The sequence below is a fragment of the Ostrea edulis genome, chromosome 6 (genome assembly GCF_947568905.1).
Source record: "Ostrea edulis chromosome 6, xbOstEdul1.1, whole genome shotgun sequence".
In the NCBI taxonomy this organism is placed as follows: domain Eukaryota; kingdom Metazoa; phylum Mollusca; class Bivalvia; order Ostreida; family Ostreidae; genus Ostrea; species Ostrea edulis.
Window position 1 is genome coordinate 30,389,700 of NC_079169.1, and position 53,271 is coordinate 30,442,970.

A 53,271-nucleotide genomic window follows, 5' to 3' on the forward strand; every position below is an offset into this window, starting at 1 on the left:
GGAATTCTGCCACATAGACTGTCTACTGTTGATAGTTTGATAACAACTCTCTTCGTAACAACCAAGAAAGGAAGCCCTAGTGCCTTTACTGAGAATTAATGTACCTATATGTTAAAAGGCAACTAAACTTATACATACATTACTTCAAATCAAGACAACTAAAACCACCCCTGGAGATCCGGGTTAGAAAAGGTCATTAGTACCCTTTGCTTGTCGTAAAAGGCGACTAAATGGGGCGGTCCTTCAGAGGGGACCCCCCAAACCGAGTCCCAGTGTTATAGCAGATGTGGCACAATAAAAACCCCTTCCTGCTCCAAGGCTGTAAGCGCCGAGCATAGGGCTAAATTTTGCAGCCCTTCACCGACAATGGTGGCGTCTCCATATGAATGAAAAATTCTTGAGCCGGACGTTAATCAATATACACCCAACGAACTACAACGCCCACCATTGTAGACTGACTCTCAATACCTCGGCCTGATAACGGCTTGATAACAGACCTTTTCTTTGAGTGAAGTACTTCAATACTTTTGAATGGATTTTAATGGCAGTGTTTAAAAGTACAAGGTAATGACAGTTTTATTTCTCAATAATCTATATTATATTCAATGATTATAATAATTTATCAAGTGATTTAATGCAATACAGCTGTTTATGCGTTTGGAACGTTTTCTTTTTAAAGATTCAAGGTACAGAATCAAGCACAAAGATCTTCCGCCAATATAGTTTTTCTTATACATTTCAGACAAAAGCACTGTAGTTTCATCACTTTTTGTTGCCACTGAGTGTAAATTTTGTTATTATTTGTGTTGTATGTTGGTACATCAATTATGTGCACTGCATTTTATAAATGATAGTTTCAGACGAATGCAAATTTCATTTACCACACTTCTCAAGTATTTTAGTAGATGCTATAATATTTAGTTTGACTTTGAAGAAGTACAAAATGGGTATTTTTTGAATGCAAGATCTTCAGTTTTAAGAATTTGTAAAGAATGTTGAGCTTCAAGTGTTATATTGTATCGAAATAGTTTAAGAAATAAAATCACAATCAATTATTGAACATATATCTATTTCTATGAGATATAGATGTGAAAATGAAACAACATTTACCGAACATGTTTTACATGATTTATTTCTTGGAAACCAGAAACCATAAAGTAAGAACTGATTGTCGTAATGAGAAATGCGTTTTGGTATTTAAAAACAATTCAAGCATATAAGACATTGAGTGAATTGCCTTAATATTTTATATCAAACATATATCATTCATTTATTTTTAGATCCTCTCCAATATATGACGATGAAAAAGATGATACTGTATACAAATCATCAGACTTCCTGTACTCCGTCAAATCGTAAGAAATAAAGCTTATCCATCGTGTCAAAACTAGTATAGCATCAAAGCGGATTCTAAAACGGCATCTTTTATTTGGAAGCATGTCAGAAATGTTACAGGTGCAATAACTGGTATTGCCGTACTTTGTACCCCCATAGAGAGGTGATAACCCTGATTTGGGTATTTGCTAATGCATCGCTTAACATTTTCTCAAGTGTTTCTGAACGACTGACATTTCACGACATACTGATACCCCAGATCTATGTCACGTGATGATGTTAATGCTATGCGGTGTCAACTTTGCACATAACGGTGTCTGAACACAACAATAACCAATATATATATACAATGTATATATATATATGTATATATATATACATTCCTTATTTTATCCTTACAGTTACAGACTATTGAATTTGCAATAGAGAGACGAGGGAGAAACACACACACACACACACACACACACACACACACACACACACACACACACACACACACACACACAGAGAGAGAGAGAGAGAGAGAGAGAGAGAGAGAGAGAGATGCAAACCTTTAGAACTGTTAAATTCTCTGGTCTACCTGTCTCTTCCTCAGGACAAACGAACATTTTCAAATAAGATGTACAAAAAGGTACCAATAAATCTACACTTATGCTACAAATGTACAAATTGCATGGTTATTGTTATGGGCTTGCTATTCATGACAAGCGTGACAAATCTAACATATACATCCAAAGATGACAAACATCCAATGTTGGTTCTGGGTCCTAGAGTGGGCCTTCTGGTTTATATAGTAAATATGCCGCCATTTCTTTTTAAAAAAATTGTCTTGACACCTGGATATCAAACAACCTGAATGCATAGTAAGAATACCTTTTGAAAAAATATTTACTTTGCTCAGAGACATCCAGCAAACAATCTGTTTGCATAGTACTTTTTAACTTTAGGATTGAAAAGTTTCACGGTTGGTGGGGCAGTATGATTCCACCCTCTGGTGTGTCCTGGGGTTCACGTTCGCCCGAGTCTTGCTTTTGTATTCCTTATTGGAGTGATGAGATCGATCACTGGTTCTCTTCACCTTTTCATGACATGCTTTGTGTAGTTCTTCTAGATGTGCCTTCAACATTACATTGCGACTAATGATATACACATGACACGAAATATTCCCCAAAATCTTGTAGTTACGACCAAACTAGTCTGTGCCTGTATAGATACAGCATAGAAAGATACTGTCATATTGCATCGGGCAATATTTTATCCTATTTGATCGTTGTTACAATGTCTTTCAAGTGGAACATTTATTAGCGTTCCTTCGAAGACTTCTGCCATTTTTTATTGTTGTAGAGAATGGAAGGATTAAGTTTTCAGTTTCCTGTGTATCTTTAATTTTTCCATGGTCATGAGAACTGTTTACAATTAAATGCCAGAGAAAGAGTTTTTTTAGTACATCAGGTGCCATAGTAAGAATGAAAAGGTGAATATAACGAATGATCTCATAACTCCTTTAGGACAGATATGAATTCACTTTTATATTGATGGTGTTTACGTATATAAAACAATTTGACATTCCTTCAATGAGTACAGCATTATCTCGATCTAGACGAGTTGAAATTTGTTGTACACATCATGTCATGTGTGCTTTGATAGATTTTGCAATGAATTCGTCGGAGAGCGTCCGCCTTTTTGTCAACCACTAGTATGGAACCCTTGCCTTTCTTGAATGATGCCGTTCCATCTCGTTGATATATCCCACTTTAGAAGCCTTGGTCTTTCATCTACCTCTTTTTAAAAAATAAATGCTTGTTTATATTCTTATTTTTCATTTATGAACTGTTTGTCGCCTACTGCACCTTTTTTTATCTAGTCGTTCGCTTATTCATAGTGATTCTTCCAGCTTTTTAAAAGCCTTTGATACCCACTATAAAAAAACCAAACATGTGTATATTGTTCGCAGATAGTGAAAATGTAATTTGACGCAATCGACATGAAAGGTGAAGATCTTGAACAGTGATCAATCTCATAACTCCTTTAAGAAATACCAACCTGGACATACCAGAATTGGGATCAGGTGCCTAGGGGGAGTAAGCATCCCGTGTCTACCGGCCACACCTGCTGTGAGCCTGCTTTCTTCATCAGATCAACGGCGTAATCCGTAGTTAGGATCCGTTGCGCCAAAAAACGGACTAACAATCGGTATGAAACATGTCAAAGAGCATTTGACCCAATGATATATTGTATTGGCAAACTATATCTTTATAAAGACCATAGAATTGGTAAAATGCTGACTTTAAACGAGACTATTGAAACCCCTGTAACATCAACTTGTTTGTATGTAACCTGACTTGGTTTAAAAACTGATCATACGCACAACAAGCTCTTGTGTATTGAATCAGTTGAGAAATATAAACACCAAAGGCAAGTGATAATGGAATATTGCTACTTAAATATGGGAAGTTGACGACAGAGAAGCTGAAATCATCTCGTTTGTCATAAAGTTGAGTTTTTCATTTGCCGTTAATATTTATTTTCGATGAAATATATAAGTACGAAGCAAATGGGGAGAACTATGTGGTGTATCTTATTTCGAGATCACAGGGATATATCGAATCGACATATAATTAGATAAAACGTCGTCGATATATCTAAATGTGGAGTTGAAGGCCATAGCATGAGATCTTTTCTTCTCATATAGAAGCTTTTGAATAAACTCTGTTCCGTAAGAATATAAAAACAGGCCAGCTAACGAAGGAGCACTATACTGTTATATTGCAGTATTGTACCGGCCCAGCGAGAATATTTCACTCGTATCGGGACTTCTCTACTTTAGTTGCCACAACTTTAGACGTATGTTATGGCCTCAGGTAAATGAGTTTTAAGATCACTCGATTACCCGAGACCCGTTTTTAAAGCAGAACTCTTAACAATGGATTAGTCATACCTTGATTTACAACTCTTATCACCATCTGGGCTTGAACCCACGACCCCGATCAAGAAACGAACTACAGTCATTAGCGAAAAGCATTCGTAAAAAACAAAATGGCAGCCGCCAATTGAGTAAAGTTGGTACTGCTTGGAATTTAATAACATATAAAACACTTCAGTATTCTGTTGTTTCCTATGTAGGGATTTCTACACATTTTGGATGTACATAGTGGGTATGATCGTCCAAATATTCCGTATAGCGTGTTCCAGTTCACGGACATTGCTAATGTTCGCCGCTTGTTTTTTAAGGTTTTTTTCAAAAGCCACCAACAGTTCTCCATTATATTAAGGTTAGGATTCTGAACTGGCCAAAAACCATGGACTTAAGTTGTGTATTTCTACGGAAATCTTGTACTATATGAGCCCTATATACTGGGGCATTGCCATCCTGGAATATATAGTTTCCACCCACGAAATGTCGTACAATAACAGACCACAGGTTGTCATCAAGGATAGAAATGTACTTTTCTGCATTGATATTTTCATCAACGACACAAATTGTCCAGACATCATGAAAGGTGATGTACCCCCATATCATCAAAGTTAACTCTTGCATCACGAACACCGAATTCTTTTGGTCGCCCGGATCGTAGTTTGTTTTCAGTACTTCTCAGTACATATCGTTGAAGAAAACTGTACACAGTGCTTTGTTTCAGCCTGACCATCTTACAATGTCTATTTTTAACATTTGCATTGTAAAGAGCAGTTATGTATGTTTTTGCTCATTTATCAACTCTTTTTCCTTTCGACTCATCTTTGTTTCCAAGGGGTTGTCCCAAATCATGCAGACGACACGGATATTACGTCTTCATGACGTTTATGAATAACGTGATAGCTTTCTATCTATTACTCTGGAATATGTATTGTAGATGAGCAGATCTAAGACTTTTCTGTTATATCGTGATACGGATTTTGTTTACATCGGGCGGCCATTTTGATTTTTACCAACACTTTTGGCGGATGACTGTATGCAAGGTGAAAATAACGAACAGTGATCAATCTCATAACTCCTACAAGCAATACAAAATAGATAGTTGGGCAAACACGGACCCCTGGACACACCAGAGGTGGGATCAGGTGACTAGGAGGAGTAAGCATCCCCTGTTGACCGGTCACACTCGCCGTGATCCCTATATCCTGATCAGGTAAACGGAGTTATCTGCAGTCAAAATCAGTGTGCCAAGTATTGGAATATTGCTACATAAATGTGGGAAGTTGACGATGGAGAAGCTGAAATCATCCCGTTTGTCATACAGTTGAGTTGTTAGTTTGCCGTTAATGTCTACTTTCAATAAAATATCTAAGTATGAAGCAGAAGTGGACGACTCTGTGGTGTCCTTTATTTCGAGCTCACAGGGATATATCAAATCGACATATGAATGAAAGCTATCATTGTTAATAGACAAAACGTCATCGATATATCTAAAAGTCGAATTGAAGGTCACAGCGAGAGATTTTTTCTTCTCACGTAGAAGTTTTTGAATAAATTCTGCTTCATATGAATATAAAAACAGGTCAGCTAACAAAGGAGCACAATTCGTGCCCATGGGAATTCCAACAGACTGTTGGAAGACCTGATCACCAAAGACCACGAAGATATTGTCAATGAGGAACTCTAGCATATTTTTTATTTCAACTTCAGAGTACTTGTGCGTGGAATCAGAGTGGTGTTTAACTAAGTAAGTTTTTGAATGACTGATCACTAGATATGAATATTTCCGTTTTCCGTTTTTGTTGAAGAAGCAACTGTCTATGATGTATGTTATTTCAAAAACTGAACCTGGCGCATTGAAAAACGGACGAGTCATGTGACATCTGTATACGATATAAAATCTAACTTCTATACTATTTTTGACAACACAAACTGATATTTCCAACAAGGTTTGTTTGAATTATATAGTTTGATATAAGATAAAATTATCAATTATCGTAATTTATCACAAAACAAATCACAAATATAATGTGAAATACATTAAATTCTTATTTCTGGCGTTCATTGTGTTGGTAATACACAACGGTGTATAATTGAATAACACGCGTTAGCAAAAATTGTTTAAAAATTATTTTTAACGCTTACATTCACACCGAATATAGATATGATATGTAATATCACATTTCCCAGTACTCACTATACTTATCAATAAAAACGTTTGGAAAGCAAGGAATAGTCACAGGTGCTTTCTTCACCATGATTGATAGGATCGGCATTGTGACATCCATTTTATCATTTTTTTGTGGCAATGTGAACTATTCAAAGCAATACAAGTTTTAACCGCCGGTGTTTTTCAACTATCCAATGCAAGTATGCACCAATTAACATACACCTATCGGTATAATTAACATAATGTCCATGATGTAAAACTTATACGGTACCCATTTTGATGCACCAGATGCGCATTTCGACAAATAATGTCTCTTCAGTGATGCTCAAGCCAAAATTTTGGAAATTCGAAATAATAATAAACTTGTGAGAGCTAGAAGGAAAAATAGAGTGCCAAAAATGGAGCCAAATTCGTCCAAGGATAAGAGCTAAGCATTAATTTTGAAATGAATATGATAAAAATTCAGGAAAAGAATTAAGGGGATATTGCTGAAAAGCATACCTACAATGACCATTTCGTATAAACCGCCATAGTATCAAACACAGTCGTCGTTACTCGGTCACGGGAAATATGATTGCCGAATATGATCGAGTTGATGAGACCAAGGTCATACGGAGATGGAAACTCACATTTCGATTTTTAAAAGATATTACAAAGCGTCATGAATGTTAAAGTGTAAAAAAAGTAGAAATTACACAAATGTGCCACTCGGATGAAATTTTGATAATGAATTTTATATAAAATTGGCATATTGGAAAAGTTGTTTACATATTTGACACGTGTGCATTGCATATCTTCTGTAATGGTGACCTCCGAGGTCAATGCACATCTGAGATTACGAACAGGAATTACTTTTAGTTTGTTTGGTATATACCGTCAGCTACAGCTTGTATTGCTTTTAGAACCAACAAAGTTTTTCAGTCGATATATCACCCAAAATTGATGATTGATTTCCTACACAAGAGGAAGCAATTATTGTCATGAACAAAGCAATTATTGCGTTCAAAGTCTATAAGACGCAATTGCTAGTTATAAAGTTCATAGTGGAGAGAAAAAATTGATATGTAGATATTGTCAAATGAACCATAACATATTTCTAAGTTTTTCATAACAAAGTATTGTTAAAATGTGAAATATCTTTATGTAACAATTTTTCATTATCATCTGCATATGGTGTTTCTCTACTGATTGGATACGAGAGAGCATGTTTTGCGTATGATCAATATTTAAACCGGAGATGGACACTGACAAATATGTTGATGTTACAAAGGCTTCAACAGCCTCGTTTGAAGTCAGGATTTGGCTAATTCTATGGCTGTTATGATCTTACTTGCAAATACAACCTGTCATTATGTCGAATGCTGTCTGACGTGTTACCGTTCTTCATAAAATGATTCTGACTACGTTTACCTGATCAAGATATAGGGCTCATAGTAAGTGTGACTCGTCAACAGAGGATGCTTACACCTGTGAGGCACCTGGTCCCACCTCTGGTGTGTCCAGGGGTCTATGTATGCCCAACTCTCTATTTTGTAATGCTTATAGGAGTTATGAGATTGGTTACTGTTCGTTATCTTTTTTTATTCAAAAGTACACGAAATTCTTTTATAGATGAAAGTAACGTCAGATACACACACAATTTACTTAATATCTCAGAGATCAGTGAAAAGTTGTTCTATATACTTCTGCATGACATTTTTTATACAACTTCTGTCATCGTTTAAGCAAAAATCGCAGGAAAATTTTGCAAATGCAACATAAATTCTGAGATTGGCCTTCTTACTAATCAACATATTTACTTATGTAAATATGTGTTTACATATTTTTTTTATACATGTAAAAGTATGTCTTTGCATCATTAATATGATTTCTTATGAATAAAAAAACCCATCAAAATGAACAAAATCATCATTCATTTAACAATTATACATTATTTAAGTTTGAATTCATTTATAGTATTTTTGAATACACAGAAAATCGGAAACAGGCTATACTGCAGATTCCGAGAGTGGCGGTGAGGAAAATATTGAAGATATAAGGTTAGTAAATTGTTCTATATCATTTTTCATATTTTCCAATCATTAAATAAACTGTAAATGGAAAAATGATGTTCATGCATTTGTGTGTGTACTATGTATTATCATTATTCAAGATACTCATATGTAATAATCATTCATTTATCGCACTTGCATAGATATATGTAGTGATTAGATACTTATATATTTCCTTTGCAAACAGTTGCAAAGATGAAGTCGATGTCATGTTAACCAAACTAGAAGAGGAACACGGTTTTCACACCGTTCGAAGGTAATTTTGATTTATTTCCTTCTCTCCCTGCAGAGAGTAGAGCCATGAGCAATTCCTCTCCATTCTGTCCTTCGTTCTGCCACCCTGCTTTCTTCTGTCGAGGTCTTAAATCCAAATCCTTTTTTTTCACTCTACGGTTTTCCTCCATGTATTTAGAGTACAGCATCATAATTTATTCATATATTTGAGACGACCTAAATCCCTTCCAGATACGTTACAGATACAGCACATTGTATTTCAAAATACAAATGTTTAGAGTCGGTGAATATTTTTTCTATTAAAAGGTTTTCTTGGTTCACAAACATCTCACGATGCATGAATATGGATATTTTGCTGTTACATTGGAAACATTTTTTGTGACTCTCAGTTGTTTTATGACACTATGAAGCTGACAAATATTAGCCAAAACAACGTTTTTAGTAATTGAATATAAAAATCGCAAAACTTTTAAAATTTGATAGCAAGATATCATACATGGAAGTTTTTTTGTTTCTATATTCAAAACATGAATTATAATAAAAACAAATATTGAATTATTTTTTTAATAGATCGTCGACACTAGCGTGTTATTCGATTTGTTGCCATGGCTAGATTATCTCATGCCATTGAAGAAGTAAAAACGTTGGATGTTTTAAAAGATCTAACTTTGATTATGTACCAGAGTTACTGATTTTTCAGAGAAGCAATGAAACCTCATAAACCGTTGGTGGGGGTAGAGTTCGACCCTTCTTGGAACAAAAAGATCGGCGCCGTGGAAAAGACAGCAAAGCCCGCACAGTAAATGATTTCATTTTATAGACACGTGGCACGATTCAACCTCGATATCATAATTTATGGATTTTATTTCTTGTCCATTTCTTTTCACAGACAGGATGACGATTCACCGGCAGAAGAAGTGGAGAGGTTAGAAAATATCAAAATATTTTTAAATTCAAGTCCCATAACTCTGTCACAACAAAACCAATAAATCTAAAAATCAAAAGGGGTCTTCCTCTTCCTAATCCAAGCATCTCATTTAAATTCTATGAAAATATTCTCTAGAACTCTCAAGTTATTGCAAGCCATAGTAAATGGTATTATCTTATCAATACTCATTAAATCAAAATAAAACGAATGAAAAAGCATAGATTTCAGACAAACTTTCAGAATATAAGTATATGGATGACGTTTTTATCAGTGAAAAAGAAGAAGGTAAAACTGGTCCAGTCGATGACCATTCCAGCTCGTACAGTTCGGTGGATGAAGACAGCTGGGAAAGGTAAATCAATGACAAATTCATATCGATTCGCTAACCATGAATTTCATATGTATTTTGATTGATGTGTACACCATAAAATACAAACAAAAATATTTTATACATCCGCAGTGAATATGATGTGCCTTCAGACTTTGAAAGGTAAATATCTAATTAATTTAATTCAAGAGTTTTAAAACTACTTAGTGCATGAAAAGGTGAAGATAAGGAACAGTTATCAATCTCATAGGTCCTATAAGGAATACAAAATTCAGAGTTGGACAAACACGAATCAGGTGCTTAGGAGGAGTTAGCATCCCCTGCTGACCGGTCATAAACGCCGTGAGCCCTATATCCCTATATCCAGATCAAGTAAACGGAGTTATTCATAGTCAAAATCATTGTGTAAAGAACGGCCTATCAATTTTATATGTTAGACAACATTTAATCCAATGACAGGTGGTATTGTACATACGGTTTTTAAAAGTTTAATTCTATAAACGATTTTTCTTTTGTAAAATGACATCTGTTGTATATGAACCTCTTTAAAGGGACTGATTCACGATTTTCCCCAAAATTTTGTTTTTCACTTTTAATGATCAAAATCTACTGTCTAAGGTGTTTAAAAGATTTCACATGAAAATTAATGTTATACATTATCATAGAAGCTCATTTTAGAGAGTTTATCATTTCTTTTGTAAACAAAGATTGTGGTATGTTATTGTTTACGAATTTTTCAAAAGAAATGGATTTCCATCCAAGTTTATCATATCTTTCACATTTCAAGCAATCGTTGGGTAAAATGTGACATCTAAAAGTTAAAATTTGTGAATATCCAAAATTATGATGCTTTATATTACAAAATTAATATTTCACTGGTTTGTTTGTTTACATAAAAAGACTCGAGTCTTTGTTTACACAACACAGATTTAAGGCTAAAATATTCCTTTTATTCTTGCATTCAGAAGGTCAAAATTTTGGCTGTCAACATTGAATGAGTTATATTTTTAATGTTTAACATCAAAAATGAAAAATATTTTTCTCAAAAATCGTGAACCAGTCCCTTTAATGCCAGTAAGTGTTTTCAATCTGTTGGATACTTTGTGGAGATGAATACATTATTTGAAACATCGGAGCACTGAACACTCTCTTGATTACGTTTTTATTTTATTATTGTAGTGATACACCTAGTGAACCAGGGGAAGAAGTAGAAAGGTATAAAATATGACCATGATGATGCATAGCTATTCGAATTTTTATTCTACTTTCACATTTACCATGAGCTACTTGATATCTCATTTTCACTTTATGTTTCAATGGTCACGTAACTGCTGTTCTGCCAGCAAAGGAATAAACTGACAAAAAAGAATATCATACGGAGTGTTGATACCTCTGTACGGCAAAGCTCGTAAAATATATTTCTAAAAGATTATTGAAAATCACCTAAAAACATTGACTTTTACCTTCACACGTTCATAATAACATACTATATAGAATGTATATTGCAGTGATAGGTGTAACCAAATTCCTTCGCTGGTCCAACCCACAATTTCACAAAATATTGTTGAGAACATTACATGACACTTCCATATATTTTCTTACACCCCACCCCCAAATCATCATATCTGCATAGCACACACACACACACACACACACACACACACACATATATATATATATATATATATTTAAAACTTATACGGTGCCAATTTTGATGCACCAGATGCGCATTTCGACAAATGATAATTATATATATATATATATATATATATATTCGAGATCATACGGTTAAACAGATAGAATCATACTTGAGATAACGCTAGCATTGTAATCAAACCTCGTCTATTGATGATATACTCAAAATTAATTGGCATGGATATACGTGATATGTATATACCCGTCTCTGGGTCGTATTTTGCTCTTTGTGAAAAGATATGGATTATCGAACTTGAAACTTGATGTTGTTCCTGTTCAGATAACAATTCTAAAATCAACATATATCATAACGGTGGATTGCATAATGACAGACATTATATGTCAGCTATAGCAGTAAGGCAAGTATTAACGTGGTCGTTCAGCGATTGCATTATGAAGATGATTGTTGATATCTTAACACTTAATGGCTATTGAACTCAAGAGTGGGCATCTTTTAAGAAATATTGTCTTTACTTATGTAAAACTTATACGGTACCAATTTTGATGCACCAGATGCGCATTTCGACAAATTATGTCTCTTCAGTGATGCTCAACCGAAATGTTTGAAATCCGAAATAACAATGAAGTTTTAGAGCTATTATAGGCAAAACAGTGTGCCAAAAAAGTGGAATCAAATTCGTTCAAGGATAAGAGCTATGCGTGAGGGAGATAATCCTTAATTTTGAAATGAATTTCTAAATTTTATAACAGCAATTAAATATACATCCGTATTTTCAAGCTAGTAACGAAGTACTTAGCTACTGGGCTATAGAGACCATCTCGGACTAACAGTCCACCAGCAGAGGCCTCGACCCAGGGGTCATAATGTAAAACTTATACGGTACCAATTTTGATGCACCAGATGCACATTTCGACAAATTATGTACATCGATAAAATATCAGCGTTTTATATTTTCAGTTCTGTACAACCCGGAATGAGTAAAACAAAATTATGTAGTGATGTTTCCATCGAATATCCAGATAAGTATAATTTCGGGGAAATACAAGCCATTCCGTGGTCACAGGAGAGGCGGGCCAACGAGATAAAAGACAGTGCTCTAAGTTACATGGAAAAACTCTGCAGTGACATTTATTTGATGGTGGATATATCTAGAAATAAAACAATCCTGGTATTTGATCAAAGTGACGAAGCTTTGGTGACAGTCTCTGTCAAAGTTCCCGGTGATAAAGATTCTGGATACATTTATGAAGCAAGGATAAAGAACAGATCAAATTGGGTCGCAAGGGTTGCTGAACATATGGTACATATTTTTTATCGGAAAACATACTGATCTTGCCAATTTTTCAAATGTGTTCTCCTGAAATAAAGCTAACCTAATGATTTCTCATTTCAGGGCGATCAAATTAAATTTCACGCAACAGAAATCGAGTCTTTTTTCATCGTAAAGATTCCTCTGAAAGATTCTGCTATGATTTCCCCGCAGGGAAACACACTCTCTTTCAATCACACAAAGGGTGTGTCTCTGGATATACCATCACAGACCGTAAACAAACCTCAGCCCATTGTCATGCAGGTAGAATCAAAGTCTTTCTTGTTTTTCCGCTCGCTGAAACTACAGCACGAGGGAACATTCTCATATTTTCACAAAATGTCTAAGAATGAGAATATTGATTTTCATTGACTAATGGGTCTGGTACAAATTTGTGTTTATTTTTCTTCATTCCAAACTACAATACGTATCGAGTGGCCTTAAAAGTAAGAAAAAACAACTACAGATTCATCGCAGAAATTGTACATTTCTCTGTTTATCATTTCCTTTTTGCATAAATCAAAACTGTACAGCTGGACTCAACAGGGCGTACAACATAGAAAAACATGTAAGCACACCGATCTCATGAATAAATAAAAATGTCGACCTCCTCCATCATGTACCTTTTTTCATTAGACGGGAAGAGTTATGTTATGGCACTGTCCGTGTGTCTGTCTGTCTGTCTGTCTGACTGACTGACTGACTGTCCGTCCGAGGTAATGTTTTCCGGACCTTTTTTCCGTAATTGATGCATGTACGACTTTGAAATGTAGTTACAATTTCTCAAGAGTGAGTTTGCATATTAGCTGGATTGGTGCACATTGACCTACTTTAGGGATATAAGTAGGTAAAACAGTTTTCCTCATGTTTTCTTATTACAGATCCAGATATTGCCCTGCAATTTACTCATAAGCTTCTTTTTGGAGAAACACAAGTTCAGTTGCAATTCAGCTGGATTGGCCTGTCCGTTCGTGACCTACATTAGGACTAAAAGTAGGTCAGACATTTTCCCGGGCCTTTTGTAATTATGGATACATATATTGCCCTGAAATTTAGTCACAGGCTTTCTCTTGGAGAATTTTATGCTCAGTTTGCATTTCAGCTGCTTTGGTGAGTCCTTGACCTATTTTAAGGCTAAAAGTAGGTCAAACAGTTTTCTAGGCTTTTATCATTGCGGGTACAGATATTGCCCTGAAATTTAGTCACAATTTTTGTCTTAGAGGGATATAAGTTAAATTTGCATTTCAGCTGAATTGGTCTGTTAGTCAGTCTGTCGTTCAGTCCAAGGTAATGCTTTCCAGACTTTTTCCCGTAATAGATACATGTACAGTATTAAAATTTGATCACAATCTCTTCATCAAGAAGCTAAAGAGTGATTTTTCACTTCAACTGGATTAGTGTACCGTGACTTACTTTCGAGCTAAAAGTAGGTCAAACAGTTTTCTGTACCTTTGCGTTACAGATAAAGATATTGTCCTGAATTAGTCACACGCTTTCTCTTGGAGGAATACAATTGCAGTTAGCATTTCTGTTGAATTGGTACACCATGACCTTCTTTAAGCGTAGAAGTAGGTCAAACAGTTTTCCAGATTTTTATCGGTATGGTGATAGGTATTGCCCTCAAAATTCGTCACAACCTCCCTCTCAGAGAAATACATATTCAGCTCACATTTCAACTTATTGGTTCACCATGACCTACTTTAGGGCTAAAAGTTTATCAAATGGTTTCCTGGAGTTTTTCTCATCATATATACAGATATTGCACTGATATTTTGTCAAAACCTGCCTCCCAGAGAAATACATAATCAGTTCACATGTCAGATAGCTTGGTGCATCGTTACCTACTTTAACTTTTCTATTCGGAATATGTGTGGTATCAATTCAGAGTGCATAATATGCTTCCAGGTTGAAATACACTGTCCGACGGGCGTATGTTGTACCGTTTGTGGTACTCTTGTTACAATTTCGCCCCTCCTTATAGTATTTCTTTGTAGAGATTTGACAATGTGCATACCATGGAAGACACATGCCGAGTAGCCACCTGAATATTGCTTATTATCATCCATCTCCTTCTGCTAATTTCTGTTTGGTTATGTTTTAAACTGATAGCTTGCACAGAGTTTCGTATTTGACTTCATACTCCAGTAAACATTACTATGGTAACTTACATATTGGATGTCCTACCTCTCTCTGACAAATGATATTAATCAAAAGTTTTCGGTAATTTTTATAGCATACAGAACATTTCAAACACACCAAGTCTCAAATTTTCCGAAAATTATATATTCGAAACTAACCCTTACCACCGTAGACTGTTACGTAAGCCATGCTGTAGTCTAGATTTCTATATTATCATCATTATATTGAAGATATGGAGTTTTTATCTGTTAGACAAAAAAGAAATAACTTGCATCTTCAAAACATTAGTTTTCTGTAACTTTCAATTTCCATCAATCCTTAATTTTGGAGTAAATTTGCACAGAAACGGTACCTGCATGTCTGTAATTCTATCCTTGGTGTAAGAATAAAGCCCTTAATGTAAATATGTCGTTTTTACATCAGGGTTAAAAATTTGATTTGTGGAAATTCTGAAATCCCCATGCTGCCAATGGATGACTCGCTTTGCTGAGTCCCTGTGCTATCATGTGTATTTCAATAGGATTAATGTAATGTCAAAACTAGCTTGCAGAAATTGACTGTGTAGTTTCACTTGATATAATGCTTAGTTGTAACAAAAGTAGAATTTCGATAGACTGTCTTTTTATTGATTTAAGCTCAATGAAGTGGACAAGCATGCAATGAAGCGCCGTCACAGTTTATGCCCCGAAAAATTCAACATCAATAAAATGTCACAAAGGTTATTCATCGAGCATGATATACCAGAATTTCTCAAACCTTTTTCGGTGGAACTGGAACTTGAAACCTTCCGTGAGTCAGCAGACAACGACGCTCTGGTACCAGTAGCCTTCCATTGGAATGAAGGGGAACCAACGATTAAATCTAAAGCAGAATATGCTTTAAATCAGAAGGCCAACAAAGTCGTGATGACTATGAAGACTTTCCTAAATAAATCGGGGTGAGAAACTATAATTGCATATATGAAAAAAATATTTTGCCGTTCATTATATCAATGCATACCGGTACATGATACTTGCCATTACTATTTTGTAGAGTATCTGTTGGTTTGGTTGCTCCTGGTAAAATAAACCTAGAAGAGGCCAAACTTGTTTATGCTGATATGTTCCTGTGTAAACTGGTAATTCACATCAGAATCGTCAAACCTCAACAAGCTATGGTTTACATCAACTGTGTATTGATAGAAAACCTTCCAAAAATTCAAGAACAGTATCAGTGTTTATGGAGGATAGGAGAATCGGAAGACATATATCTCAAGAACTTCCAAAGAATCCGAGTTCATCTGTCTGGAAATTCTGTTCGTAGAAAGTCCAAAACGCAGAGGGTTCTCAACTGTTTCATCGTGTTTTCTGATCAAGCAAAGCAGAATTGTTTATCATTTCCAGTTGATAAAGACACAAGGATGGGCTCGAGCCCGAGTACGACATTTGATTTTAGTTTGGACAGCGGTTCAAAAAAGAAAATCCACCGACAAGAGTTCGATCCATGGATGTTAGTGGGAATGAAAACCTGTTCCACAGGAAATATTTCAGCGTTAAAGCTCAGCAGGGGACAAACATCTGTCGATTTTAAATCAAAAAGGCAACTTTAAAGAATGATTCCAAGAAATGTTGTAAAGGATATTGAACTTTTCAAAATTAACAAAATAGTATACGTATATCAGATCCAACAGATGAGATGGAGGAAAGCATTGCTTTGCACACAATGGAAACAATATCCTGGTATTCTCTACGAAAAGCTTTTTTTCAGTTTTAGAAGGTTTATTCACTCGGACCACATCTAGTAGTACAGAACATATTGTACGATAATCACTGTTCTATTACAACAAAAGTCCATTAAAACAAAGGACAATGGATAAGGGAAAAAATAAGAGAAATGCATAATGTGCAAATAGATATGGACTCTTCTTTTGCAGGTGTTTTGCTCCTTTTTTGAAATTTAATGTTATACAGAGGATACATAATTAGTCATGCTAACTCCTCCCACAATTTTCAAGCGAAGACCTTATTTTTCAGTGTTTTTATGGGTATTGAAGATGTGCATGTGACAAGGAATATGATTTTCTTCAATGTTGATGAAAATTACAGGTTAATGAACAGTTTTGGGGAAATATTACATAGAGCGTACATGGTTTGTCTGTTTAACTCGTCCCACAGTTTTCAAGTGAGGACCTTATTTTTCAATGTTTGTATGGGTATTTAAGATTTGTATATAGCAAGGACTTTGATTTTCTTCAAGTTTAAAAAGAAAATTACAGGTTATGAAACTTGAGTCAGTTTTGAGGAAATATCATGGAGTGAGTGCATGGTTTGTCTTTTTATATCCTGTCACATTTTTAAAACTAGGGCCTTTGTAAACAACTTGAAGATGTGCGTATTGCAAGGATTTTGATTCTCAACAATTTCCTCATTTTGTTTGAAATATTTTCATGTTTATTTTTAACTTAATTTGGAGGAAATATTGTCCACACAGACCAGTTGGCATTACATGATTTGTCCGTCTTAACAAGTGATGACTTTCTTTTTCTACAGAGTTTTTGTATCAGTATTGAAAATTTTGATATTGCTGCTGACATAGACATACAAATTGATGTTACAGATGTTTCAACAGTCTTGTTTAAAGTCAACATTTTTATGGTCGTTATAACGATCTAGTTTACAAATACAACCAGCCATTGGGTCATATACTGTCTGACATGTTTCATAGGTCAATTCTTATGCCGTTCTTTACAAACTGATTTTGACTATGGATAACGCCGTATGCCTGATCAAGATATAGGGCTCACGTTTGGTGTGTACCGGGTAACAGGGGATGTCTACTCCTCCTAGGCACCTGATTACACCTATGATATGTCCAGGTATCCTGTTTGCCCAATTCTTAATTTTGTATTCCTTATAGAAGTTATGAGATAGATCACTGTTCTTTATCTTCACCTTTCATAGGTTAACTCTTATATGGAATAAGCAAACCTGAATAGATATGAAAATTTAAAAGACCATGTAACATTTGCTGACCATCCTTTATTTATTTGTTATAAACACAGTGCGTCACATCCTACCATACATAAACTTCTACGGCTCCTGACATTTTTTCCATGTTAGCTAATGGATGTCACAAAACAAACACCTTATAATAAAACACCCTAAATAGCCATCTCACGGGCGTATTATGTACCTTTTGCGGTACTCTTGTTCTTCTTTCGAACAATACATCACATTTTAAAGTAAAATGAAATTCATCAGCTATTTGAAAGGTGTGACATAAAGTAGATAAATAGATATATTTTTATTCATTGGCAACTTTTAAAGTTAAAAGTACAATAGCTAAGTTAAAAAAGATAAGAATATTAGCAACATATCAACTTGATAAGACTGTATATGAAAATACAAGGAATAATTTCATGAGCATTACATATAATAAAAATATTTGGACATAAATATAATCAAACGGACGTACATTAGGTAAAAAAACCCAACCAACCCAATTAACCAGCAATGAGTCTGAAATAAGGATTAAAAAGTCTGCTGACTAGCTTTCAGAATACACTGTGTGGTTATGTATGCCTTTGGTTTTGTATACACCATGGTATAAAACTGTTCTTGTAACGGTTTGTTTTGAATTTTGGTAAATAATACTTTGAGGGGTTTCTTAGATTTTATAGGTTTTCGCAAACGTCAGGAAGGAGGCAGTGGAGTTGATGGGATGGGACTTCCATATCCTTGAAAAGTTTTAAACATCTATTTTTGCGTCTATCAGATATGTTTTCAAGTCGGGTATATTCCAATGCTTTTTGGTAGGAGTCTAATGGTCGTATGATTTTGAGAGTGTGCTTTTGGATGGGTTGGATTTGATCTGATAGAGTAGATGTGAGGCCTGTGGACCACAACGGGTATGTGTATTCACCAATCGGTCTTATAAGGGACTTATAAACTCGAAGAAGATCCCTCTCGCTTAATCCAGAGTATTTTAGTTGGCGTAGGTAGAATAAACGCGTTGATGCCTTTTCTGTTATGTATTTCATATGTGGTCCCCATTTCAGATCTTCACTTATTACAACTCTAAGTAGTTTACTCACTGATACATGCTCTATTTCTGAACCATTCATTATCAGTTTATCAATATCTGGTTCTCTTCCGAATGAAATAATCATTTTGTTTTTGTTTTGGAGGTATTTATACCAAGTTGGTTTTCAGATGACCACTCCAAGATAGATTTAACAGCAGATGTCATCTGTGAGTTAACATGTTTTTGACGCATTTCAATGAAGGTTGTATCATCTACAAATTTGACATCAGCAACTTCAGATTGGAGATCTGCTACCAGTTGGATAAACAGATCTGGGACACTTAAAGTTCTCTGTGAAACACCACCATTCATTTTTACCCAGTCTGATTTGTTGTTCCCGATCTTGACTCTCTGCATTCAGTTTGTAAGGAAACTTTGGAACCATTGTAATATACTAGGATTGGTATCACTATTACTTACTTTTCCATAGGGTTTTCATGGTATATGTGGTCGAATGCTTTACTGAAGTCATTTAGAAAAAGTTTGGCAAAGTTTTTGCTATTATCCAGAGCCTTATAAATTAGTTAATTTTGGTACTGGAACAACATCACCTTTTCCCAACATGATGGTACAGTGACCTCCCTTAGTGAGCTGTTGAAGATGGCGCACATTGGTTTAGCCATGATATGTGATATCTCTATCAAGATCCAGTTTGGAATATTATCAGGACCTATGTCATCTACACAACACAGTTGGATTTCTGTAAGGCTGTGCGGTGCACCGAAAATTTCGGTGCACCGCGATTCATACCATTCGATTCGATGCACCGATTACAAATTCCGGATTTCGGTTCGGTTCGGTTTAGATTTTACTTACACCAAAACAACAAATATGGCGTCCGAGTGATGTTGAAAACATGTGGTTTTTTATGCAACGGAGATTTAAATCACTACTGTGTTAAGAGTTAGCATTTTCACCACTCAGATACCAACAGAATATGGTCCGTAAGATCATTGCAGTTTATCTTTACATGACATATAGCATTTCTGTCAGTGGTAGAGTGAAATCAACATCGTAGGTAATGACACAGATTTGACAGTTAACATGAGAGAAGTAAATCAATAAAGGAGAGATTTTCAAAGACTCTCAATTGATAGAATTGTTGAATTTTTGCATATCAATGAAAACAATATCATATACATTTTAGATTCACTATAGATTTGTTTAATAATCCAAAACTTATGCAGCACATTAATATAACAAATTTTGATAGACTGTCAGTGTTTTCTTTTTTCTATCAAAGTTATAAAATGCCATTATGAATAGATATGATGTTTACAAATGACAACATATAGTTATATAACTTGAATGAAATCAAATCAAATATGCTACTCATTAAAATTGTTAATTTTTGTGGTGTCAATAGATAAATTGGACCTAACATGAACCGAATCGAAAATAACCGAACCGTGCTGTTCCGAATCGAAACCGAACCGAATCGAGCTAACCTTGAATCGTCCCAGCCCTAGATTTCTGGCAGTGGTTCATGATAATTCAAAACCGAGACAAAGGCCATGTTAATTTCAATGGACAGTAGCTGAATGTCACCATTGGAATTGTTTGTTGCAAGGTTTTGTAGCCCATCACCCTTTTTATTTAGTCCTAAATAGGCTTTAACAGATTTCCACCATTGCTTATTGTAAAAATCGCACATCTCATCAACAGAATTTTGGTAGAATTTAGATCGAATCATTTTTGATTCTCTGTTCACTTGATTTCGTAGTTTATGGTACAACTCAATATCGCCGCTGTTCCTGGCATGCCGTCGTCTACAAATTAGTTTATGGAATTCAGCTGTAATCCATGGTTTGTCATTGGACCGCACTCCTTTTTCTCGGATAGGAATGCACTAGTCTACAATGTCTGAAATTGTTTTGTTGAAGAAGTCTATTTGGTGTTCACGTGAAGGTAATCGATGAAGATCTTCCCATTTGACAGCGCTCAATTTAGCAGTAACCTCCATCTTCTGGTTAACTGATGCACGTCTCGATGTTGACACCGATATTTTTGGTTTCGCTGACTTGGTAGTGCATGGCCTAACCATCACTGCTTCATGATCAGATGACCTTAAGGATCCAATAATGAAAGGTTCACTATAGTAGTCTGCTAGATTGGTTATTATCTTATCTAAAATACTTTGAGATCGAGTTGGTGTTTTCACAATTTGTTTGAGATAAAAACTCCTAGGTACGTGGTCTTTTGCTAAAACGATTACCAGGCCATCTACCAGTTTCTGTTGTTTGATTTGTGATGATTTGTCGTGGTTTTTTAATAACGAAATCCTATAGTTTTCTTGTCTTTTGAAGAATTAAACATTTCACTGATTCACTTTTTTATGAATTGTTCCTTCGACCTTTGCCTTATAATGCCTGTGACATAATGTACATAAAAAAGATACCTGTTGCTGTTATATTTGTGGTAATCCACATATACTTAAAATATTTTGGATCATCCCATCCATGGATTGTTGATATTTTTACTAAAGTTTGTGAACATATGTATTTATACAAGGCATTTTCTCTTTTTTCTGGACCAATGAAAGTTTTGTCTGGTATGAAACCAATCGAGATTAAACGTTAATATACAAAGGAAAACAATTTCTTTCAATATATGCCATAAATGATGACGTAGAACTTTACAAGTGCAAGAAATGGTTTGAAAGTCTTAAATAAATTCAAACACAATAGTCAATGATTCTGTGCTACTCGACAGAAGCACATATGCGACGAAAATAAGCATGTCATACATGGAATGTTGTGTTTGGCTTTCCAGAACGTCTTTAGGACAGATTTCTGGACCCAATTGCACGAAGGTTAGTTAACTTTAACTGACAGTTAACTTGCCATTAACTTGAACATGTATATAGAATGAACTTGAAATTAACTGTTAAGTTAAACTTAACTAACTTTTGTGCAACTGGTTAGTGAAGTACTGAAGAATTGGTATATTTCATTGTTGGAGAAAGATGTAAAAATATATATATATTCTCGTGTTGCCAGAAATAAATGTCTTGTAAAATAAATGTACGAGGATTGTCCCCAAAATTCCATGAACTGGGCTTATAACTTTTAAAGTATCGATTTAATATCATAAAAACTGCTATATATTACCATATATACCATTATTGAACAATACACAACATTTCAATGTTGTACTTCATTTAGCTTTTTTGAGAACATTGATTATTTTACAATAAGTTTGTGCTCAGCGGAGCAACTTTTCCCGCGGATCGAAGCCGTCTGAGAAAATCCTTGGTTATGGATTTGCCAATCACAGGCTCTTTTAACCACCACGGGTCATGGATGATATTCCTTCCCAATCATGTCGCCAGTTCATTAAGCTCAAATTTACAAAGGAATAGATGCCAAAAACATAAGCAACAGTCTTCGTGATAAAAGAGCTCAGTCCTGTATTCCAACTCATTTCAAGTTCAAGTTTACACCCAGTATTTCCTACAAATATACTTCTACTATTGCATCCAAACTTTTAAACGATAAACAAACTTTGCAGTGCCTAGGTATAGACTATATTAGACTTAATCCACCAACGTGTTCTTGTTTCAACGATATAGTTGAAAATGAGGACCTCAAATCACTTATTCTAAAAGGTCCTAAATACAGAGAACCTCGGTCTTTCAATTGGAGACAGAATTTCATCGCTATTATGAATTATGTCGAGAACTATGCCAGACAATGGGCTAAATATGAAAAAGAACTTCATACATTGTCAGAATGGATTAAAAGTATAAGAACAATATTAATATCCCGCATTAGACATATTAAAACAAAATTACGTACCATCTATCCTTCTGTGTTTAGTAAACCAGAAGTGAAAAAAGAATTAGATACAATGTAAGTTACATGAGGAATATGTTTTGGTTCCAGCTGACAAAGCTTGTAACAACATTGTCTTTGTTTGTAGGACTCATTATAACAACTGCATTTTAAACGAACTTGACATTAATTCCCCTCTTGGTAATCGTATCTATACTCCAATTGCCCTTTTAAAACACGAAATCCTTCAAAACCATGCTTCAGTTTTAGACACATTTAATATCCCAGGACCAAAAGAGATTCGTATATATGTATGATTAACTGGATAATATAATTAAGAAAAAATATGTGTTGTTAATATCCAAATGTATATGTGCTGAAAAACTGTTTCTTCTTAATAGCGTTGGTAATATGATTCGTTCCACTCTTTAAATACAGTTACACGGAATTGTACTTTCTTTATACAAAATACCGATACCAATGAAAAAGAACTTCAACTGACCCTGTAGGGCATTTTAAAAATGACTACATATCTTTGTGTTAACAAAGGAGGCAATGATTTTCTGGACGAGAAACTTCTCAAATTGTCAATTTTGTGAGCGGAGGAACTCATTAACGGCCATAGCTTCTCCTCCCCAACAGAATGGACTATTCAACACATTTCTCTGTTGCATAATGTATATATATACTGGCTATTTGTCTAGTTGGAAGAACATTTGTAAATATTTGTATATGCACATTCAATATTAAGAAACTTTGACCTTGTGAAGGACGTCAGCCCCGGTCCCAGTGGAATGTTTAGTTAGAGAATTTCTGCAGTTTATGTACAAGATATCTACAAAACCTTCAGGTGTGAGGAAGGGTTTCAGAGAAATATAAATAATTTAAATAAAGATTACATCGACTCATAAGCACGATCAAATTTCAGGCGACATCCATTCATGTCAAGTTTTGAAAACTTTAAATAGACTGGAAATTTTCCTGCTCAAAGGCTGTAAGCGCTGAGCTTAGGCCTAAATTTTGCAGCTCTTGACCGGCAATGAGTGAACAATTCTCGAGAGGGACGTTAAATAATGCGCAATCAATGAATCTAAATGAAAATTTAATTGTTTTAGTTTAGACTACTACCTCGGCATTTTCAAATTATTGAACTGAAATCCTCAGTAATTATAAATATAATTTTTATGTCCTGACCACAATTGTACTGTTACGTGTTTCTTTATATATTGTAGGTCAATGGCATTCAGACACAAGCCCATCAGTATGTACAGTGTATGATGAAGATTCTTTAAATGGAGGATATAGGACCAAATTTTCAACCAGAATCAGATAGCAACGAGCAGAGACACAAAATCAGAAAGCGAGGAGCAGAGACACAGAATCAAAATATGCTCAGTCCATGTTGTCTCATCATGCGATTACTGGAGTCTACTTCAAACATGAAGAAATTTGTTGAGTGTGTAATTTAGTGAACCAAAGCCAAATCAATTCATAATTCTTTTTAAATTTTCAATGCAACAGTTAAAATTGTCTGCGGACATCCTTTTTCACAACCCAAAACAATATGAATCTAAATCCATGCACCCCTCAGTAATGTTTCATACTAGCTTCATCACATCATAAAGACAGTATCTGCAATTTCTTGCTTTTCAATGAATTCGTTAACAAAATTGCACTGATACCGTAAAATCATATTATAGATTTAAATGTATAGGTTAATTACTGACAAGCATGCGTATGCTCAGGTAGCAGGGAACAGTTTCGCACTATAGACCCGGTCAACTTTTCAAAAAATGGAAATACCCCATATTTGAAGTGATATTACATGTGTAAAAATGTATACAATGATTTTAGGATGCATGTCAAATGTAGCTGAGTGCTTAATAAATTTTTTTATATACGACATGTAGGTGTCACCATGATTCCTAGCATATAGATGGGTGCAAATACGAAACTAAGACACGTGGTCAGTTGCTGAAGAAATTCCGGTGAAAACATGCAGGGTCCAGCAAAAGTCTGTAGATGTGAGGGAAAGTGGATGGTCCCATATGAAAGGTAGATTTTTGAGAAGGGCAGATAGGGTTCTTGATTGTGCATAGTGTCTAAATCCCCATGTTTGGTACTGTGATGATGTGGGGGTGGTGCGGATTAGCCCAAACGAGAGAAAATCACAGCAAAAACGGGGAACCTGCTCAGAGCATGTTGTTTTTGCACCAGCACCAGTATGTATAGATTACATGTAATTTAGGGTCATACTTTATTAACTACACTAATATGAAATACAAGTATTGACATAAAAGGGAAATATGGTTTTTCATTAGTTTGTCATAATCTGACTTTAATGTATACCCCCTATCCACATGTTTCAGAACCAAAGAAATTGTCCCCTGCCCCCTCAGTCAATTGATCTTTAACTCGTTGGGACGAGTGTTCGGAGAGCTATTGTGATGACATTGTGATGTGTAAGACTTTTGACCTACCGAGCTTTGATTTTCAAAACATTTAACACTGGCTATATTTTTTTTAAATCAAGATGGATAGGGATAAATTTTATTACTTCTCCTATAGATATCTCGTGACAAGTCTTTCATATGGTACAAAGACACTTTACCTAGTGACCTTGAACTTTTACCTACATTTCAAATACTTTCATATTGGCTCTATCTTTTAAACTAAAGGAGATAGTTCTATGATATTTCACATATAGCTGAGTCATGACAAGGGATTTCCTTTGGTAAGTTGTTTTCTGACAACTCTAGTTATTGGTTAATGCATAAACTTTATAGATATCTTAAAAATGAAGGGAATTGTGGAATTCATACTGTTGGTGGTATATACATGTTAAATGATTTGATTGGACTTATTTGTACTTCAAATACTGCTTCAAAGATGGGGGGCGTGTGGAGAACATCTGTAATGTTCACCCCTACAATTAGCACTTGTTAAATGTGTGTTGATTGGGATTCACGGAGGTAATCCTTAAAGTTCATGAACCTCTCCTCTTTGAGTCAATTTTCGTCAATGTACATTTACCTTGTAGGTTACAAGCATACCAACACACTGTTGTCCATGATGGTTATGAGCCTGCTGTGAACACGTTTTACAAAAAATCAAACAAAAAACAAAAACTAGTAGAAATATCAAAGTTTGACGGAAAGCAGCACAGTCACAAAGAGGTCTTCACCAATAAAAATGAATCAATCGCTCATGTCCCAGAGGAGATTGGACAGTCTTTAGTTAAGGTCACTTATTGCCATCTCTGTCCCAGGATCTTATCAACAATGAAATACACAACCGATTATGTAAGCTTAACATACAAACATCCCTCTGTTCACAGATTCAAATGTGTTCACCTTGTTCCATGATTTAAATGTAGAGAGAATGTGTAGCTGGTCAATTTTCTATATGGGATTATCAATGGTTCAGGCAATATATTCTACATATGGTCTGTTGTACATTGTTCAACATTTCGGGCCTGTGAGCAGGGGGGGGGGGGGGTATCTATCGTGTAACACCTGCTAAAATATCAAATAATCGAGGATCTATTCTAATTCGGATCCTGATTTAATAAATGTTGGCAATGACATTGTAGCATACATTTTGCTCAACATAAAGCAAGACTTAAAACATATGACCAAATTTTGAATCAATGGATAAGTTCTTCTATTACCCTTTCAAGTATATCACTTATTCATTTTGCTATTTTTCTTAATCCATGACATTGACGACTTTTAAGTTGTTGTCATTCGTTTACAGAATGTTGTTATGGCATATTGAAGAAGGGAATTCAGTTCAATCCATCTCGAAGTTTTGCTGGAACTAAAAAAGCGGTGAGTCTAGGCAAAGAAGTTAATGACCTTGGATGCATCCTGTTTCAGCTGAATGTAACTACAATATACTATTATACATCTTATTCTTCATAGGCACCTGGTCCCACCTCTGGTATGTCCTTGGGTCCGTGTTTTCCCTACTCCTAATTTTGTATCTCCTGGTTTATGAGATCGCTCACTCATTGTTCGTTATTTTGACTTTTTGGGGTAAAAAATCCAATTAAAGTCCACGTGATGGACGGGTGTAGAGGGGATCAATGCAGAATGAGGTACGGCATTACTACACAGACGGCTGAGCAACATAGCTTGTCACAAAAACAATTAATATTTGTACACATCAAAGAGCATTATGTGTATCTATTGAATCAATTCTAGATTATATTAAAATAGCATTACTATCAGAGATATAGATCAAATTCCTTTAATTGAATACATGTAAAGATTTACCATAAATTCATTTTGTGAATATTTTGCGTTCTTTTTTTTTCTTTTTTTTTTTTAATTTTAGAGTTGTTCGGTCCAATGTTCTAATTTTTCACCATTATAGAGAAATTAACATTGTAATCTATTTTCAGGGATTTTTGTATGGCATACTTAAAGAGGGAAAATTCAGTTCAGCCCATCTGAAAGGTAACAACATTTTAAAGTTTTCAATGCAGACGATATCAATAATTATACAGTGTGTAGCTCTAGAAGGCAATGTTAGCGAACATGTTTGAAGTTTGCGGTATGTTTTGATTTACATACGGTTATGATATGTTTGACATGTTTTACCACCATATATTTATCACGCGTTTGAAGTTATGATACGTTAAACTTATGTTTCAAACATATGGTAGTCCTATGTTCAAAACAAGTTTAACACATGGTGATAAAATTAGGTGTTAAAACATATGATTGACATATGATAATCCAAACATACGTTAATGTTGCTATTTGACCTGTGTAGACTGATATCTGCTCAATACCTCGATGTTTACTTTAGAAACGACAAGACATTGAACAGGCGTTTGCATTAAATGAAGCACTTCGATATTTTTGGCTGGATTTATAATGGCAGTGTTTAAAAGTACAAGGTAATGGCTTTTCTATTTTACAATAATCTATTTTTTTATTTGATGATTATCATTCTTTATCAAATACTTCAATGTAGTAGAGCTTATGCGTTTTGAACGTTTTGTTTTTAAAGATTTAAGGTACAGAATCAAGCACAAATATCTTCCGTCAGTTTTGTTTGTCCAATATATTTCAAGCAAAAGATCTTTTTTTCTAATCTGTTGTTTCATCAAGTTTTGTGATTTCGTCACATTGAGTAGGGTTTCTTATTGTTGGTACATCATTTATTTGCACTGTACTTTGTAAATGGTATAGGGTTTCAGATGAATGCTAATTTCATTTCTCATTCTTACCAAGTATTTCTGCAATAAAATTTAGGTTGACTTTGAAGAAGTAGAAAATGAATTGAAGACATTCAATGTTTATGAATTTGTAAAACAAAAGAGTTTTATAGTGCAAATTGTATTAAAATATTTCAAGAAATAAAATCAACCGATTGTTGAACACATGTCAATTTGTATGAACTAGATAAGGAAAATAAAGCAACATATACCCATTTATCGAGCATTCTTACATGGCTCTTATATTTCTTGGAAACAAAAAAATCTACTTGTAGAAATGAGAAATGTGAATTCGTATTCACAAACAAGTTAAGCATAACACAAATTGAGTGAGGTGACTAATTCATAGCATATGAGGCGTTCTCAGAAAAAGGAGCCCAAGTAATTTAGTGCTAAAGTATGATACTATTGAGAACAACCCCTCAAAAATGTTTGAGCAATATTCACCTTTCATTGATTGTCATAAAGATATTACAATTAATCAAAGGTGACAACATATCTCATCAATTTATTTTTAGATCCTCTTCAAGATATGACGACAGAGAAGATGACGAAGGAGACGATGATATAAACAAAGCATCAGACTTCGTGTCCTCCGTGAAATCGTAAGAATAAAGGCTTATCTATCGTGATAAAACTCACAGAAATTGTAAAATGTCATCGTTTATTCCAAACCACGTCAGAAATAGATTACAAGAGAAATAACTGATATTACCGTACATTGTACCCCATTGAGCGATATAAATATTTAACAACTCTGATTACCATTTGCTAATGCATCATTTAACACTTTTCCCCATGTGTTTCTATTGAACAACAAATGAAGATGGCAAACAGTGATCAATTTCATCAATTCCATAAAGAATACAAAATTAAGAGCAGGGCAAACAAGGACTCCTGGTCACACCAGAGGTGGGGTCGGGTGCTTGTGAGGAGTAAGGTGACCTGTCACACCTATCGTGATCCCTCTATCTTGATCAGTTAAACTGAGTAAATACATAGTCATAATCAGTGTGCCAAGAACAAACTGACAATTGATATGAAGCTTGAAAATACGGATGTATATTTAATTGCTGTTATAAAATTTAGAAATTCATTTCAAAATTAAGGATTATCTCCCTCATGCATAGCTCTTATCCTTGGATGAATTTGGCTCCATTATTTGGCACGCTGTTTTTGGCTATATTTAGTTCCAAAACTTCATAGTTATTTCGGATTTCAAACATTTCGGTTGAGCATCACTGAAGAGAGATTATTTGTCGAAATGCGCATCTGGTGCATCAAAATTGGTACCGTATAAATTTTACACGAAACACATCATACAACATTCGACCTAACGAAAGGTTGTATTTGTAAATTAGATCATTACAACCACCATACAATTTGCGAAATGCTGACTTCAAACGAGATTGTTGAAACCCCTTTAATATCAACTTATTTATCAGAAGCTTGTCTCGATTAAAAAGAATAATATGCAGAACATGCTCTCATGTATAGAATCCGTAGAGAGACATAAACAACAAATGCAGGTGATAATGCTACATAAATATGGAAAGTTGACAATGGAGAAGTTGAATTCATTCCGTTTGTCATACAGTTGAGTTGTTCGTTTGTCGTTAAAATCTATGTTCGATTGATTTTATATTATTTAAAGGTCAAGTACGGTGATTTTCCTAAAACTTGACTTTTGCACAGAAAAATGTCTGTCGTACACTTATAGATTAATTTCCATGGCAATTTGGATAAAAATCACTTGGCATGAAGTACACAGCGCTATCAAACTTTTACATGAGCGATCGATAAATGTGTCGTGACGTGAGTTATCGTTCGTAGCTTATGACGTCATCTGAGACAACTTTCGATTGCATTGATAGGGTTTTATAGTGTTTACATAGAAAAGTCCTGTATTTATGGTACAATGCACTGCTTTAAACTGCAATGTCAAATCGGGACAGGGATTAAGTATGTTTCTTTTCCCAAAAGACCCTAAATTTCGAAGAATTTGGACACTGAAACTGAAAAGAGACACTGAGATTTGTGACAAGCCACGAGGATCAGTGAGTGACACTTTTTAAAATTAACGAGGATCAGGTTTCCATCAACCCCGACGCATCATCCTGTTTGACTCCAAACAAAGTGCAAAGTGATGATTAACTGGATATCCTACAAAACAAGTGGAGGGATATATTTTAATTATATAAAAAGTTCAACCCAAATTAAGGGGGGGTGCAATCCACCCCTCTCTACATCCACCACTGAATGCTTTAATGCGACATTGTATTCCATGGGTTTGCGATTGCACATAAAAATTAATGTCACCCATTACTTACTTACTTACTTACTGGATACTGTTAGTGATTGTTATCACATCAGTGCCGCTATGGTATCCCTCCATGTCACACGGTCTTTGGCTATATTTTCAGCCTCCTGATATGTTAGGCCCGCAGTTGTAAGGTTTCTTGCCAGCGTGTCTCGCCATCTCTGCCGTTGTCGTCCTTGTTTTCGCCTGCCTCCGACCGATGTAGGGTCCAATTCGTACATTCGTTTAGGGAATCTTTCGTCTCCCATCCTCGACATGTGACCAAACCATCTCAGCCGATTCCTCATGAGTAGTGTTGAGGCATATGGTTGATCTGTGAGCTCTCGAATGTCACTGTTGCGCCTTTGTTCCCACCATTTGGTCTTCAGAATAATTGTCACCCATTACCTAGTTCAAATTGATTTTATTTCTTTTATTAAATGAAACATCTTTCGAATATTGTCGTACTCATACTATATGTATAAGGGACTCATCATTTCATTTCTTCACTATATATATTTTGAAAAAATAAAATATAGTAAAAATGGAAATGAATTCATTTAAAAGAAAAACCCATTTTGATAAAACCTTATTTATTAGGTCAGTCCAATTTCCAAAGCTTTTTCTTCAAGTTCATTATGAAAAAAAGTACAAGTTTTTCCTTTTCCTAATATGCTTTTAAGTGCTACATTATACTTAATATATCATGAATCATTAAGGCAAATTTCACACCTCAAAATGCTACAATTCGTTAACTTTGTGCCGTAATATTTCAATTTCGCATTTGACGTGTGTTGTGAAGAAATTACATGTACTGATAGGCCTAATTTATATTTTATGATATTGTATCTACATGTAGATGTTTTTCTTTTTAAAAAAAAGGGGGGGGGTTACAAATAACGTTGTGCACAATAAGTTTTTTTTCTTTTGTCTTTTGTTGTTCTTTTTTCAAAAAGGCATTTTTCAATTAAATATATATCTAGCTAAACACATTATAATCTGAATCTGATCAATCTCATACTAGTAAATTCCATTAAAAAAATACAAACGTGAGAGTCAATCTAATTAAATACGCTCACAATCGCTACAATAGAGTATACGGCGAGTATCTATGAAGTCTGATTTTGATTAGCCTAGATTGTGTAAAATACAAAGGTTATCTTTTGATAGAACATTTTTTCCAATATAATTCCCACTTTTTTATGGACTGGCTCGGTAAATAATTTCTAACTGAGATTCCTATGAGATATTTGTCGAACATAGACATATTCCTATCGGATGGTTTCGAAAAGGGTGCAGGTACAAATATAAAAGGTTAAATCCCTAAACTCAAGTGTATCTACGGTATTTCACCGTAGGGGATAATTGAATAACACGCGTTAGCAAAACTTATGTTCAAAAATAAAATTATCAATTATCGTAATTTATCACAAAACAAATCACAAAAATAATGTGAAATACATTAAATTCTTATTTCTGGCGTTCATTGTGTTGGTAATACACAACGGTGTATAATTGAATAACACGCGTTAGCAAAACTTATGTTTAAAAATTATTTTTAACGCTTACATTCACACCGAATATAGATATGATTTTTTTTCATTAAAAATGCTATTGTATTATCACATTTCCCAGTACTCACCGTACTTATCAATAAAAACGTTTGGAAAGCCAAGGAATAGTCACAGGTGCTTTCTTCAACATCATTGATAGGATCGGCATTGTGACATCCATTTTATCATTTTTTTGTGGCAGTGTAAACTATTCAAAGCAATACAAGTTTTAACCGCTGGTGTTTTTCAACTACCCAAGTATGCACCAATTAACATGCCCCTATCGGTATAACTAACATAATGTCCATGATGTAAAACTTATACGGTACCAATTTTGATGCACCAGATGTGCATTTCGACAAATAATGTCTCTTCAATGATGCTCAAGCCGAAATTTTGGAAATTCGAAATAACAATAAACTTGTGAGAGCTAAAAGGAAAACTAGAGTGCCAAAAATGGAGCCAAATTCGTCCAAGGATAAGAGGCATGTATAAGGGAGATAATCCTTAATTTTGAAATGAATATGATAAAAATTCAGCAAAATTATCAAGGGGATATTGCTAAAAAGCATACCTACTATGACCATTTCCTATAAACCGCCATAGCTTCGAACGTAGTCGTCGTTACTCGGTCACGGGAAATATGATTGCCGAATACGATCGAGTTGATGAGACCAAGATCATACGGAGATGGAAACTCACATTTCGTTTTTTAAAAGATATTACAAAGTGTCTTGAATGATAAAGTGTAAGAAAGTAGTAATAACACAAATGTGCCACTCGAATGAAATTTTGATAATGAATTTTATATAAAATTGGCATATTGGAAAAGTTGTTTACATATTTGACACTTGTGCATTGCATCTCTTCTGTATTTTTCCGAAATGGTGACCTCTGAGGTCAATGCACATCTGAGATTACGAACAGAAATTACTTTTAGTTTGTTTGGTATATACCGTCAGCTACAGTTTGTATTGCTTTTAGAACTGATAAAGTTTTTCAGTGGATATATTACCCAAAATTGATGATTGATTTCCTACACAAGAGGAGGCAATTACTGTCATTAACAAAGCAATTATTGCGTTCAAAGTCTATAAGACGCAATTACTAGTTATAAAGTTCGTAGTGGAGAGAAAAAATTGATATGTAGATATTGTCAAATGAACCATAACATATTTCTAAGTTTTTCATAACAAAGTATTATTAAAATGTGAAATATCTTTATGTAGCAATTTTTCATTATCATCTGCATATGGTGTTTCTCTACTGATTGGATACGAGAGAGCATGTTTTGCGTATGATCAATATTTAAACCGGAGATGGACACTGACAAATATGTTGATGTTACGAGGGCTTCAACAGTCTCGTTTGAAGTCAGGATTTGGCTATTTCTATGGCTGTTATGATCTTACTTGCAAATACAACCTGTCATTATGTCGAATGCTGTCTGACGTGTTACCGTTCTTCATAAAATGATTCTGACTACGTTTACCTGATCAAGATATAGGGCTCATAGTAAGTGTGACTCGTCAACAGAGGATGCTTACACCTGTGAGGCACCTGGTCCCACCTCTGGTGTGTCCAGGGGTCTATGTATGCCCAACTCTCTATTTTGTAATACTTATAGGAGTTATGAGATTGGTTACTGTTCGTTATTTTTTTTTTTATTCAAAAGTACACGAAATTCTTTTATAGATGAAAGTAACGTCAGATACATATGTAATTTACTTAATATCTTAGAGATCAGTGAAAAGTTGTTCTATATGCTTCTGCATGACATTTTTCATACAACTTCTGTCATCGTTTAAGCAAAAATCGCAGGAAAATTTTGCAAATGCAACATAAATTCTGAGATTGGCCTTCTTACTAATCTACATATTTACTTATGTAAATATGTGTTTACATATTTTTTCATACCTGTAAAAGTATGTCTTTGCATCATTAATATGATTTCTTATGAATAATAAAAACAAACAAACCAATAAAATGACCAAAATCATCATTCATTTAACAATTATATATTATTGAAATTTAAATTCATTTATAGTATTTTTGAATACACAGAAAATCGGAAACAGGCTATACTGCAGATTCCGAGAGTGGCGGTGAGGAAAATATTGAAGATATAAGGTTAGTTAATTGTTCTTTATCATTTTTCATATTTTCCAATCATTAAATAAACTGTAAATGCGAAAATGAAGTTCATGCATTTGTGTGTGTACTATGTTTTATCATTATTCAAGATACTCATGTGTAATAATCATTCATTTATCGCACTTGCATAGATATATGTAGTGATTAGATACTTATATATTTCCTTTGCAAACAGTTGCAAAGATGACGTCGATGTCATGTTAACCAAATTAGAAGAGGAACACGTTTTTCACACCGTTCGAAGGTAATTTTGACTTATTTCCTTCTCTCCCTGTAGGGCCGTGAACAATTCCTCTTCATTCCGTCCTTCCTTCTGCCGCCCTGCTTTCTTCTGTCGAGGTCTTAAATCCAAATCCTTTTTTCTTTCACTCTACGGTTTTCCTCCATGTATTTAGAGTACAGCATCATAATTTATTCATATATTTGAGACGACCTAAATCTCTTCCAGATACGTTACAGATACAGCACATTGTATTTCAAAATACAAATGTTTAGAGTCGGTGAATATTTTTCATATCGAAAGGTTTTCTTGATTCACAAACATCTCACGATGCATGAATATGGATATTTTGCTGCTACATTGAAAACATTTTTTGTAGCTCTCAGTTGTTTTATGACACTATGAAGCTGACAAATATTAGCCAAAACAACGTTTTTAGTAATGGAATATAAAAATCGCAAAACTTTTAAAATATGAAAGCAAGATATCATACATGTAAGTTCTTTTGTTTCTATATTCAAAACATGAATTATAATAAAAACAAACATTGAATTCTTTTTTTAATAGATCGTCGACACTAGCGTGTTATTCGATTTGTTGCCATGGCTAGATTATCTCATGCCATTGAAGAAGTAAAAACGTTGGATGCTTTCAAAGATCTAACTTGATTATGTACCAGAGTTACTGATTTTTCAGAGAAGCAATGAAACCTCATAAACCGTTGGTGGGGGTAGAGTTCGACCCTTCTTGGAACAAAAAGATCGGCGCCGTGGAAAAGACTGCAAAGCCCGCACAGTAAATGATTTCATTTTATAGACACGTGGCACGATTCAGCCTCGATATCATAATTTATGGATTTTATTTCTTGTCCATTTCTTTTCACAGACAGGATGACGATTCACCGGCAGAAGAAGTGGAGAGGTTAGAAAATATCAAAATATTTTTAAAATCAAGTCCCATAACTCTGTCACAACAAAACCAATAAATCTAAAAATCAAAAGGGGTCTTCCTCTTCCTAATCCAAGATCTCATTTAAATTCTATGAAAATATTCTCTAGAACTCTCAAGTTATTGCAAGCCATAGTAAATGGTATTATCTTATCAATACTCATTAAATCAAAATAAAAAGAATGAAAAAGCATAGATTTCAGACAAACTTTCAGAATATAAGTATATGGATGACGTTTTTATCAGTGAAAAAGAAGAAGATAAAACTGGTCCAGTCGATGACCATTCCAGCTCGTACAGTTCGGTGGATGAAGACAGCTGGGAAAGGTAAATCAATGACAAATTCATATCGATTCGCTAACCATGAATTTCATATGTATTTTGATTGATGTGTACACCATAAAATACAAACAAAAATATTTTATACATCCACAGTGAATATGATGTGCCTTCAGACTTTGAAAGGTAAATATCTAATTAATTTAATTCAAGAGTTTTATAACTACTTAGTGCATGAAAAGGTGAAGATAAGGAACAGTTATCAATCTCATAAGTCCTATAAGGAATACAAAATTCAGAGTTGGACAAACACGAATCTCCGGATACATCGGAGGTGGATTCAGGTGCTTAGGAGGAGTTAGCATCCCCTGCTGACCGGTCATAAACGCCGTGAGTCCTATATCCCTATATTCAGATCAAGTAAACGGAGTTATCCATAGTCAAAATCATTGAGTAAAGAACGGCCCATTAATTTTATATGTTAGACAACATTTAATCCAATGACAGGTGGTATTGTACATACGGTTTTTAAAAGTTTAATTCTATTAACGATTTTTCTTTTGTAAAATGACATCTGTTGTATATGAACCTCTTTAATGCCAGTAAGTGCTTTCAATCTGTTGGATACTTTGTGGAGATGAATACATTATTTGAAACATCGGAGCACTGAACACTCTCTTGATTACGTTTTTCTTTTATTATTGTAGTGATACACCTAGTGAACCAGGGGAAGAAGTAGAAAGGTATAAAATATGACCATGATGATGCATAGCTATTTGAATTTTTATTCTACTTTCACATTTACCATGAGCTACTTGATATCTCATTTTCACTTTATGTTTCAATGTTCACGTAACTGCTGTTCTGCCAGCAAAGGAATAGACTGACAAAAAAGAATATCATACGGAGTGATGATACCTCTGCATGGCAAAGCTCGTAAAATATATTTCTAAAAGATTATTGAAAATCACCTAAAACATTGACTTACCTTCACACGTTCATAATAACATACTATATAGAATGTATATTGCAGTCATAGGCGTAACCAAATTCCTTCGCTGGTCCAACCCACAATTTCACAAAATATTGTTGAGAACATTACATGACACTTCCATATATTTTCTTACACCCCACCCCCAAATCATCATATCTGCATAGCACACACACACACACACACACACACACAGACACACACACACACACACACACACACACACACACACACACACATATTCATATATATATATATATATATATATATATATATATATATATATATATATATTTAAAACTTATACGGTGCCAATTTTGATGCACCAGATGCGCATTTCGACAAATGATATATATATATATATATATATATATACATATTAAGCCGTTCTAGGCACACTGATTTTGACTGCGGATAACTCCGTTTACCTGATCAGGATATAGGGCTTACGGCGGGTGTGACCGGTCAACAGGGGATGCTTACTCCTCCTAGGCACCTGATCCCACCTCTGGTGTGTCCAGGGGTCCGTGTTTGCCCAACTATCTATTTTGTATTGCTTGTAGGAGTTATGAGATTGATCACTGTTCGTTATCTTCACCTTGCATATATATATATATATATATATATATATATATATATATATATTCGAGATCATACGGTTAAACAGATAAAATCATACTTGGGATAACGCTAGCATTGTAATCAAACCTCGTCTATTGATGATATACTCAATATTAATTGGCATGGATATACGTGATATGTATATACCCGTCTCTGGGTCGTATTTTGCTCTTTGTGAAAAGATATGGATTATCGAACTTGAAACTTGATGTTGTTCCTGTTCAGATAACAATTCTAAACTCAACATATATCATAACGGTGGATTGCATAATGACAGACATTATATGTCAGCTATACCAGTAAGGAAAGTATTAACGTGGTCGTTTAGCGATTGCATTATGAAGATGATTGTTGATATCTTAACACTTAATGGCTATTGAATTCAAGAGTGGGCATCTTTTAAGAAATACTGTCTTTGCTTATGTAAAACTTATACGGTACCAATTTTGATGCTGCAGATGCGCATTTCGACAAATTATGTCTCTTCAGTGATGCTCAACCGAAATGTTTCAAATCCGAAATAACAATGACGTTTTAGAGCTATTAAAGGCAAAACAGTGTGCCAAAAAAGTGGAATCAAATTCGTTCAAGGATAAGAGCTATGTGTGAGGGAGATAATCCTTAATTTTGAAATGAATTTCTAAATTTTATAACAGCAATTAAATATACATCCGTATTTTCAAGCTAGTAACGAAGCACTCAGCTACTGGGCTGTAGATACCCTCGGGGACTAACAGTCCACCAGCAGAGGCCTCTACCCAGGGGTCATAATGTAAAATTTATACGGTACCAATTTTGATGCACCAGATGCACATTTCGACAAATTATGTACATCGATAAAATATCAGCGTTTTATATTTTCAGTTCTGTACAACCCGGAATGAGTAAAACAAAATTATGTAGTGATGTTTCCATCGAATATCCAGATAAGTATAATTTCGGGGAAATACAAGCCATTCCGTGGTCACAGGAGAGGCGGGCCAACGAGATAAAAGACATTGATTTAAAATACACGGAAAAACTCTGTAGTGACATTTATTTGATGGTGGATATATCTAGAAATAAAACAATCCTGGTATTTGATCAAAGTGACGAAGCTTTGGTGACAGTCTCTGTCAAAGTTCCCGGTGATAAAGATTCTGGATACATTTATGAAGCAAGGATAAAGAACAGATCAAATTGGGTCGCAAGGGTTGCTGAACATATGGTACATATTTTTTATCGGGAAACATACTGATGTTGCCAATTTTTCAAATTTGTTCTCCTGAAATAAAGCTAACCTAATGATTTCTCATTTCAGGGCGATCAAATTAAATTTCACGCAACAGAAATCGAGTCTTTTTTCATCGTAAAGATTCCTCTGAAAGATTCTGCTATGATTTCCCCGCAGGGAAACACACTCTCTTTCAATCACACAAAGGGTGTGTCTCTGGATATACCATCACAGACCGTAAACAAACCTCAGCCCATTGTCATGCAGGTAGAATCAAAGTCTTTCTTGTTTTTCCGCTCGCTGAAACTACAGCACGAGGGAACATTCTCATATTTTCACAAAATGTCTAAGAATGAGAATATTGATTTTCATTGACTAATGGGTCTGGTACAAATTTGTGTTTATTTTTCATCATTCCAAACTACAATACGTATCAAGTGGTCTTAAAAGTAAGAAAAAACAACTACAGATTCATCGCAGAAATTGCACATTTCTCTGTTTATTATTTCCTTTTTGCATAAATCAAAACTGTACAGCTGGACTCAACAGGGCGTACAACATAGAAAAATATGTAAGCACACCGACCTCATGAATAAATAAAAATGTCGACCTCCTCCATCATGTACCTTTTTTCATTAGACGGGAAGAGTTATGTTATGGCACTGTTCGTGTGTCTGTCTGTCTGGCTGACTGACTGATTGACTGTAATGTTTTCCGGACCTTTTTTCCGTAATTGATGCATCTACGACTTTGAAATGTAGTTACAATTTCTCAAGAGTGAGTTTGCATATTAGCTGGATTGATGCACATTGACTTACTTTAGGGATATAAGTAGGTAAAACAGTTTTCCTCATGTTTTCTTATTACAGATCCAGATATTGCCCTGCAATTTACTCATAAGTTTCTTTTGGAGAAACACAAGTTCAGTTGTAATTCAGCTGGATTGGCCTGTCCATTCATGACCTACATTAGGACTAAAAGTAGGTCAGACATTTTCCCGGGCTTTTTGTAATGATGGATACATATATTACCCTGAAATTTAGTCACAGGCTTTCTCTTGGAGAATTTCATGCTCAGTTTGCATTTCAGCTGCTTTGGTGAGTCCTTGACCTATTTTCAGGCTAAAAATAGGTCAAACAGTTTTCTAGGCTTTTATCATTGCGGATACAGATATTGCCCTGAAATTTAGTCACACGTTTTCTCTTAAGGGGATATAAGTTAAGTTTGCATTTCAGCTGAATTGGTCTGTTAGTCAGTCTGTCGTTCAGTCCAAGGTAATGCTTTCCAGACTGTTTCCCGTAACAGATACATGTACAGTATTAAAATTTGATCACAATCTCTTCATCAAGAAGCTAAAGAGTGATTTTGCACTTCAGCTGGATTAGTGTACCGTGACTTACTTTCGAGCTAAAAGTAGGTCAAACAGTTTTCTGTACCTTTGCGTTACAGATAAAGATATTGTCCTGAATTAGTCACAAGCGTTCTCTTGGAGGAATACAATTGCAGTTAGCATTTCTGTTGAATTGGTACACCATGACCTTCTTTAAGCGTAGAAGTAGGTCAAACAGTTTTCCAGATTTTTATCGGTATGGTGATAGGTATTGCCCTCAAAATTCGTCACAACCTCCCTCTCAGAGAAATACATATTCAGCTCACATTTCAACTTATTGGTGCACCATGACCTACTTTAGGGCTAAAAGTTATCAAATGGTTTCCTGGAATTTTTCTCATATATACAGATATTGCACTAATATTTTGTCACAACCTACCTCCCAGAGAAATACATAATCAGTTCACATGTCAGATAGCTTGGTGCATCGTTACCTACTTTAACTTTTCTATTCAGAATATGTGTGGTATCAATTCAGAGTGCATAATATGCTTCCAGGTTGAAATACACTGTCCGACGGGCGTATGTTGTACCGTTTGTGGTACTCTTGTTACAATTTCGCCCCTCTTTATAGTATTTCTTTGTAGAGATTTGACAATGTGCATACCATGGAAGACACATGCCGAGTAGCCACCTGAATATTGCTTATTATCATCCATCTCCTTCTGCTAATTTCTGTTTTGTTATGTTTTAAACTTATAGCTTGCACGGAGTTTCGTATTTGACTTCATACTCCAGTAAACATTACTATGGTAACTTACATATTGGATGTCCTACCTCTCTCTGACAAATGATCTTAATCACGTTTTCGGTAATTTTTATAGCATACAGAACATTTCAAACACACCAAGTCTCAAATTTTCCGAAAATTATATATTCGAAACTAATCCTTACCACCGTAGACTGTTACGTAAGTCATGCTTTAGTCTAGATTTCTGTATTATCATCATCATATTGAAGATATGGAGTTTTTATCTGTTAGACAAAAAAGAAATTACTTGCATCTTCAAAACATTAGTTTTCTGTAACTTTCAATTTCCATCAATCCTTAATTTTGGAGTAAATTTGCACAGAAACGGTACCTGCATGTCTGTAATTCTATCCTTGGTGTAAGAATAAAACCCTTAATGTAAATATGTCGTTTTTACATCAGGGTTAAAAATTTGATTTGTGGAAATTCTGAAATCCCCATGCTGCCAATGGATGCCTCGCTTTGCTGAGTCCCTGTGCTATCGTGTGTATTTCAATAGGATTAATGTAATGTCAAAACTAGCTTGCAAAAATTGACTGTGTAGTTTCACTTGATATAATGCTTAGTTGTAACAAAAGTAGAATTTCGATAGACTGTCTTTTTATTGATTTAAGCTCAATGAAGTGGACAAGCATGCAATGAAGCGCCGTCACAGTTTATGCCCTGAAAAATTCAACATCAATAAAATGTCACAAAGGTTATTCATCGAGCATGATATACCAGAATTTCTCAAACCTTTTTCGGTGGAACTGGAACTTGAAACCTTCCGTGAGTCAGCAGACAACGACGCTCTGGTACCAGTAGCCTTCCATTGGAAAGAAGGGGAACCAACTATCAAATCTAAAGCAGAATATGCTTTAAATCGGGAGGCCAACAAAGTCGTGATGACTATGAAGACTTTCCTAAATAAATCGGGGTGAGAAACTATAGTTGCATACATGTATATGAAAAAATATTTTGCCGTTCATTATATCAATGCATACCGGTACATGATACTTGCCATTACTATTTTGCAGAGTATCTGTTGGTTTGGTTGCTCCTGGTAAAATAAACCTAGAAGAGGCCAAACTTGTTTATGCTGATATGTTCCTGTGTAAACTGGTAATTCACATCAGAATCGTCAAACCTCAACAAGCTATGGTTTACATCAACTGTGTATTGATAGAAAACCTTCCAAAAATTCAAGAACAGTATCAGTGTTTATGGAGGATAGGAGAATCGGAAGACATATATCTCAAGAACTTCCAAAGAATCCGAGTCCATCTGTCTGGAAATTCTGTTCGTAGAAAGTCCAAAACGCAGAGGGTTCTCAACTGTTTCATCGTGTTTTCTGACCAAGCAAAGCAGAATTGTTTATCATTTCCAGTTGATAAAGACACAAGGATGGGCTCGAGCCCGAGTACGACATTTGATTTTAGTTTGGACAGCGGTTCAAAAAAGAAAATCCACCGACAAGAGTTCGATCCATGGATGTTAGTGGGAATGAAAACCTGTTCCACAGGAAATATTTCAGCGTTAAAGCGCAGCAGGGGACAAACATCTGTCGATTTTAAATCAAAAAGGCAACTTTAAAGAATGATTACAATAAATGTTGTAAAGGATATTGAACTTTTCAAAATTAATCAGATAAAATAGTATACGTATATCAGATCCAACAGATGAGATGGAGGAAAGCATTGGTTTGCACACATTGGAAACAATATCCTGGTATTCTCTACGAAAAGCCTTTTTTCAGTTTTAGAAGGTTTATTCACTCGGACCACATTTAGTAGTACAGAACATATTTTACGATAATCACTGTTCTATTACAACAAAAGTCCATTAAAACAAAGGACAATGAACAAGGGAAAAAATAAGAGAAATGCATAATGTGCAAATAGATATGGACTCTTCTTTTGCAGGTGTTTTGCTCCTTTTTTGAAATTTAATGTTATACAGAGGATACGTAATTAGTCATGCTAACTCCTCCCACAATTTTCAAGCGAAGACCTTATTTTTCAGTGTTTTTATGGGTATTGAAGATGTGCATGTGACAAGGAATATGATTTTCTTCAATTTTGATGAAAATTACAGGTTAATGAACAATTTTGAGGAAATATTACATAGAGCGTACATGGTTTGTCTGTTTAACTCGTCCCACAGTTTTCAAGTGAGGACCTTCTTATTTTTCAATGTTTGTATGGGTATTTAAGATTTGTATATAGCAAGGACTTTGATTTTCTTCAAGTTTAAAAAGAAAATTACAGGTTATGGAACTTGAGTCAGTTTTGAGGAAATATCATGGAGTGAGTGCATGGTTTGTCTTTTTATATCCTGTCACATTTTTAAAACTAGGGCCTTTATAAACAACTTGAAGATGTGCGTATTCCAAGGATTCTGATTCTCAACAATTTCCTCATTTTCTTTGATGTTTGAAATATTTTCATGTTTATTTTTAACTTAATTTGGGGGAAATATTGTCCACACAGACCAGTTGGCATTACATGATTTGTCCGTCTTAACAAGTGATGACTTTCTTTTTCTACAGAGTTTTTGTATCAGTATTGAAGATTTTGATATTGCTGCTGACAAAGACATACAAATTGATGTTACAGATGTTTCAACAGTCTTGTTTAAAGACAGCATTTTTATGGTCGTTATAACGATCTAGTTTACAAATACAACCAGCCATTGGGTCATATACTGTCTGACATGTTTCATAGGTCAATTCTTATGCCGTTCTTTTCAAACTGAGTTTGACTATGGATAACGCCGTATGCCTGATCAAGATATAGGGCTCACGTTTGGTGTGTACCGGTTGACAGGGGATGTCTACTCCTCCTAGGCACCTGATTACACCTCTGATATGTCCAGGTATCCTGTTTGCCCAATTCTTAATTTTGTATTCCTTATAGAAGTTATGAGATAGATCACTGTTCTTTATCTTCACCTTTCATAGGTTAACCTTTATATGGAATAAGCAAACCTGAATAGATATGAAAATTTAATAGACCATGTAATATTTGCTGACCATCCTTTATTTATTTGTTATAAACACAGTGCGTCACATCCTACCATACATAAACTTCTACGGCTCCTGACATTTTTTCCATGTTAGCTAATGAATGGCACAAAACGAACACTTTATAATAAAACACCCTAAATAGCCATCTCACGGGCGTATTATGTACCTTTTGCGGTACTCTTGTTCTTCTTTCGAACAATACATCACATTTTAAAGTAAAATGAAATTCATCAGCTATTTGAAAGGTGTGACATAAAGTAGATAAATAGATATATTTTTATTCATTGACAACTTTTAAAGTTAAAAGTATAATAGCTAAGTTAAAAAAGATAAGAATATTAGCAACATATCAACTTGATAAGACTGTATATGAAAATACAAGGAATAATTTTATAAGCATTACATATAATAAAAATACTTGGAGATAAATATAAATAAACGGACGTACATTAGGTAAAAAAAACCCAACCAACCCAATTAACCAGCAATGAGTCTGAAATAAGGATTAAAAAGTCTGCTGACTAGCTTTCAGAATACACTGTGTGGTTATGTATGCCTTTGGTTTTGTATACACCATGGTATAAAACTGTTCTTGTAACGGGTTGTTTTGAATTATGGTAAATAATACTTTGAGGAGTTTCTTAGATTTTATAGGTTTTCGCAAACGTCAGGAAGGAGGCAGTGGAGTTGATGGGATGGGACTTCCATATCCTTGAAAAGTTTTAAACATCTATTTTTGCGTCTATCAGATAGGTTTTCAAGTCGGGTATATTCCAATGCTTTTTGGTAGGAGTCTAATGGTCGTATGATTTTGAGAGCGTGCTTTTGTATGGGTTGGATTTGATCTGATAGAGTAGATGTGAGGCCTGTGGACCACAACGGGTATGTGTATTCACCAATCGGTCTTATAAGGGACTTATAAACTCGAAGAAGATCCCTCTCGCTTAATCCAGAGTATTTTAGTTGGCGTAGGTAGAATAAACGCGTTGATGCCTTTTCTGTTATGTATTTCATATGTGGTCCCCATTTCAGATCTTCACTTATTACAACTCTAAGTAGTTTACTCACTGATACATGCTCTATTTCTGAACCATTCATTATCAGTTTATCAATATCTGGTTCTCTTCCGAATGAAATAATCATTTTGTTTTTGTTATGGAGGTATTTATACCAAGCTGGTTTTCAGATGACCACTCCAAGATAGATTTAACAGTAGATGTCATCTGTGAGTTAACATGTTTTTGACGCATTTCAATGAAGGTTGTATCATCTACAAATTTGACATCAGCAACTTCAGATTGGAGATCTGCTACCAGTTGGATAAACAGATCTGGGACACTTAAAGTTCTCTGTGAAACACCACCATTCATTTTTACCCAGTCTGATTTGTTATTCCCGATCTTGACTCTCTGCATTCAGTTTGTAAGGAAACTTTGGAACCATTGTAATATACTAGGATTGGTATCACTATTACTTACTTTTCCATAGGGTTTTCATGGTATATGTGGTCGAATGCTTTACTGAAGTCAATTAGAAAAAGTCTGGCAAAGTTTTTGCTATTATCCAGAGCCTTATAAATTAGTTAATTTTGGAACTGGAACAACATCACCTTTTCCCAACATGATGGTACAGGGACCTCCCTTAGTGAGCTGTTGAAGATGGCGTACATTGTTTTAGCCATGATATGTGATATCTCTATCAAGATCCAGTTTGGAATATTATCAGGACCTATGTCATCTACACAACACAGTTGGATTTCTGTAAGGCTGTGCGGTGCACCGAAAATTTCGGTGCACCGCGATTCATACCATTCGATTCGATGCACCGATTACAAATTCCGGATTTCGGTTCGGTTCGGTTTAGATTTTACTTACACCAAAACAACAAATATGGCGTCCGAGTGATGTTGAAAACATGTGGTTTTTTATGCAACGGAGATTTAAATCACTACTGTGTTAAGAGTTAGCATTTTCACCACTCAGATACCAACAGAATATGGTCCGTAAGATCATTGCAGGTTATCTTTACATGACATATAGCATTTCTGTCAGTGGTAGAGTGAAATCAACATCGTAGGTAATGACACAGATTTGACAGTTAACATGAGAGAAGTAAATCAATAAAGGAGAGATTTTCAAAGACTCTCAATTGATAGAATTGTTGAATTTTTGCATATCAATGAAAACAATATCATATACATTTTAGATTCACTATAGATTTGTTTAATAATCCAAAACTTATGCAGCACATTAATATAACAAATTTTGATAGACTGTCAGTGTTTTCTTTTTTCTATCAAAGTTATAAAATGCCATTATGAATAGATATGATGTTTACAAATGACAACATATAGTTATATAACTTGAATGAAATCAAATCAAATATGCTACTCATTAAAATTGTTAATTTTTGTGGTGTCAATAGATAAATTGGACCTAACATGAACCGAATCGAAAATAACCGAACCGTGCTGTTCCGAATCGAAACCGAACCGAATCGAGCTAACCTTGAATCGTCCCAGCCCTAGATTTCTGGCAGTGGTTCATGATAATTCAAAACCGAGACAAAGGCCATGTTAATTTCAATGGACAGTAGCTGAATGTCACCATTGGAATTGTTTGTTGCAAGGTTTTGTAGCCCATCACCCTTTTTATTTAGTCCTAAATAGGCTTTAACAGATTTCCACCATTGCTTATTGTAAAAATCGCACATCTCATCAACAGAATTTTGGTAGAATTTAGATCGAATCATTTTTGATTCTCTGTTCACTTGATTTCGTAGTTTATGGTACAACTCAATATCGCCGCTGTTCCTGGCATGCCGTCGTCTACAAATTAGTTTATGGAATTCAGCTGTAATCCATGGTTTGTCATTGGACCGCACTCCTTTTTCTCGGATAGGAATGCACTAGTCTACAATGTCTGAAATTGTTTTGTTGAAGAAGTCTATTTGGTGTTCACGTGAAGGTAATCGATGAAGATCTTCCCATTTGACAGCGCTCAATTTAGCAGTAACCTCCATCTTCTGGTTAACTGATGCACGTCTCGATGTTGACACCGATATTTTTGGTTTCGCTGACTTGGTAGTGCATGGCCTAACCATCACTGCTTCATGATCAGATGACCTTAAGGATCCAATAATGAAAGGTTCACTATAGTAGTCTGCTAGATTGGTTATTATCTTATCTAAAATACTTTGAGATCGAGTTGGTGTTTTCACAATTTGTTTGAGATAAAAACTCCTAGGTACGTGGTCTTTTGCTAAAACGATTACCAGGCCATCTACCAGTTTCTGTTGTTTGATTTGTGATGATTTGTCGTGGTTTTTTAATAACGAAATCCTATAGTTTTCTTGTCTTTTGAAGAATTAAACATTTCACTGATTCACTTTTTTATGAATTGTTCCTTCGACCTTTGCCTTATAATGCCTGTGACATAATGTACATAAAAAAGATACCTGTTGCTGTTATATTTGTGGTAATCCACATATACTTAAAATATTTTGGATCATCCCATCCATGGATTGTTGATATTTTTACGAAAAGTTTGTGAACATATGTATTTATACAAGGTATTTTCTCTTTTTTCTGGACCAATGAAAGTTTTGTCTGGTATGAAACCAATCGAGATTAAACGTTAATATACAAAGGAAAACAATTTCTTTCAATATATGCCATAAATGATGACGTAGAACTTTACAAGTGCAAGAAATGGTTTGAAAGTCTTAAATAAATTCAAACACAATAGTCAATGATTTTGTGCTACTCGACAGAAGCACATATGCGACGATAATAAGCATGTCATACATGGAATGTTGTGTTTGGCTTTCCAGAACGTCTTTAGGACAGATTTCTGGACCCAATTGCACGAAGGTTAGTTAACTTTAACTGACAGTTAACTTGCCATTAACTTGAACATGTATATAGAATGAACTTGAAATTAACTGTTAAGTTAAACTTAACTAACTTTTGTGCAACTGGTTAGTGAAGTACTGAAGAATTGGTATATTTCATTGTTGGAGAAAGATGTAAAAATATATATATATTCTCGTGTTGCCAGAAATAAATGTCTTGTAAAATAAATGTACGAGGATTGTCCCCAAAATTCCATGAACTGGGCTTATAACTTTTAAAGTATCGATTTAATATCATAAAAACTGCTATATATTACCATATATACCATTATTGAACAATACACAACATTTCAATGTTGTACTTCATTTAGCTTTTTTGAGAACATTGATTATTTTACAATAAGTTTGTGCTCAGCGGAGCAACTTTTCCCGCGGATCGAAGCCGTCTGAGAAAATCCTTGGTTATGGATTTGCCAATCACAGGCTCTTTTAACCACCACGGGTCATGGATGATATTCCTTCCCAATCATGTCGCCAGTTCATTAAGCTCAAATTTACAAAGGAATAGATGCCAAAAACATAAGCAACAGTCTTCGTGATAAAAGAGCTCAGTCCTGTATTCCAACTCATTTCAAGTTCAAGTTTACACCCAGTATTTCCTACAAATATACTTCTACTATTGCATCCAAACTTTTAAACGATAAACAAACTTTGCAGTGCCTAGGTATAGACTATATTAGACTTAATCCACCAACGTGTTCTTGTTTTAACGATATAGTTGAAAATGAGGACCTCAAATCACTTATTCTAAAAGGTCCTAAATACAGAGAACCTCGATCTTTCAATTGGAGACAGAATTTCATCGCTATTATGAATTATGTCGAGAACTATGCCAGACAATGGGCTAAATATGAAAAAGAACTTCATACATTGTCAGAATGGATTAAAAGTATAAGAACAATATTAAAATCCCGCATTAGACATATTAAAACAAAATTACGTACCATCTATCCTTCTGTGTTTAGTAAACCAGAAGTGAAAAAAGAATTAGATACAATGTAAGTTACATGAGGAATATGTTTTGGTTCCAGCTGACAAAGCTTGTAACAACATTGTCTTTGTTTGTAGGACTCATTATAACAACTGCATTTTAAACGAACTTGACATTAATTCCCCTCTTGGTAATCGTATCTATACTCCAATTGCCCTTTTAAAACACGAAATCCTTCAAAACCATGCTTCAGTTTTAGACACATTTAATATCCCAGGACCAAAAGAGATTCGTATATATGTATGATTAACTGGATAATATAATTAAGAAAAAATATGTGTTGTTAATATCCAAATGTATATGTGCTGAAAAACTGTTTCTTCTTAATAGCGTTGGTAATATGATTCGTTCCACTCTTTAAATACAGTTACACGGAATTGTACTTTCTTTATACAAAATACCGATACCAATGAAAAAGAACTTCAACTGACCCTGTAAGGCATTTTAAAAATGACTACATATCTTTGTGTTAACAAAGGAGGCAATGATTTTCTGGACGAGAAACTTCTCAAATTGTCAATTTTGTGAGCGGAGGAACTCATTAACGGCCATAGCTTCTCCTCCCCAACAGAATGGACTATTCAACACATTTCTCTGTTGCATAATGTATATATATACTGGCTATTTGTCTAGTTGGAAGAACATTTGTAAATATTTGTATATGCACATTCAATATTAAGAAACTTTGACCTTGTGAAGGACGTCAGCCCCGGTCCCAGTGGAATGTTTAGTTAGAGAATTTCTGCAGTTTATGTACAAGATATCTACAAAACCTTCAGGTGTGAGGAAGGGTTTCAGAGAAATATAAATAATTTAAATAAAGATTACATCGACTCATAAGCACGATCAAATTTCAGGCGACATCCATTCATGTCAAGTTTTGAAAACTTTAAATAGACTGGAAATTTTCCTGCTCAAAGGCTGTAAGCGCTGAGCTTAGGCCTAAATTTTGCAGCTCTTGACCGGCAATGAGTGAACAATTCTCGAGAGGGACGTTAAATAATGCGCAATCAATGAATCTAAATGAAAATTTAATTGTTTTAGTTTAGACTACTACCTCGGCATTTTCAAATTATTGAACTGAAATCCTCAGTAATTATAAATATAATTTTTATGTCCTGACCACAATTGTACTGTTACGTGTTTCTTTATATATTGTAGGTCAATGGCATTCAGACACAAGCCCATCAGTATGTACAGTGTATGATGAAGATTCTTTAAATGGAGGATATAGGACCAAATTTTCAACCAGAATCAGATAGCAACGAGCAGAGACACAAAATCAGAAAGCGAGGAGCAGAGACACAGAATCAAAATATGCTCAGTCCATGTTGTCTCATCATGCGATTACTGGAGTCTACTTCAAACATGAAGAAATTTGTTGAGTGTGTAATTTAGTGAACCAAAGCCAAATCAATTCATAATTCTTTTTAAATTTTCAATGCAACAGTTAAAATTGTCTGCGGACATCCTTTTTCACAACCCAAAACAATATGAATCTAAATCCATGCACCCCTCAGTAATGTTTCATACTAGCTTCATCACATCATAAAGACAGTATCTGCAATTTCTTGCTTTTCAATGAATTCGTTAACAAAATTGCACTGATACCGTAAAATCATATTATAGATTTAAATGTATAGGTTAATTACTGACAAGCATGCGTATGCTCAGGTAGCAGGGAACAGTTTCGCACTATAGACCCGGTCAACTTTTCAAAAAATGGAAATACCCCATATTTGAAGTGATATTACATGTGTAAAAATGTATACAATGATTTTAGGATGCATGTCAAATGTAGCTGAGTGCTTAATAAATTTTTTTATATACGACATGTAGGTGTCACCATGATTCCTAGCATATAGATGGGTGCAAATACGAAACTAAGACACGTGGTCAGTTGCTGAAGAAATTCCGGTGAAAACATGCAGGGTCCAGCAAAAGTCTGTAGATGTGAGGGAAAGTGGATGGTCCCATATGAAAGGTAGATTTTTGAGAAGGGCAGATAGGGTTCTTGATTGTGCATAGTGTCTAAATCCCCATGTTTGGTACTGTGATGATGTGGGGGTGGTGCGGATTAGCCCAAACGAGAGAAAATCACAGCAAAAACGGGGAACCTGCTCAGAGCATGTTGTTTTTGCACCAGCACCAGTATGTATAGATTACATGTAATTTAGGGTCATACTTTATTAACTACACTAATATGAAATACAAGTATTGACATAAAAGGGAAATATGGTTTTTCATTAGTTTGTCATAATCTGACTTTAATGTATACCCCCTATCCACATGTTTCAGAACCAAAGAAATTGTCCCCTGCCCCCTCAGTCAATTGATCTTTAACTCGTTGGGACGAGTGTTCGGAGAGCTATTGTGATGACATTGTGATGTGTAAGACTTTTGACCTACCGAGCTTTGATTTTCAAAACATTTAACACTGGCTATATTTTTTTTAAATCAAGATGGATAGGGATAAATTTTATTACTTCTCCTATAGATATCTCGTGACAAGTCTTTCATATGGTACAAAGACACTTTACCTAGTGACCTTGAACTTTTACCTACATTTCAAATACTTTCATATTGGCTCTATCTTTTAAACTAAAGGAGATAGTTCTATGATATTTCACATATAGCTGAGTCATGACAAGGGATTTCCTTTGGTAAGTTGTTTTCTGACAACTCTAGTTATTGGTTAATGCATAAACTTTATAGATATCTTAAAAATGAAGGGAATTGTGGAATTCATACTGTTGGTGGTATATACATGTTAAATGATTTGATTGGACTTATTTGTACTTCAAATACTGCTTCAAAGATGGGGGGCGTGTGGAGAACATCTGTAATGTTCACCCCTACAATTAGCACTTGTTAAATGTGTGTTGATTGGGATTCACGGAGGTAATCCTTAAAGTTCATGAACCTCTCCTCTTTGAGTCAATTTTCGTCAATGTACATTTACCTTGTAGGTTACAAGCATACCAACACACTGTTGTCCATGATGGTTATGAGCCTGCTGTGAACACGTTTTACAAAAAATCAAACAAAAAACAAAAACTAGTAGAAATATCAAAGTTTGACGGAAAGCAGCACAGTCACAAAGAGGTCTTCACCAATAAAAATGAATCAATCGCTCATGTCCCAGAGGAGATTGGACAGTCTTTAGTTAAGGTCACTTATTGCCATCTCTGTCCCAGGATCTTATCAACAATGAAATACACAACCGATTATGTAAGCTTAACATACAAACATCCCTCTGTTCACAGATTCAAATGTGTTCACCTTGTTCCATGATTTAAATGTAGAGAGAATGTGTAGCTGGTCAATTTTCTATATGGGATTACCAATGGTTCAGACAATATATTCTACATATGGTCTGTTGTACATTGTTCAACATTTCGGGCCTGTGAGCAGGGGGGGGGGGGGTATCTATCGTGTAACACCTGCTAAAATATCAAATAATCGAGGATCTATTCTAATTCGGATCCTGATTTAATAAATGTTGGCAATGACATTGTAGCATACATTTTGCTCAACATAAAGCAAGACTTAAAACATATGACCAAATTTTGAATCAATGGATAAGTTCTTCTATTACCCTTTCAAGTATATCACTTATTCATTTTGCTATTTTTCTTAATCCATGACATTGACGACTTTTAAGTTGTTGTCATTCGTTTACAGAATGTTGTTATGGCATATTGAAGAAGGGAATTCAGTTCAATCCATCTCGAAGTTTTGCTGGAACTAAAAAAGCGGTGAGTCTAGGCAAAGAAGTTAATGACCTTGGATGCATCCTGTTTCAGCTGAATGTAACTACAATATACTATTATACATCTTATTCTTCATAGGCACCTGGTCCCACCTCTGGTATGTCCTTGGGTCCGTGTTTTCCCTACTCCTAATTTTGTATCTCCTGGTTTATGAGATCGCTCACTCATTGTTCGTTATTTTGACTTTTTGGGGTAAAAAATCCAATTAAAGTCCACGTGATGGACGGGTGTAGAGGGGATCAATGCAGAATGAGGTACGGCATTACTACACAGACGGCTGAGCAACATAGCTTGTCACAAAAACAATTAATATTTGTACACATCAAAGAGCATTATGTGTATCTATTGAATCAATTCTAGATTATATTAAAATAGCATTACTATCAGAGATATAGATCAAATTCCTTTAATTGAATACATGTAAAGATTTACCATAAATTCATTTTGTGAATATTTTGCGTTCTTTTTTTTTTTTTTTTTTTTTAATTTTAGAGTTGTTCGGTCCAATGTTCTAATTTTTCACCATTATAGAGAAATTAACATTGTAATCTATTTTCAGGGATTTTTGTATGGCATACTTAAAGAGGGAAAATTCAGTTCAGCCCATCTGAAAGGTAACAACATTTTAAAGTTTTCAATGCAGACGATATCAATAATTATACAGTGTGTAGCTCTAGAAGGCAATGTTAGCGAACATGTTTGAAGTTTGCGGTATGTTTTGATTTACATACGGTTATGATATGTTTGACATGTTTTACCACCATATATTTATCACGCGTTTGAAGTTATGATACGTTAAACTTATGTTTCAAACATATGGTAGTCCTATGTTCAAAACAAGTTTAACACATGGTGATAAAATTAGGTGTTAAAACATATGATTGACATATGATAATCCAAACATACGTTAATGTTGCTATTTGACCTGTGTAGACTGATATCTGCTCAATACCTCGATGTTTACTTTAGAAACGACAAGACATTGAACAGGCGTTTGCATTAAATGAAGCACTTCGATATTTTTGGCTGGATTTATAATGGCAGT

General features: G+C 34.8%; 3 protein-coding genes across 3 annotated transcripts in view; all 3 read left to right on the forward strand.

Annotated features, from left to right (window-relative positions):
- The first annotated feature begins 295 nt into the window (after positions 1-295).
- LOC125646619 (uncharacterized) lies at positions 296-17,635 on the forward strand. The gene is made up of 13 exons (XM_056142378.1): positions 296-564; positions 1,281-1,355; positions 8,393-8,458; positions 8,658-8,726; positions 9,405-9,503; positions 9,594-9,629; positions 9,904-9,984; positions 10,093-10,122; positions 11,140-11,175; positions 12,575-12,917; positions 13,011-13,190; positions 15,701-16,002; positions 16,098-17,635. Exons 1-13 carry the CDS (start codon positions 542-544, stop codon positions 16,651-16,653), a joined length of 1,896 nt encoding a protein of 631 aa, XP_055998353.1. The 5' UTR covers positions 296-541; the 3' UTR covers positions 16,654-17,635.
- Positions 17,636-26,985: 9,350 nt separating this feature from the next.
- On the forward strand, positions 26,986-42,149 carry LOC125646620 (uncharacterized). The gene is made up of 13 exons (XM_056142379.1): positions 26,986-27,806; positions 28,646-28,732; positions 34,044-34,109; positions 34,309-34,377; positions 35,050-35,148; positions 35,239-35,274; positions 35,548-35,628; positions 35,737-35,766; positions 36,288-36,323; positions 38,057-38,399; positions 38,493-38,672; positions 41,161-41,462; positions 41,563-42,149. Exons 1-13 carry the CDS (start codon positions 27,784-27,786, stop codon positions 42,116-42,118), a joined length of 1,908 nt encoding a protein of 635 aa, XP_055998354.1. The 5' UTR covers positions 26,986-27,783; the 3' UTR covers positions 42,119-42,149.
- A 10,317-nt stretch (positions 42,150-52,466) lies between these two features.
- The window catches only part of LOC125646621 (uncharacterized), a 26,959-nt gene continuing 26,154 nt past the window's right edge, over positions 52,467-53,271 (forward strand). Inside the window, exons 1-2 of the mRNA XM_056142380.1 lie at positions 52,467-52,840; positions 53,196-53,271. The exon at positions 53,196-53,271 is cut by the window's right edge and continues 15 nt beyond it. The gene's annotated coding sequence lies outside the window, so the exon portion shown is untranslated. The remainder of the gene's footprint in view (positions 52,841-53,195) is intronic.

Coding starts and splice junctions, on each gene's coding strand:
- LOC125646619 (XM_056142378.1), top strand. CDS start 542: ATGGCAGTGTTTAAAAGTACAAG. Junction 9,504..9,593: donor AAGACAGCAAAGCCCGCACA/GTAAATGATTTC, acceptor TTCTTTTCACAG/ACAGGATGACGATTCACCGG. Junction 16,003..16,097: donor ACTTTCCTAAATAAATCGGG/GTGAGAAACTAT, acceptor ACTATTTTGTAG/AGTATCTGTTGGTTTGGTTG.
- LOC125646620 (XM_056142379.1), top strand. CDS start 27,784: ATGGCAGTGTTTAAAAGTACAAG. Junction 36,324..38,056: donor CCAGGGGAAGAAGTAGAAAG/GTATAAAATATG, acceptor TTATATTTTCAG/TTCTGTACAACCCGGAATGA. Junction 38,400..38,492: donor CAAGGGTTGCTGAACATATG/GTACATATTTTT, acceptor TTCTCATTTCAG/GGCGATCAAATTAAATTTCA.